Source organism: Gobio gobio (assembly GCF_949357685.1).
Source record: "Gobio gobio genome assembly, chromosome: 5".
In the NCBI taxonomy this organism is placed as follows: domain Eukaryota; kingdom Metazoa; phylum Chordata; class Actinopteri; order Cypriniformes; family Gobionidae; genus Gobio; species Gobio gobio.
In genome coordinates, this window is record NC_137101.1 from 32,276,713 (window position 1) to 32,348,801 (window position 72,089).

Consider the following 72,089-nt stretch of genomic DNA (forward strand, 5'->3'; position numbering starts at 1 on the left):
TTTAGCAGTATTGAAGAAAGGGGTATGTTTTGAGTGGTGTTTGCCGTTTGAGACTCATTTGAAAGTTGTAATTTTTTTAGGTCTGTCTCTTCTATAAAGGAAACTTTGTTCAAATGTGGAATGTTGTGTTAAACAGCAGTTGTGTTCAATCATGAGCACTTCCACCTGCTCACTCTCCAAATGTGGAACCACCCACAGCTGTAGCCAATGATGGCCTAATGGATGTCATCATAAAACTGGGAGCTCTACTTCACTCAAGGCTGAATGGTCCTGAGTACAAACTCTTTCAGAACGAGGTGCTGATGCACAGTTTGGCCAAGAGATAGTTAGCCTTCCAACATCTTCTGTAATGTCTTTGCTTTTCTTCTGTCCCGTCTTCCCCGTTTAAGGTGGCCTAGCGTTGAAACAGATGTGGGGAACAAAGCCTCCATGGATACCCCTGCCCTGGAAGAACCTAAGTTCTTGGTTAATTAAAAGATAATTTTTGTTCAACCGTCTCCCGTCTCTCTTGTGGTTGTGTTTTGCGGCAGGTTAAACCTCTCCTCGACTTTGGGCCCGTGTCACAGCGCCCTTTGTGTAAAGCGAACATTGTCTTATGCAAGATACAATACCACATCACTGCGAAAAGTTGACATGTTTGCAGAGATGTGGTATTGTATTTCGGATAAGACAGCAGATACAAAATCAGATTTTATGGAAAAAGTGGGCCTGTCTCTGGGCTCATTTCACATTTCAAGGTCAGCCATAGCACGTTTTCTAAGCGCGCAACCAACATCAAGTTTCTGAAATGTCTACATTAAGAATCGTTAGTGCGCGTGACTTTTCATCTAAAAGATTTTCTACATTTAGCTTCAACGAGTGGACCACAAAGCATCACACGGGTAGCAATGCTGCAAAAAAGTATGACTTTAAGGACTTTTGTTTGCATTCTACATATCTTAACAGTAGGCTTCAATGAGATTGTGGAAGTGCCTTTGGCTCCGATGTATGCGCTAAAATGATCCGTAAACCTTAAAGCCCACAGAATTCAACTACGCAAAACCATTTTAGAGGAGAGGGGCATCAGAATGGAATGCCGATTGAGTTTTGATAAAGCGTTAAGACTATATTTTCAGGGATCATTTCTATAGTTCTTTGCTTGGAAATGTGTTTCGAAAGTGTTTGTCTCCCAACCCACGATGACGAGATATGATGCTCCTTTCAGAGCGTGAATTGGGCACAGAGCAGCGACTTTGGTTGTGATCTCTGTGTTGTTGATGACCGTTCTGTATTGCTTTTAGCAGTATTGAAGAAAGGGGTATGTTCTGAGTGGTGTTTGCCGTTTGAGACTCATTTGAAAGTTGTAATTTTTTTAGGTCTGTCTCTTCTATAAAGGAAACTTTGTTCAAATGTGGAATGTTGTGTTAAACAGCAGTTGTGTTCAATCATGAGCACTTCCACCTGCTCACTCTCCAAATATGGAACCACCCACAGCTGTAGCTAATGATGGCCTAATGGATGTCATCATAAAACTGGGAGCTCTACTTCACTCAAGGCTGAATGGTCCTGAGTACAAACTCTTTCAGAACGAGGTGCTGAGCACAGTTTGGCCAAGAGAGAGTTAGCCTTCCAACATCTTCTGTAATGTCTTTGCTTTTCTTCTGTCCCGTCTTCCCAGTTTAAGGTGGCCTAGCGTTGAAACAGATGTGGGGAACAAAGCCTCCATGGATACCCCAGCCCTGGAAGAACCTAAGCTCTTGGTTAATTAAAAGATCATTTTTGTTCAACCGTCTCCCGTCTCTCTTGTGGTTGTGTTTTGCGGCAGCTTAAACCTCTCCTCGACTTGGGGCCCGTGTCACAGCGCCCTTTGTGTAAAGCGAACATTGTCTTATGCAAGATACAATACCACATCACTGCGAAAAGTTGACATGTTTGCAGAGATGTGGTATTGTATTTCGGATAAGACAGCAGATACAAAATCAGATTTTATGGAAAAAGTGGGCCTGTCTCTGGGCTCATTTCACATTTCAAGGTCAGCCATAGCACGTTTTCTAAGCGCGCAACCAACATCAAGTTTCTGAAATGTCTACATTAAGAATCGTTAGTGCGCGTGACTTTTCATCTAAAAGATTTTCTACATTTAGCTTCAACGAGTGGACCACAAAGCATCACACGGGTAGCAATGCTGCAAAAAAGTATGACTTTAAGGACTTTTGTTTGCATTCTACATATCTTAACAGTAGGCTTCAATGAGATTGTGGAAGTGCCTTTGGCTCCGATGTATGCGCTAAAATGATCCGTAAACCTTAAAGCCCACAGAATTCAACTACGCAAAACCATTTTAGAGGAGAGGGGCATCAGAATGGAATGCCGATTGAGTTTTGATAAAGCGTTAAGACTATATTTTCAGGGATCATTTCTATAGTTCTTTGCTTGGAAATGTGTTTCGAAAGTGTTTGTCTCCCAACCCACGATGACGAGATATGATGCTCCTTTCAGAGCGTGAATTGGGCACAGAGCAGCGACTTTGGTTGTGATCTCTGTGTTGTTGATGACCGTTCTGTATTGCTTTTAGCAGTATTGAAGAAAGGGGTATGTTCTGAGTGGTGTTTGCCGTTTGAGACTCATTTGAAAGTTGTAATTTTTTTAGGTCTGTCTCTTCTATAAAGGAAACTTTGTTCAAATGTGGAATGTTGTGTTAAACAGCAGTTGTGTTCAATCATGAGCACTTCCACCTGCTCACTCTCCAAATGTGGAACCACCCACAGCTGTAGCCAATGATGGCCTAATGGATGTCATCATAAAACTGGGAGCTCTACTTCACTCAAGGCTGAATGGTCCTGAGTACAAACTCTTTCAGAACGAGGTGCTGATGCACAGTTTGGCCAAGAGAGAGTTAGCCTTCCAACATCTTCTGCAATGTCTTTGCTTTTCTTCTGTCCCGTCTTCCCAGTTTAAGGTGGCCTAGCGTTGAAACAGATGTGGGGAACAAAGCCTCCATGGATACCCCAGCCCTGGAAGAACCTAAGCTCTTGGTTAATTAAAAGATCATTTTTGTTCAACCGTCTCCCGTCTCTCTTGTGGTTGTGTTTTGCGGCAGCTTAAACCTCTCCTCGACTTGGGGCCTGTGTCACAGCGCCCTTTGTGTAAAGCGAACATTGTCTTATGCAAGATACAATACCACATCACTGCGAAAAGTTGACATGTTTGCAGAGATGTGGTATTGTATTTCGGATAAGACAGCAGATACAAAATCAGATTTTATGGATAAAGTGGGCCTGTCTCTGGGCTCATTTCACATTTCAAGGTCAGCCATAGCACGTTTTCTAAGCGCGCAACCAACATCAAGTTTCTGAAATGTCTACATTAAGAATCGTTAGTGCGCGTGACTTTTCATCTAAAAGATTTTCTACATTTAGCTTCAACGAGTGGACCACAAAGCATCACACGGGTAGCAATGCTGCAAAAAAGTATGACTTTAAGGACTGTTGTTTGCATTCCACATATCTTAACAGTAGGCTTCAATGAGAGTGTGGAAGTGCCTTTGGCTCCGATGTTTGTGCTAAAATGATCGGTAAACCTTAAAGCCCACAGAATTCAACTACGCAAAACCATTTTAGAGGAGAGGGGCATCAGAATGGAATGCCGATTGAGTTTTGATAAAGCGTTAAGACTATATTTTCAGGGATCATTTCTATAGTTCTTTGCTTGGAAATGTGTTTCGAAAGTGTTTGTCTCCCAACCCACGATGACGAGATATGATGCTCCTTTCAGAGCGTGAATTGGGCACAGAGCAGCGACTTTGGTTGTGATCTCTGTGTTGTTGATGACCGTTCTGTATTGCTTTTAGCAGTATTGAAGAAAGGGGTATGTTCTGAGTGGTGTTTGCCGTTTGAGACTCATTTGAAAGTTGTAATTTTTTTAGGTCTGTCTCTTCTATAAAGGAAACTTTGTTCAAATGTGGAATGTTGTGTTAAACAGCAGTTGTGTTCAATCATGAGCACTTCCACCTGCTCACTCTCCAAATGTTGAACCACCCACAACTGTAGCCAATGATGGCCTAATGGATGTCATCATAAAACTGGGAGCTCTACTTCACTCAAGGCTGAATGGTCCTGAGTACAAACTCTTTCAGAACGAGGTGCTGAGCACAGTTTGGCCAAGAGAGAGTTAGCCTTCCAACATCTTCTGTAATGTCTTTGCTTTTCTTCTGTCCCGTCTTCCCAGTTTAAGGTGGCCTAGCGTTGAAACAGATGTGGGGAACAAAGCCTCCATGGATACCCCAGCCCTGGAAGAACCTAAGCTCTTGGTTAATTAAAAGATCATTTTTGTTCAACCGTCTCCCGTCTCTCTTGTGGTTGTGTTTTGCGGCAGCTTAAACCTCTCCTCGACTTGGGGCCCGTGTCACAGCGCCCTTTGTGTAAAGCGAACATTGTCTTATGCAAGATACAATACCACATCACTGCGAAAAGTTGACATGTTTGCAGAGATGTGGTATTGTATTTCGGATAAGACAGCAGATACAAAATCAGATTTTATGGAAAAAGTGTGCCTGTCTCTGGGCTCATTTCACATTTCAAGGTCAGCCATAGCACGTTTTCTAAGCCCGCAACCAACATCAAGTTTCTGAAATGTCTACATTAAGAATCGTTAGTGCGCGTGACTTTTCATCTAAAAGATTTTCTACATTTAGCTTCAACGAGTGGACCACAAAGCATCACACGGGTAGCAATGCTGCAAAAAAGTATGACTTTAAGGACTGTTGTTTGCATTCCACATATCTTAACAGTAGGCTTCAATGAGATTGTGGAAGTGCCTTTGGCTCCGATGTTTGTGCTAAAATGATCGGTAAACCTTAAAGCCCACAGAATTCAACTATGCAAAACCATTTTAGAGGAGATGCGCATCAGAATGGAATGCCGATTGAGTTTTGATAAAGCGTTAAGACTATATTTTCAGGGATCATTTCTATAGTTCTTTGCTTGGAAATGTGTTTCGAAAGTGTTTGTCTCCCAACCCACGATGACGAGATGTGATGCTCCTTTCAGAGCGTGAATTGGGCACAGAGCAGCGACTTTGGTTGTGATCTCTGTGTTGTTGATGACCGTTCTGTATTGCTTTTAGCAGTATTGAAGAAAGGGGTATGTTCTGAGTGGTGTTTGCCGTTTGAGACTCATTTGAAAGTTGTAATTTTTTTAGGTCTGTCTCTTCTATAAAGGAAACTTTGTTCAAATGTGGAATGTTGTGTTAAACAGCAGTTGTGTTCAATCATGAGCACTTCCACCTGCTCACTCTCCAAATGTGGAACCACCCACAGCTGTAGCCAATGATGGCCTAATGGATGTCATCATAAAACTGGGAGCTCTACTTCACTCAAGGCTGAATGGTCCTGAGTACAAACTCTTTCAGAACGAGGTGCTGAGCACAGTTTGGCCAAGAGAGAGTTAGCCTTCCAACATCTTCTGTAATGTCTTTGCTTTTCTTCTGTCCCGTCTTCCAAGTTTAAGGTGGCCTAGCGTTGAAACAGATGTGGGGAACAAAGCCTCCATGGATACCCCAGCCCTGGAAGAACCTAAGCTCTTGGTTAATTAAAAGATCATTTTTGTTCAACCGTCTCCCGTCTCTCTTGTGGTTGTGTTTTGCGGCAGCTTAAACCTCTCCTCGACTTGGGGCCTGTGTCACAGCGCCCTTTGTGTAAAGCGAACATTGTCTTATGCAAGATACAATACCACATCACTGCGAAAAGTTGACATGTTTGCAGAGATGTGGTATTGTATTTCGGATAAGACAGCAGATACAAAATCAGATTTTATGGATAAAGTGGGCCTGTCTCTGGGCTCATTTCACATTTCAAGGTCAGCCATAGCACGTTTTCTAAGCGCGCAACCAACATCAAGTTTCTGAAATGTCTACATTAAGAATCGTTAGTGCGCGTGACTTTTCATCTAAAAGATTTTCTACATTTAGCTTCAACGAGTGGACCACAAAGCATCAAACGGGTAGCAATGCTGCAAAAAAGTATGACTTTAAGGACTGTTGTTTGCATTCAACGTATCTTAACAGTAGGCTTCAATGAGATTGTGGAAGTGCCTTTGGCTCCGATGTTTGTGCTAAAATGATCGGTAAACCTTAAAGCCCACAGAATTCAACTACGCAAAACCATTTTAGAGGAGAGGGGCATCAGAATGGAATGCCGATTGAGTTTTGATAAAGCGTTAAGACTATATTTTCAGGGATCATTTCTATAGTTCTTTGCTTGGAAACGTGTTTCGAAAGTGTTTGTCTCCCAACCCACGATGACGAGATATGATGCTCCTTTTAGAGCGTGAATTGGGCACAGAGCAGCGACTTTGGTTGTGATCTCTTTGTTGGTGATGACCGTTCTGTATTGCTTTTAGCAGTATTGAAGAAAGGGGTATGTTCTGAGTGGTGTTTGCCGTTTGAGACTCATTTGAAAGTTGTAATTTTTTTGGGTCCTTCTCTTCTATAAAGGAAACTTTGTTCAATTGTGGAATGTTGTGTTAAACAGCAGTTGTGTTCAATCATGAGCACTTCCACCTGCTCACTCTCCAAATGTTGAACCACCCACAACTGTAGCCAATGATGGCCTAATGGATGTCATCATAAAACTGGGAGCTCTACTTCACTCAAGGCTGAATGGTCCTGAGTACAAACTCTTTCAGAACGAGGTGCTGAGCACAGTTTGGCCAAGAGAGAGTTAGCCTTCCAACATCTTCTGTAATGTCTTTGCTTTTCTTTTGTCCCGTCTTCCCAGTTTAAGGTGGCCTAGCGTTGAAACAGATGTGGGGAACAAAGCCTCCATGGATACCCCAGCCCTGGAAGAACCTAAGCTCTTGGTTAATTAAAAGATCATTTTTGTTCAACCGTCTCCCGTCTCTCTTGTGGTTGTGTTTTGCGGCAGCTTAAACCTCTCCTCGACTTGGGGCCCGTGTCACAGCGCCCTTTGTGTAAAGCGAACATTGTCTTATGCAAGATACAATACCACATCACTGCGAAAAGTTGACATGTTTGCAGAGATGTGGTATTGTATTTCGGATAAGACAGCAGATACAAAATCAGATTTTATGGAAAAAGTGTGCCTGTCTCTGGGCTCATTTCACATTTCAAGGTCAGCCATAGCACGTTTTCTAAGCGCGCAACCAACATCAAGTTTCTGAAATGTCTACATTAAGAATCGTTAGTGCGCGTGACTTTTCATCTAAAAGATTTTCTACATTTAGCTTCAACGAGTGGACCACAAAGCATCACACGGGTAGCAATGCTGCAAAAAAGTATGACTTTAAGGACTGTTGTTTGCATTCCACATATCTTAACAGTAGGCTTCAATGAGATTGTGGAAGTGCCTTTGGCTCCGATGTTTGTGCTAAAATGATCGGTAAACCTTAAAGCCCACAGAATTCAACTACGCAAAACCATTTTAGAGGAGATGCGCATCAGAATGGAATGCCGATTGAGTTTTGATAAAGCGTTAAGACTATATTTTCAGGGATCATTTCTATAGTTCTTTGCTTGGAAATGTGTTTCGAAAGTGTTTGTCTCCCAACCCACGATGACGAGATGTGATGCTCCTTTCAGAGCGTGAATTGGGCACAGAGCAGCGACTTTGGTTGTGATCTCTGTGTTGTTGATGACCGTTCTGTATTGCTTTTAGCATTATTGAAGAAAGGGGTATGTTCTGAGTGGTGTTTGCCGTTTGAGACTCATTTGAAAGTTGTAATTTTTTTAGGTCTGTCTCTTCTATAAAGGAAACTTTGTTCAAATGTGGAATGTTGTGTTAAACAGCAGTTGTGTTCAATCATGAGCACTTCCACCTGCTCACTCTCCAAATGTGGAACCACCCACAGCTGTAGCCAATGATGGCCTAATGGATGTCATCATAAAACTGGGAGCTCTACTTCACTCAAGGCTGAATGGTCCTGAGTACAAACTCTTTCAGAACGAGGTGCTGAGCACAGTTTGGCCAAGAGAGAGTTAGCCTTCCAACATCTTCTGTAATGTCTTTGCTTTTCTTCTGTCCTGTCTTCCAAGTTTAAGGTGGCCTAGCATTGAAACAGATGTGGGGAACAAAGCCTCCATGGATACCCCAGCCCTGGAAGAACCTAAGCTCTTGGTTAATTAAAAGATCATTTTTGTTCAACCGTCTCCCGTCTCTCTTGTGGTTGTGTTTTGCGGCAGCTTAAACCTCTCCTCGACTTGGGGCCTGTGTCACAGCGCCCTTTGTGTAAAGCGAACATTGTCTTATGCAAGATACAATACCACATCACTGCGAAAAGTTGACATGTTTGCAGAGATGTGGTATTGTATTTCGGATAAGACAGCAGATACAAAATCAGATTTTATGGATAAAGTGGGCCTGTCTCTGGGCTCATTTCACATTTCAAGGTCAGCCATAGCACGTTTTCTAAGCCCGCAACCAACATCAAGTTTCTGAAATGTCTACATTAAGAATCGTTAGTGCGCGTGACTTTTCATCTAAAAGATTTTCTACATTTAGCTTCAACGAGTGGACCACAAAGCATCAAACGGGTAGCAATGCTGCAAAAAAGTATGACTTTAAGGACTGTTGTTTGCATTCAACGTATCTTAACAGTAGGCTTCAATGAGATTGTGGAAGTGCCTTTGGCTCCGATGTTTGTGCTAAAATGATCGGTAAACCTTAAAGCCCACAGAATTCAACTACGCAAAACCATTTTAGAGGAGAGGGGCATCAGAATGGAATGCCGATTGAGTTTTGATAAAGCGTTAAGACTATATTTTCAGGGATCATTTCTATAGTTCTTTGCTTGGAAACGTGTTTCGAAAGTGTTTGTCTCCCAACCCACGATGACGAGATATGATGCTCCTTTTAGAGCGTGAATTGGGCACAGAGCAGCGACTTTGGTTGTGATCTCTTTGTTGTTGATGACCGTTCTGTATTGCTTTTAGCAGTATTGAAGAAAGGGGTATGTTCTGAGTGGTGTTTACCGTTTGAGACTCATTTGAAAGTTGTAATTTTTTTGGGTCCTTCTCTTCTATAAAGGAAACTTTGTTCAATTGTGGAATGTTGTGTTAAACAGCAGTTGTGTTCAATCATGAGCACTTCCACCTGCTCACTCTCCAAATGTTGAACCACCCACAACTGTAGCCAATGATGGCCTAATGGATGTCATCATAAAACTGGGAGCTCTACTTCACTCAAGGCTGAATGGTCCTGAGTACAAACTCTTTCAGAACGAGGTGCTGAGCACAGTTTGGCCAAGAGAGAGTTAGCCTTCCAACATCTTCTGTAATGTCTTTGCTTTTCTTTTGTCCCGTCTTCCCAGTTTAAGGTGGCCTAGCGTTGAAACAGATGTGGGGAACAAAGCCTCCATGGATACCCCAGCCCTGGAAGAACCTAAGCTCTTGGTTAATTAAAAGATCATTTTTGTTCAACCGTCTCCCGTCTCTCTTGTGGTTGTGTTTTGCGGCAGCTTAAACCTCTCCTCGACTTGGGGCCCGTGTCACAGCGCCCTTTGTGTAAAGCGAACATTGTCTTATGCAAGATACAATACCACATCACTGCGAAAAGTTGACATGTTTGCAGAGATGTGGTATTGTATTTCGGATAAGACAGCAGATACAAAATCAGATTTTATGGAAAAAGTGTGCCTGTCTCTGGGCTCATTTCACATTTCAAGGTCAGCCATAGCACGTTTTCTAAGCGCGCAACCAACATCAAGTTTCTGAAATGTCTACATTAAGAATCGTTAGTGCGCGTGACTTTTCATCTAAAAGATTTTCTACATTTAGCTTCAACGAGTGGACCACAAAGCATCACACGGGTAGCAATGCTGCAAAAAAGTATGACTTTAAGGACTGTTGTTTGCATTCCACATATCTTAACAGTAGGCTTCAATGAGATTGTGGAAGTGCCTTTGGCTCCGATGTTTGTGCTAAAATGATCGGTAAACCTTAAAGCCCACAGAATTCAACTACGCAAAACCATTTTAGAGGAGATGCGCATCAGAATGGAATGCCGATTGAGTTTTGATAAAGCGTTAAAACTATATTTTCAGGGATCATTTCTATAGTTCTTTGCTTGGAAATGTGTTTCGAAAGTGTTTGTCTCCCAACCCACGATGACGAGATATGATGCTCCTTTCAGAGCGTGAATTGGGCACAGAGCAGTGACTTTGGTTGTGATCTCTGTGTAGTTGATGACCGTTCTGTATTGCTTTTAGCAGTATTGAAGAAAGGGGTATGTTCTGAGTGGTGTATGCCGTTTGAGACTCATTTGAAAGTTGTAATTTTTTTGGGTCTGTCTCTTCTATAAAGGAAACTTTGTTCAAATGTGGAATGTTGTGTTAAACAGCAGTTGTGTTCAATCATGAGCACTTCCACCTGCTCACTCTCCAAATGTGGAACCACCCACAGCTGTAGCCAATGATGGTCTAATGGATGTCATCATAAAACTGGGAGCTCTACTTCACTCAAGGCTGAATGGTCCTGAGTACAAACTCTTTCAGAACGAGGTGCTGATGCACAGATTGGCCAAGAGAGAGTTAGCCTTCCAACGTCTTCTGTAATGTCTTTGCTTTTCTTCTGTCCCGTCTTCCCAGTTTAAGGTGGCCTAGCGTTGAAACAGATGTGGGGAACAAAGCCTCCATGGATACCCCAGCCCTGGAAGAACCTAAGCTCTTGGTTAATTAAAAGATCATTTTTGTTCAACCGTCTCCCGTCTCTTTTGTGGTTGTGTTTTGCGGCAGCTTAAACCTCTCCTCGACTTGGGGCCCGTGTCACAGCGCCCTTTGTGTAAAGCGAACATTGTCTTATGCAAGATACAATACCACATCACTGCGAAAAGTTGACATGTTTGCAGAGATGTGGTATTGTATTTCGGATAAGACAGCAGATACAAAATCAGATTTTATGGAAAAAGTGTGCCTGTCTCTGGGCTCATTTCGCATTTCAAGGTCAGCCATAGCACGTTTTCTAAGCGCGCAACCAACATCAAGTTTCTGAAATGTCTACATTAAGAATCGTTAGTGCGCGTGACTTTTCATCTAAAAGATTTTCTACATTTAGCTTCAACGAGTGGACCACAAAGCATCACACGGGTAGCAATGTTGCAAAAAAGTATGACTTTAAGGACTGTTGTTTGCATTCCACATATCTTAACAGTAGGCTTCAATGAGATTGTGGAAGTGCCTTTGGCTCCGATGTTTGTGCTAAAATGATCGGTAAACCTTAAAGCCCACAGAATTCAACTACGCAAAACCATTTTAGAGGAGAGGGGCATCAGAATGGAATGCCGATTGAGTTTTGATAAAGCGTTAAGACTATATTTTCAGGGATCATTTCTATAGTTCTTTGCTTGGAAATGTGTTTCGAAAGTGTTTGTCTCCCAACCCACGATGACGAGATATGATGCTCCTTTCAGAGCGTGAATTGGGCACAGAGCAGTGACTTTGGTTGTGATCTCTGTGTAGTTGATGACCGTTCTGTATTGCTTTTAGCAGTATTGAAGAAAGGGGTATGTTCTGAGTGGTGTATGCCGTTTGAGACTCATTTGAAAGTTGTAATTTTTTTGGGTCTGTCTCTTCTATAAAGGAAACTTTGTTCAAATGTGGAATGTTGTGTTAAACAGCAGTTGTGTTCAATCATGAGCACTTCCACCTGCTCACTCTCCAAATGTGGAACCACCCACAGCTGTAGCCAATGATGGTCTAATGGATGTCATCATAAAACTGGGAGCTCTACTTCACTCAAGGCTGAATGGTCCTGAGTACAAACTCTTTCAGAACGAGGTGCTGATGCACAGATTGGCCAAGAGAGAGTTAGCCTTCCAACGTCTTCTGTAATGTCTTTGCTTTTCTTCTGTCCCGTCTTCCCAGTTTAAGGTGGCCTAGCGTTGAAACAGATGTGGGGAACAAAGCCTCCATGGATACCCCAGCCCTGGAAGAACCTAAGCTCTTGGTTAATTAAAAGATCATTTTTGTTCAACCGTCTCCCGTCTCTTTTGTGGTTGTGTTTTGCGGCAGCTTAAACCTCTCCTCGACTTGGGGCCCGTGTCACAGCGCCCTTTGTGTAAAGCGAACATTGTCTTATGCAAGATACAATACCACATCACTGCGAAAAGTTGACATGTTTGCAGAGATGTGGTATTGTATTTCGGATAAGACAGCAGATACAAAATCAGATTTTATGGAAAAAGTGTGCCTGTCTCTGGGCTCATTTCGCATTTCAAGGTCAGCCATAGCACGTTTTCTAAGCGCGCAACCAACATCAAGTTTCTGAAATGTCTACATTAAGAATCGTTAGTGCGCGTGACTTTTCATCTAAAAGATTTTCTACATTTAGCTTCAACGAGTGGACCACAAAGCATCACACGGGTAGCAATGCTGCAAAAAAGTATGACTTTAAGGACTGTTGTTTGCATTCCACATATCTTAACAGTAGGCTTCAATGAGATTGTGGAAGTGCCTTTGGCTCCGATGTTTGTGCTAAAATGATCGGTAAACCTTAAAGCCCACAGAATTCAACTACGCAAAACCATTTTAGAGGAGAGGGGCATCAGAATGGAATGCCGATTGAGTTTTGATAAAGCGTTAAGACTATATTTTCAGGGATCATTTCTATAGTTCTTTGCTTGGAAATGTGTTTCGAAAGTGTTTGTCTCCCAACCCACGATGACGAGATATGATGCTCCTTTCAGAGCGTGAATTGGGCACAGAGCAGCAACTTTGGTTCTGATCTCTGTGTTGTTGATGACCGTTCTGTATTGCTTTTAGCAGTATTGAAGAAAGGGGTATGTTCTGAGTGGTGTTTGCCGTTTGAGACTCATTTGAAAGTTGTAATTTTTTTGGGTCCTTCTCTTCTATAAAGGAAACTTTGTTCAAATGTGGAATGTTGTGTTAAACAGCAGTTGTGTTCAATCATGAGCACTTCCACCTGCTCACTCTCCAAATGTTGAACCACCCACAACTGTAGCCAATGATGGCCTAATGGATGTCATCATAAAACTGGGAGCTCTACTTCACTCAAGGCTGAATGGTCCTGAGTACAAACTCTTTCAGAACGAGGTGCTGAGCACAGTTTGGCCAAGAGAGAGTTAGCCTTCCAACATCTTCTGTAATGTCTTTGCTTTTCTTCTGTCCCGTCTTCCCAGTTTAAGGTGGCCTAGCGTTGAAACAGATGTGGGGAACAAAGCCTCCATGGATACCCCCAGCCCTGGAAGAACCTTAGCTCTTGGTTAATTAAAAGATCATTTTTGTTCAACCGTCTCCCGTCTCTCTTGTGGTTGTGTTTTGCGGCAGCTTAAACCTCTCCTCGACTTGGGGCCCGTGTCACAGCGCCCTTTGTGTAAAGCGAACATTGTCTTATGCAAGATACAATACCACATCACTGCGAAAAGTTGACATGTTTGCAGAGATGTGGTATTGTATTTCGGATAAGACAGCAGATACAAAATCAGATTTTATGGATAAAGTGGGCCTGTCTCTGGGCTCATTTCACATTTCAAGGTCAGCCATAGCACGTTTTCTAAGCGCGCAACCAACATCAAGTTTCTGAAATGTCTACATTAAGAATCGTTAGTGCGCGTGACTTTTCATCTAAAAGATTTTCTACATTTAGCTTCAACGAGTGGACCACAAAGCATCACACGGGTAGCAATGCTGCAAAAAAGTATGACTTCAAGGACTTTTGTTTGCATTCTACATAGCTTAACAGTAGGCTTCAATGAGATTGTGGAAGTGCCTTTGGCTCCGATGTATGCGCTAAAATGATCCGTAAACCTTAAAGCCCACAGAATTCAACTACGCAAAATCATTTTAGAGGAGAGGTGCATCAGAATGGAATGCCGATTGAGTTTTGATAAAGCGTTAAGACTATATTTTCAGGGATCATTTCTATAGTTCTTTGCTTGGAAATGTGTTTCGAAAGTGTTTGTCTCCCAACCCACGATGACGAGATATGATGCTCCTTTCAGAGCGTGAATTGGGTGCAGAGCAGCGACTTTGGTTGTGATCTCTGTATTGTTGATGACCGTTCTGTATTGCTTTTAGCAGTATTGAAGAAAGGGGTATGTTCTGAGTGGTGTTTGCCGTTTGAGACTCATTTGAAAGTTGTAATTTTTTTGGGTCTGTCTCTTCTATAAAGGAAACTTTGTTCAAATGTGGAATGTTGTGTTAATCAGCAGTTGTGTTCAATCATGAGCACTTCCACCTGCTCACTCTCCAAATGTGGAACCACCCACAGCTGTAGCCAATGATGGTCTAATGGACATCATCATAAAACTGGGAGCTCTACTTCACTCAAGGCTGAATGGTCCTGAGTACAAACTCTTTCAGAACGAGGTGCTGATGCACAGTTTGGCCAAGAGAGAGTTAGCCTTCCAACATCTTCTGTAATGTCTTTGCTTTTCTTCTGTCCCGTCTTCCCAGTTTAAGGTGGCCTAGCGTTGAAACAGATGTGGGGAACAAAGCCTCCATAGATACCCCTGCCCTGGAAGAACCTAAGTTCTTGGTTAATTAAAAGATCATTTTTGTTCAACCGTCTCCCGTCTCTCTTGTGGTTGTGTTTTGCGGCAGCTTAAACATCTCCTCGACTTGGGGCCCGTGTCACAGCGCCCTTTGTGTAAAGCGAACATTGTCTTATGCAAGATACAATACCACATCACTGCGAAAAGTTGACATGTTTGCAGAGATGTGGTATTGTATTTCGGATAAGACAGCAGATACAAAATCAGATTTTATGGATAAAGTGGGCCTGTCTCTGGGCTCATTTCACATTTCAAGGTCAGCCATAGCACGTTTTCTAAGCGCGCAACCAACATCAAGTTTCTGAAATGTCTACATTAAGAATCGTTAGTGCGCGTGACTTTTCATCTAAAAGATTTTCTACATTTAGCTTCAACGAGTGGACCACAAAGCATCACACGGGTAGCAATGCTGCAAAAAAGTATGACTTTAAGGACTGTTGTTTGCATTCCACATATCTTAACAGTAGGCTTCAATGAGATTGTGGAAGTGCCTTTGGCTCCGATGTTTGTGCTAAAATGATCGGTAAACCTTAAAGCCCACAGAATTCAACTACGCAAAACCATTTTAGAGGAGATGCGCATCAGAATGGAATGCCGATTGAGTTTTGATAAAGCGTTAAGATTATATTTTCAGGGATCATTTCTATAGTTCTTTGCTTGGAAATGTGTTTCGAAAGTGTTTGTCTCCCAACCCACGATGACGAGATATGATGCTCCTTTCAGAGCGTGAATTGGGCACAGAGCAGCGACTTTGGTTGTGATCTCTGTGTTGTTGATGACCGTTCTGTATTGCTTTTAGCAGTATTGAAGAAAGGGGTATGTTCTGAGTGGTGTTTGCCGTTTGAGACTCATTTGAAAGTTGTAATTTTTTTGGGTCTGTCTCTTCTATAAAGGAAACTTTGTTCAAATGTGGAATGTTGTGTTAAACAGCAGTTGTGTTCAATCATGAGCACTTCCACCTGCTCACTCTCCAAATGTGGAACCACCCACAACTGTAGCCAATGATGGCCTAATGGATGTCGTCATAAAACTGGGAGCTCTACTTCACTCAAGGCTGAATGGTCCAGAGTACAAACTCTTTCAGAACGAGGTGCTGAGCACAGTTTGGCCAAGAGATAGTTAGCCTTCCAACATCTTCTGTAATGTCTTTGCTTTTCTTCTGTCCCGTCTTCCCAGTTTAAGGTGGCCTAGCGTTGAAACAGATGTGGGGAACAAAGCCTCCATGGATACCCCCAGCCCTGGAAGAACCTTAGCTCTTGGTTAATTAAAAGATCATTTTTGTTCAACCGTCTCCCGTCTCTCTTGTGGTTGTGTTTTGCGGCAGCTTAAACCTCTCCTCGACTTGGGGCCCGTGTCACAGCGCCCTTTGTGTAAAGCGAACATTGTCTTATGCAAGATACAATACCACATCACTGAGAAAAGTTGACATGTTTGCAGAGATGTGGTATTGTATTTCGGATAAGACAGCAGATACAAAATCAGATTTTATGGATAAAGTGGGCCTGTCTCTGGGCTCATTTCACATTTCAAGGTCAGCCATAGCACGTTTTCTAAGCGCGCAACCAACATCAAGTTTCTGAAATGTCTACATTAAGAATCGTTAGTGCGCGTGACTTTTCATCTAAAAGATTTTCTACATTTAGCTTCAACGAGTGGACCACAAAGCATCACACGGGTAGCAATGCTGCAAAAAAGTATGACTTCAAGGACTTTTGTTTGCATTCTACATAGCTTAACAGTAGGCTTCAATGAGATTGTGGAAGTACCTTTGGCTCCGATGTATGCGCTAAAATGATCCGTAAACCTTAAAGCCCACAGAATTCAACTACGCAAAATCATTTTAGAGGAGAGGTGCATCAGAATGGAATGCCGATTGAGTTTTGATAAAGCGTTAAGACTATATTTTCAGGGATCATTTCTATAGTTCTTTGCTTGGAAATGTGTTTCGAAAGTGTTTGTCTCCCAACCCACGATGACGAGATATGATGCTCCTTTCAGAGCGTGAATTGGGTGCAGAGCAGCGACTTTGGTTGTGATCTCTGTATTGTTGATGACCGTTCTGTATTGCTTTTAGCAGTATTGAAGAAAGGGGTATGTTCTGAGTGGTGTTTGCCGTTTGAGACTCATTTGAAAGTTGTAATTTTTTGGGGTCTGTCTCTTCTATAAAGGAAACTTTGTTCAAATGTGGAATGTTGTGTTAAACAGCAGTTGTGTTCAATCATGAGCACTTCCACCTGCTCACTCTCCAAATGTGGAACCACCCACAGCTGTAGCCAATGATGGTCTAATGGACATCATCATAAAACTGGGAGCTCTACTTCACTCAAGGCTGAATGGTCCTGAGTACAAACTCTTTCAGAACGAGGTGCTGATGCACAGTTTGGCCAAGAGAGAGTTAGCCTTCCAACATCTTCTGTAATGTCTTTGCTTTTCTTCTGTCCCGTCTTCCCAGTTTAAGGTGGCCTAGCGTTGAAACAGATGTGGGGAACAAAGCCTCCATAGATACCCCTGCCCTGGAAGAACCTAAGTTCTTGGTTAATTAAAAGATCATTTTTGTTCAACCGTCTCCCGTCTCTCTTGTGGTTGTGTTTTGCGGCAGCTTAAACATCTCCTCGACTTGGGGCCCGTGTCAGAGCGCCCTTTGTGTAAAGCGAACATTGTCTTATGCAAGATACAATACCACATCACTGCGAAAAGTTGACATGTTTGCAGAGATGTGGTATTGTATTTCGGATAAGACAGCAGATACAAAATCAGATTTTATGGAAAAAGTGGGCCTGTCTCTGGGCTCATTTCACATTTCAAGGTCAGCCATAGCACGTTTTCTAAGCGCGCAACCAACATCAAGTTTCTGAAATGTCTACATTAAGAATCGTTAGTGCGCGTGACTTTTCATCTAAAAGATTTTCTACATTTAGCTTCAACGAGTGGACCACAAAGCATCACACGGGTAGCAATGCTGCAAAAAAGTATGACTTTAAGGACTTTTGTTTGCATTCTACATATCTTAACAGTAGGCTTCAATGAGATTGTGGAAGTGCCTTTGGCTCCGATGTATGCGCTAAAATGATCCGTAAACCTTAAAGCCCACAGAATTCAACTACGCAAAACCATTTTAGAGGAGAGGGGCATCAGAATGGAATGCCGATTGAGTTTTGATAAAGCGTTAAGACTATATTTTCAGGGATCATTTCTATAGTTCTTTGCTTGGAAATGTGTTTCGAAAGTGTTTGTCTCCCAGCCCACGATGACGAGATATGATGCTCCTTTCAGAGCGTGAATTGGGCACAGAGCAGCGACTTTGGTTGTGATCTCTGTGTTGTTGATGACCGTTCTGTATTGCTTTTAGCACTATTGAAGAAAGGGGTATGTTCTGAGTGGTGTTAGCCGTTTGAGACTCATTTGAAAGTTGTAATTTTTTTAGGTCTGTCTCTTCTATAAAGGAAACTTTGTTCAAATGTGGAATGTTGTGTTAAACAGCAGTTGTGTTCAATCATGAGCACTTCCACCTGCTCACTCTCCAAATGTGGAACCGCCCACAGCTGTAGCCAATGATGGCCTAATGTATGTCATCATAAAACTGGGAGCTCTACTTCACTCAAGGCTGAATGGTCCTGAGTACAAACTCTTTCAGAACGAGGTGCTGATGCACAGTTTGGCCAAGAGAGAGTTAGCCTTCCAACATCTTCTGTAATGTCTTTGCTTTTCTTCTGTCCCGTCTTCCCCGTTTAAGGTGGCCTAGCGTTGAAACAGATGTGGGGAACAAAGCCTCCATGGATACCCCTGCCCTGGAAGAACCTAAGTTCTTGGTTAATTAAAAGATAATTTTTGTTCAACCGTCTCCCGTCTCTCTTGTGGTTGTGTTTTGCGGCAGCTTAAACCTCTCCTCGACTTGGGGCCTCTGTCACAGCGCCCTTTGTGTAAAGCGAACATTGTCTTATGCAAGATACAATACCACATCACTGCGAAAAGTTGACATGTTTGCAGAGATGTGGTATTGTATTTCGGATAAGACAGCAGATACAAAATCAGATTTTATGGAAAAAGTTGGCCTGTCTCTGGGCTCATTTCACATTTCAAGGTCAGCCATAGCACGTTTTCTAAGCGCGCAACCAACATCAAGTTTCTGAAATGTCTACATTAAGAATCATTAGTGCGCGTGACTTTTCATCTAAAAGATTTTCTACATTTAGCTTCAACGAGTGGACCACAAAGCATCACACGGGTAGCAATGCTGCAAAAAAGTATGACTTTAAGGACTTTTGTTTGCATTCTACATATCTTAACAGTAGGCTTCAATGAGATTGTGGAAGTGCCTTTGGCTCCGATGTATGCGCTAAAATGATCCGTAAACCTTAAAGCCCACAGAATTCAACTACGCAAAACCATTTTAGAGGAGAGGGGCATCAGAATGGAATGCCGATTGAGTTTTGATAAAGCGTTAAGACTATATTTTCAGGGATCATTTCTATAGTTCTTTGCTTGGAAATGTGTTTCGAAAGTGTTTGTCTCCCAACCCACGATGACGAGATATGATGCTCCTTTCAGAGCGTGAATTGGGCACAGAGCAGCGATTTTGGTTGTGATCTCTGTGTTGTTGATGACCGTTCTGTATTGCTTTTAGCAGTATTGAAGAAAGGGGTATGTTCTGAGTGGTGTTTGCCGTTTGAGACTCATTTGAAAGTTGTAATTTTTTTGGGTCTGTCTCTTCTATAAAGGAAACTTTGTTCAAATGTGGAATGTTGTGTTAAACAGCAGTTGTGTTCAATCATGAGCACTTCCACCTGCTCACTCTCCAAATGTGGAACCACCCACAGCTGTAGCCAATGATGGCCTAATGTATGTCATCATAAAACTGGGAGCTCTACTTCACTCAAGGCTGAATGGTCCTGAGTACAAACTCTTTCAGAACGAGGTGCTGATGCACAGTTTGGCCAAGAGAGAGTTAGCCTTCCAACATCTTCTGTAATGTCTTTGCTTTTCTTCTGTCCCGTCTTCCCCGTTTAAGGTGGCCTAGCGTTGAAACAGATGTGGGGAACAAAGCCTCCATGGATACCCCTGCCCTGGAAGAACCTAAGTTCTTGGTTAATTAAAAGATCATTTTTGTTCAACCGTCTCCCGTCTCTCTTGTGGTTGTGTTTTGCGGCAGCTTAAACATCTCCTCGACTTGGGGCCCGTGTCACAGCGCCCTTTGTGTAAAGCGAACATTGTCTTATGCAAGAGACAATACCACATCACTGCGAAAAGTTGACATGTTTGCAGAGATGTGGTATTGTATTTCGGATAAGACAGCAGATACAAAATCAGATTTTATGGATAAAGTGGGCCTGTCTCTGGGCTCATTTCACATTTCAAGGTCAGCCATATCACGTTTTCTAAGCGCGCAACCAACATCAAGTTTCTGAAATGTCTACATTAAGAATCGTTAGTGCGCGTGACTTTTCATCTAAAAGATTTTCTACATTTAGCTTCAACGAGTGGACCACAAAGCATCACACGGGTAGCAATGCTGCAAAAAAGTATGACTTTAAGGACTGTTGTTTGCATTCCACATATCTTAACAGTAGGCTTCAATGAGATTGTGGAAGTGCCTTTGGCTCCGATGTTTGTGCTAAAATGATCGGTAAACCTTAAAGCCCACAGAATTCAACTACGCAAAACCATTTTAGAGGAGATGCGCATCAGAATGGAATGCCGATTAAGTTTTGATAAAGCGTTAAAACTATATTTTCAGGGATCATTTCTATAGTTCTTTGCTTGGAAATGTGTTTCGACAGTGTTTGTCTCCCAACCCACGATGACGAGATATGATGCTCCTTTCAGAGCGTGAATTGGGCACAGAGCAGCGACTTTGGTTGTGATCTCTGTGTTGTTGATGACCGTTCTGTATTGCTTTTAGCAGTATTGAAGAAAGGGGTATGTTCTGAGTGGTGTTAGCCGTTTGAGACTCATTTGAAAGTTGTAATTTTTTTAGGTCTGTCTCTTCTATAAAGGAAACTTTGTTCAAATGTGGAATGTTGTGTTAAACAGCAGTTGTGTTCAATCATGAGCACTTCCACCTGCTCACTCTCCAAATGTGGAACCGCCCACAGCTGTAGCCAATGATGGCCTAATGGATGTCGTCATAAAACTGGGAGCTCTACTTCACTCAAGGCTGAATGGTCCTGAGTACAAACTCTTTCAGAACGAGGTGCTGATGCACAGTTTGGCCAAGAGAGAGTTAGCCTTCCAACATCTTCTGTAATGTCTTTGCTTTTCTTCTGTCCCGTCTTCCCCGTTTAAGGTGGCCTAGCGTTGAAACAGATGTGGGGAACAAAGCCTCCATGGATACCCCTGCCCTGGAAGAACCTAAGTTCTTGGTTAATTAAAAGATAATTTTTGTTCAACCGTCTCCCGTCTCTCTTGTGGTTGTGTTTTGCGGCAGCTTAAACCTCTCCTCGACTTGGGGCCTCTGTCTCAGCGCCCTTTGTGTAAAGCGAACATTGTCTTATGCAAGATACAATACCACATCACTGCGAAAAGTTGACATGTTTGCAGAGATGTGGTATTGTATTTCGGATAAGACAGCAGATACAAAATCAGATTTTATGGAAAAAGTTGGCCTGTCTCTGGGCTCATTTCACATTTCAAGGTCAGCCATAGCACGTTTTCTAAGCGCGCAACCAACATCAAGTTTCTGAAATGTCTACATTAAGAATCGTTAGTGCGCGTGACTTTTCATCTAAAAGATTTTCTACATTTAGCTTCAACGAGTGGACCACAAAGCATCACACGGGTAGCAATGCTGCAAAAAAGTATGACTTTAAGGACTTTTGTTTGCATTCTACATATCTTAACAGTAGGCTTCAATGAGATTGTGGAAGTGCCTTTGGCTCCGATGTATGCGCTAAAATGATCCGTAAACCTTAAAGCCCACAGAATTCAACTACGCAAAATCATTTTAGAGGAGAGGTGCATCAGAATGGAATGCCGATTGAGTTTTGATAAAGCGTTAAGACTATATTTTCAGGGATCATTTCTATAGTTCTTTGCTTGGAAATGTGTTTCGAAAGTGTTTGTCTCCCAACCCACGATGACGAGATATGATGCTCCTTTCAGAGCGTGAATTGGGTGCAGAGCAGCGACTTTGGTTGTGATCTCTGTATTGTTGATGACCGTTCTGTATTGCTTTTAGCAGTATTGAAGAAAGGGGTATGTTCTGAGTGGTGTTTGCCGTTTGAGACTCATTTGAAAGTTGTAATTTTTTGGGGTCTGTCTCTTCTATAAAGGAAACTTTGTTCAAATGTGGAATGTTGTGTTAAACAGCAGTTGTGTTCAATCATGAGCACTTCCACCTGCTCACTCTCCAAATGTGGAACCACTCACAGCTGTAGCCAATGATGGTCTAATGGACATCATCATAAAACTGGGAGCTCTACTTCACTCAAGGCTGAATGGTCCTGAGTACAAACTCTTTCAGAACGAGGTGCTGATGCACAGTTTGGCCAAGAGAGAGTTAGCCTTCCAACATCTTCTGTAATGTCTTTGCTTTTCTTCTGTCCCGTCTTCCCAGTTTAAGGTGGCCTAGCGTTGAAACAGATGTGGGGAACAAAGCCTCCATGGATACCCCTGCCCTGGAAGAACCTAAATTCTTGGTTAATTACAGTTTTTTCTAAATGCTTAAGCAATTTTTTTGTAACTATTGGCTATTTTTGCAAAACTCTACACACAAATAAGAAAACCTTTCACCCAATTATCAAAACATTGTAGTTCTCTTGCAAAAGCAAACACAGCTAGATTAACTCTTCACACCTTCGTAAAAATGGTGTTTTCGTATCAAACAGTAAACACAAGCCATCATCTACTAAGCACACAATGTGCCAACTACACACTGATGGTATGAATACAAAACACATCTGGCTTTTGCTTTCTCTGTGTACAGATGTCAATTTGAGGACATACTTTTGTCATAGTGTCATGTAAACATACAAGGATCCAAACTTCAAGTATTGCAGTTTATTCACAATCATCAAAACCAAGACAAAGTCAGAACACAAAATAGTAATTTCACAAAAAAAAAACAACAACAAAAAAACAATCAGCCTACATCATGTCGTCTTTCTGGGTCCGGCCACAAAATTTCGTCCACATCGCATGCGATATCCTCCAGTCCAAGGCACCGGTGAAAATATTTCCTTGAATGCTGTATCCAGGCCTGACATGATGCCTGGTCAATATCTCCACATGCCTCCTCCATTGCCTGTAAAAGGGCTACCTGTTGATGGGCTGATTGCAAAGTGAACTAATTATCTAAAACAGTTTTCACATGTGAAAGTGTGCCAGACAGTTGGCAAAATAGTGTTAATGATAGCCATACATGTGTATAATTTTGCTAGGAGTGAGTTGGAAATTTGGTAATTGAGTGTAAGCAGTGAGTTGTGTTTAAAGTTCTGGAAAAAGAGTGTTGTGCAGTGAATTGTGCCTACAGTTTTGCAAAGTGTGTGTTACAAAATTGCAAACTGAGTGCAAAGCAGTGTTTGTGCTTTTAGTTTTGCAAACTCAGTGAGTGGTTTTGCTATACGTATTAATAGTTTTAGAAATTGTGCTACAAGAATCACGATTAGCGCTTAAGCATTCAGAAAAAACTGTAAAAGTACATTTTTGTTCAACCGTCTCCCGTCTCTCTTGTGGTTGTGTTTTGCTGCAGCTTAAACCTCTCCTCGACTTGGGGCCCGTGTCACAGCGCCCTTTGTGTAAAGCGAACATTGTCTTATGCAAGATACAATACCACATCACTGCGAAAAGTTGACATGTTTGCAGAGATGTGGTATTGTATTTCGGATAAGACAGCAGATACAAAATCAGATTTTATGGAAAAAGTGGGCCTGTCTCTGGGCTCATTTCACATTTCAAGGTCAGCCATAGCACGTTTTCTAAGCGCGCAACCAACATCAAGTTTCTGAAATGTCTACATTAAGAATCGTTAGTGCGCGTGACTTTTCATCTAAAAGATTTTCTACATTTAGCTTCAACGAGTGGACCACAAAGCATCACACGGGTAGCAATGCTGCAAAAAAGTATGACTTTAAGGACTGTTGTTTGCATTCCACATATCTTAACAGTAGGCTTCAAGGAGATTGAAGAAAGGGGTATGTTCTGAGTGGTGTTTGCCGTTTGAGACCTTTTTAAAAGTTGTAAATTTTTTGGATCTGTCTCTTCTATAAAGGAAACTTTGTTCAAATGTGGAATGTTGTGTTAAACAGCAGTTTACACCTGCTCACTCTGTTCCACCTGCTCACTCTTCAAATGTTGAACCACCCACAGCTGTAGCCAATGATGGCCTAATGGATGTCATCATAAAACTGGGAGCTCTACTTCACTCAAGGCTGAATGGTCCTAAGTACAAACTCTTTCAGAACGAGGTGCTGATACACAGGTTGGCCAAGAGAGAGTTAAGGCCGCAACATACTCAAGAACAGAGAAAAAAGTTCTTGCTCGCAGGTATGCGAGAACAATATGACGTAATTTTGTTCTTGGAGACCTGGTTTGGGAGTTCTCGCAGCTCGTTCTCGACACATCGTTTGAGCAGAACTTTTTTCTTGTGGGTGTCTGGGAACTATTGTGTGATTGGTCAGAATTTTTAAGTGAGCGGGGTTAATGCAGAGAAACGTAGATGTTTGGCACCTGCTTTTCTCGTGAAGTATGGAATGTCCTGGCCAGAACGAACTTTGTTCTTGTTCTTGCCACCTCGAGAAAACTAATAAATTTCTTTGTTCTTGCAGAGTATGTTCCAAGCTTTAGACAGCAGATACAAAATCAGATTTTATGGAAAAAGTGGGCCTGTCACTGGGCTCATTTCGCATTTCAAGGTCAACCATAGCACGTTTTCTAAGCGCGCAACCAACATCAAGCTTCTGAAATGTAAACACCAAACACCACTCAGAACATATCCCTTTCTTCAATATTGCAAAAAGCAATACAGAACGATCATCAACAATGCTGAATTCACGACTAAAGTCACTGCTCTGTGCCCAATTTATGCTCTGAAAGGAGCATCATAACTCTTCATCGTGGGCTGGGAGACAAACACTTTCGAAACTAATTTCCAAGCAAAGAACTATAGAATTGAGCCCTGAAAATATAGTCTTAAGAATTTATCAATACTTAACAATACAGAAGGGTCATCAACAACGCAAACTCGTTATGCAGCTCCAAGAATACCTCAGCATATTCGGCAAGGTTACGTGTTTGCTAACGAAATAAACCAATTAAAAGCCATTTGTGTGGTGTGGCTTTTGTGTACATGGATAAGTTTATAGGAGTTTAAACATAGTTTATAGGAAACGTTTACTATCCTTGGTCATAATTTGTGTGCAGCCTACATTACAATAACTGTCCTGGTTGAAGTGCAGCATCAATGCAATGCAAGTGTTCTAGCTCGAAAAGGTTGCCTAAAAATAGTATACCCGCCACAGCAATGATCAACCTCTCTTCCATTTTGCTTGGGAACTAATGTGGTCGGAACCAAAGTTTACAGGACTGCGTTCTCTGGAATTATCTCAAGCGGAGCGCTTCTACATTCCGTTTGATTGCCGCCGAACCAGTTGACCTGATTTCAATGCTACGTCCCCATTCGCTTATACGACCTAAAAAATATGTACTCTTTTTGTGAAGAACTTTTGAGTGTGTAGCAGAAGATTATGCAAGCTTTGGGACATACTACTTCATCTCTAACGGACTATTTGTGGGCCTTTAATGCAAACAGTTTTTTGTAGTTTACATACAATGATGCATTTAAAAGTTAATGGCCAAACGTATCATTACAAAAGTTCACAATGCTGCTGCAGGTGAAATATAAAGTGGATAACATTGAATAAATATCTTTTAGTCAGGTTAAATACTGATAGCCTAATTGATCACTCAAACTCAAAAAAACAAAAAAAAGAAATGTGTTGCCCATTCCCAATGGGAAAGTGGCCAAGCAACATTGCTTTGTAACATTGCTTTGTAACATTGCTTTGTAACATTGCTTTGTAACATTGCCCAGCAACATTGCTCAAAAAAGTTGCCCCATGTTTCATCACCTTGTGCGCGTCGATCTGCACTTCGAATTTTGACTGGAAATAGTAGACCATCCGGGTATCTTTGGAATACTCATTTCCACATACTATGATTTGGGACATACTAATTCTATTTAGGACGGATAGTATGCGAATTGGTACACAGCACAACTCTCCAAATCGTCCAAGACACGTCGTGCCGCTCTTGCCAGAGGTCGCCGGCGGTTCCCATTGAAAATGAATGACTTTCGGTCACTTTGACGCTCTTCCAATAGACAACTATCCAAATTCGTCACCTTCCTAAAATAATTGCCTATGTCATTTTTCCAGGTTTCTCAGAAAACACAAAAAACTGAACCAATAATTGAATATATGATATTTACTGATAATGTCACTCAAAAAGTTCATGTCAGAAGATGACTATTGACATACTAATAATAACAATGCATGTCAATTATGTAACGTAACAGGAATAAATGACTTAGGCGGATTTTTGAACATGCCTTTGTGACTTAGGCAATTTTAAATGTTCAACTCTTTTTCCTACTATGGAAGTCAATTGGACCCGTTACTGACATTCTTCAAAATATCTTTCTGTGGTCAAAGCTTGAGGGTGAGTAGATGACACAATTTTCATTTTAAGGTGAACTATTCCTTTAAGAGTAGGTTTAAATGTGGGTACATTTACTTTAAGTACATTTCTAATGAAAAAACTGTACTTTTACGTTGGGCAACATTCCTCTCCCCACTGAGCAAAGGCGTACGTTGAAAAGACGTCCACTGAGGAGCCAGAATGAAAGTTTTTATGACGTCTGTTTTTGACGTGTTCTGCACGTCCGATATAGACGTTCATGGAACCTCAAGGTTAAAAACTAGTTCAAATTGTGGACATATTTTCCATTTGTAATTGCAAAGCAACTCACAGACATTGTGTGTTTGTCCAGAAATCAGGAAAATAAAAGAAACTTAGCTCACACCTTTAGACACTTTAGACAACTTAGCATCTGTAATTCACACATCTTTGGATCGTAAGAGAATCGTGGGATTCAATCCAGGATCTTCTTGCTGTGAGGAGACAGTGTTTCCCACTGAGACACTGGAGCTGCCCTTAATCACAGACGTAAGACACACTTTGACTATTTCTGTCAGACGTCTACAGAAGCTCTTACTGAGAATTAACAGAGGTTTAGATGTTGATGTTTATGTTTCATTTGAAGTCACCATTGTGGTGGGAAGCGTTTGCTTTAGTTGGGCTCTTGGGCCCCGTATTTGTGTTAGTTTTTCTTGGGCTGCTTTAACTGTATGTGTGAAACAGAATAGTTATGGCTGAGAAAGCAAAGATAAAGTGACTTCAGGTGTTGTTGTCACAGGTTGACTCAGTATTTTGTTTGTTTTTGAGCAGAGACATTTGGGCCTTACTGTGTGCAGTGTCATGTGTGATGGTGTTTGCTGTGTGCGTTTGATGTGTTGGCACTCTGGATTGTAGTGGTTATTTGCTGTGCATGTGCAACAGATTTGTGGTGGGTTTTTGTTATTTCCTAATCTGCCCTGCTTGACTCTTTATAGACACCCATTCATGGACAAACCTGGCAACCCTGTGTGCAGTGTCATGTGTGATGGTGTTTGCTGTGTGCGTTTGATGTGTTGGCACTCTGGATTGTAGTGGTTATTTGCTGTGCATGTGCAACAGATTTGTGGTGGGTTTTTGTTATTTCCTAATCTGCCCTGCTTGACTCTTTATAGACACCCATTCATGGACAAACCTGGCAACCCGCTTCCTGTTTTATTGCTATGCCCATATTTGGACTGTGCTTCCTCCCTGCTAATGTGACTTAATTAATTCATTAGAACTTGTCACCATGCTCCACCTTTCTGCCCATATTTGGACGACACTTCCTGTGATTTGAGTAACTTTATTATTGCCTCTGCATTGCCGCTGATAATGGCAATTAGTGACTAATTCTTTAACAGCTGGCCATGCCTAGTTTGAAGGAGATAAAAACTGGCTCTTTGGAACAGAGAGGGGTCTTGCTTGGTGGCTGCTGGTCTGCTGCCATTTTGTGTTCCATGCACTTCCCTGCCCTGCACATGAAGCCCAAGTTCCCAGGCATCTCTTTTTGACCACTGGTGTACCGCAGCTGGATTTTCTCAACGCTCTCTAATGTTGTCTAAAGGGCCGTAATTATATTTTATTACCACACATCGTGAATGTGTGTCCCTTTTCTGTGGTGTTGGTGTTCATTGTGGTTGTTTGCTTTTAGCCTCTGCAATACCTATCGTATGGTTCCAGTGGCTGGCATTGTCCTGAAGACTGTGGCTATCCTCGAACCTCCCTCAACGCTCTCTAATCCTCGAACCTCCCTCAACGCTCTCTAATCCTCGAACCTCCCTCAACGCTCTCTAATGCTGTCTGAAGGGCCGTAATTATATTTTATCGTACTACAGTGTAATGCTGCGTTCACACCAAACGCGAATTGAGCGTCAAAATCGCGTCTACCGCGTCTAGTTTCACGCGCGTACATTTTGAATGCATTCGCGCGTCAGCAGAGAATTGGACGCGCGTAGAAATCGAGCGCTGGAAGCGAAATTGACGCGCGTTCAAGGCACTCCAGGAGAAATATGTCATAAAACACCACTCTGCCTCTTTTCATTTTCATTAAACATATATATTAAGCATTAATAGCCACACAAATGTGGTCCAGGCAACTCCTACATTATCTTCACTGCATGTATGTTTAAATATCCTTAAAATATAAAGTTATAAAACTTCTCTTTGCCCTCAGTCAAAACGATTTGGCAGACAACAAATTATATATTCATGAGAGCAAAGATCGCCCGTTAGATCCACACAAGATGCACCACTACAGGACATCAGAGCCAGCGGCAGCAGCAGAAGGACTGGCCGAGGAAAGGCTGCCTTCGCTGGGGTTATGAGCAGTGATTGCCCGGTGATAGCCTGGATCTCACAACTCCAAAAACACAAGATTATTTTTTTTAAATAGGCGCTCTCTTTATAAATAAACCACAGATTTGAGCTTTAAACAACTACATTCGCACCTGAAAACGTCTTAAAACTACATTTTGTGACACAATAGTACTGTTTTTAATTTATGCAGGGTTTCTCATACACGTCACTTTACCACGTGACAGCAGCGAGCAGGCTCCTGATTGGTTAACGCGGCGCGAATTGACGCCAAAGTTCAAATTTTTCAACTCGGGCGTCAGACGCGAATTCGCTTCAAACGCGTGAATGCACAAAAGCACCATTTGCGTGTAACGCGCAAATGACGCTCAATTCGCGTCCAATTCGCGCCATTCGCGCGAACTGGACGCGCGAATGAGGCGGATTCGCGTCCTTCGCGCCGCGCGTAATGCTGCGTTCACACCAAACGCGAATTGAGCGTCAGGCGCGAGTGATTTCAATGTTAAGTCAATGGAAAGGCGCGTTGACGCGCGTCTGGAGGTCCCGCGGCGCGGAAGGCGCGTTACGCGCGGCGCGAAGGACGCGAATCCGCTTCATTCGCGCGTCCAGTTCGCGCGAATTGGACGCGAATTGAGCGTCTTGTGCGATACGCGCGTTACACGCGAATGGTGCTTTTGTGCATTCACGCGTTTGAAGCGAATTCGCGTCTGACGCCCGAGTTGAAAAATTTGAACTTTGGCGTCAATTCGCGCCGCGTTAACCAATCAGGAGCCTGCTCGCTGCTGTCACGTGGTAAAGTGACGTGTATGAGAAACCCTGCATAAATTAAAAACAGTACTATTGTGTCACAAAATGTAGTTTTAAGACGTTTTCAGGTGGGAATGTAGTTGTTTAAAGCTCAAATCTGTTGTTTATTTATAAAGAGAGCGCCTATTTAAAAAAAATTATCTTGTGTTTTTGGAGTTGTGAGATCCAGGCGATCACCGGGCAATCACTGCTCATAACCCCGGCGAAGGCAGCCTTTCCTCGGCCAGTCCTTCTGGCGTCTGCCGCTGGCTCTGATGTCCTGTAGTGGTTCGTTTTGTGTAGATCTAACGGCCGAGCTTTGCTCTCATGAATCTATAATTTGTTGTCTGCCAAATCGTTTTGACTGAGGGCAAAGAGAAGTTTAATAACTTTATGTTTTAAGGATATTTAAATATACATGTACTGAAGATGATGTAGGAGTTGCCTGGACCACATTTGTGTGGCTATTAATGCTTAATATATATGTTTAATGAAAATGAAAAGAGGCAGAGTGGTGTTTTATGACATATTTCTCCTGGAGTGCCTTGAACGCGCGTCAATTTCGCTTCCAGCGCTCGATTTCTACGCGCGTCCAATTCTCTGCTGACGCGCGAATGCATTCAAAATGTACGCGCGTGAAACTAGACGCGGTAGACGCGATTTTGACGCTCAATTCGCGTTTGGTGTGAACGCAGCATAACGCGCCTCCCGCGCCGCGGGACCTCCAGACGCGCGTCAACGCGCCTTTCCATTGACTTAACATTGAAATCACACGCGCCTGACGCTCAATTCGCGTTTGGTGTGAATGCAGCATAAGTGTGACCTGCTATCTGTGATGTTGGTGGTCATTCTTGGTGCTCTCTTCTAGCCTCTGGATTATCCATCTTGGGCTCCTGGGCCCAGTGTTGCTGTGAGGACTGCCTTGGTTACACCGGAATTCCCCTCAGTGTTTGCTGTTTGCTGCCGAGAGTACAGTAACTTTCTCCTGTGTGTCGGACGATTGACGTGACCTTCTGGACATGTCCGCTTGACTTTTTGGAGGGAGGACAGCTGGAGCGAACTGACGTGAAGCCACCGAACCTTAACCTTTTTCCAAACGGCTTCAGAGACATCATTTTAGTGAACTCTTTCCCCTACGTAACACTATCTCTTAGTGCTTGCTGTCCCAATAAATACTATTTGTTGTATCCACACGTTGACTGTCTGTTTTGTTTCTGTGGCTGGGACCTGATTTATTTTATGTAACGCTGGTCACTAGGTGACATTGTCAGCTCATTGTTTTGAGAAAATGTCACGTAGTCACACGCAGACATCAAGATTTTGCATATGATTCACAACAACGGTGACAATCATAACAAAAAAAAACTTCATGCTGCAATGCATGATGGGTAGCTTCAAAGTACAAAACTCATGCTTTATTGTCACCGTTGTTGTGAATCATATGCAAAATCTTGATGTCTGTGTGTGACTATGAGAAATATTTTCTCAAAACAATGTGCACATTCTGTTTTTTCATCTTTCAGGATGAGTGATTTGTTTATTGCTATTGGTGTCAATACAGATGATTCACAAGGTTACTGTGGATATAAAAAAAAATATTATTTCCCGAACAAAACATAAAACTCAAAAGCACAACATCATATTCTAGGCTTCTGATGATTTAGTCATCAACAAGAAGCTGACAACACCTGAAGTCACTTTATCTTTGCTTTCTCAGCTGTAAGTATTGTGTTTCACACACACAGTTATAACATCCAAAGAAAAGCAAATTCAAGTACAGGGACCAAGAGCCCAACTAAAGCAAACGCTTCACACCACAATGGTGACATCAAATTAACCATAAACATCAACATCTAAACCTCTGTTAATTCTCAGTAAGAGCTTCTGTAGACGTCTGACAGGAATAGTCAAAGTGTGTCTTATGTCTGTGATTAAGGGCAGCACCAGTGTCTCAGTGGGAAACACTGTCTCCTCACAGCAAGAAGATCCTGGATTGAATCCCACGATTCTCTCACGATCCAAAGATGTGTGAATTACAGATGCTAAGTTGTCTAAAGTGTCTAAAGGTGTGAGCTAAGTTTCTTTTATTTTCCTGATTTCTGGACAAACACACACTGTCTGTGAGTTGCTTTGCAATTACAAATGGGAAATATGTCCACAGTGAGCACATTTGAACTAGTTTTTAACCTTGAGGTTCCATGAGTGTCTATATCGGACGTGCAGAACACGTCAAAAACAAACGTCATAAAAACTTTGATTCTGGCTCCTCAATGGACGTCTTTTCAACGTACGGCAAAGACATTGAAAAGACGTCTTTTGGACATAACTTTGCTCAATGGGTCGTTACTTTATTTTAACACAATAAGTTGTTAAATGCATATTTTATTCCAAGCGTGCTGTATCTTTATTGTCTGGGCACAAGCAATGCTCAATTCACAAATGAATCACTCTTTTGAGTCGATTCTGTTCAAATACTTTTTTTCTGGGCACAAGCAATGCTCAATTGACAAATGAATCACTCTTTTGTGTCGATTCTGTTCAAATTCAAATAAATTGGCAGAACTGTCTTAAGGCGGGCATACTGTGCGATGTCCGTGCGATTTCAGCTCGCAAATCAGTTTGAATGATTTGTTTGGTTTCCTGCGCGCACTGTCTCTGAAGCTGTTTCACACTCTGTCTCGAGTCGTAACAGGAAGATTTAAGAACTTCAAGCGTCGGGTGAAGTGGCGGTGGACCTACAGTACAGTCAAGTGAAAGCAAATCTGCAAATTAATTATTTTGTTTGCCAGCGATGAAGATCTTTATTAGTTGAACATCTTCGTATGCAGTCTGTGAATGAATTATTCCACACTCAAAAAAATATTTTTATGATGCTGTTCACTTTATTTAAGCAATTCATCTTGATTTAACACAATTATATCAGGTTTCTGGTTCAAATGTAATTGATTCATGTTAAACTGACTTAAAACCGTTACTCTTTGACATAACTTGATGTTTTCATTTTGAATTAACACGTTTCAATCAAGTAACCCAATCAAACAAGACTTTCACTTCCCGTCATGCTTTGCAAAGGGGCTGAATTCGGAGAGTAAATGTTTAAATAAAGTGCTATTTGATGCCTTTTTAACAAGATGAGAAAATGGAGAGACTTTTTAATGCTTAATGTTTTGTTATGTTGGTATTTAAAATGTTTTGTTATGTTAGTGTTTTTGGAGGTTACCATTGTGGTGAAGAAGAGCACAGGATGATAAATTCGATTTCATTTCATTCAGGTAATACATTTTACAACCAAACAGATTACATAATTTCTCGGTGTTCGGTACAATGGCGGAGCCAGAGGGCTAGTTGCCACCCCGCTGAAAACATTACACTGTTTGATTTTTACGAACATTTCCCAAATCTCCCAGCGGACGTGAATGCATTCTTACGCAGCACGCACGAGCGTGCAGCCGCTGCGTGCTGTTGCTGCTACACTTTTCATTGGTTAAGCTGACACGCAGCTCCTTCGTGACGTGCTCCAAACGGCTTCAAAACAACACGGGCAGCAAAAAGGATCGATGAAGAGCATTTTGCTGGTATGTACGGCTTTTATTGGTATTAAATGAAACGAAGTACTGTTTTAACGGGAAGTAAGGGAGACGTTGCACTTTAATGCTTAGCATTAATACTTCAATGAGCATTACTAGTCGTGAAACTGACTGACTAATACTGTCGCGCCTGCGTAAATATGCTTAAAACATGACGTTAGCAAATGTTCAGCAACAATCACAGACATTAGGTAGGCTTATTCATATTGGCACGTGTAATGCAGCATTAATCTTAGCATAACAGACCGTTTTCATGAAAAACAGCGTTGCCATCATAGACTGTAAAAAAATATGGACGTAGTGTCCATGACGTCACCCATAGGATTCTGATGAGCCGTTCTGAAGCGCAAAGTAGGGACGAGCCATCTTGGCAGCGCGTCATCGCGCGTCACTCCCGGATAACAGAAAATGGGCAAAAAGGCGGGACGTGGGCGGAGCTTAAGTGACGCGATGACTAATAGACAGCAGATAAATGGCTATCCACCTGTCACTCGAAATGGCCACGCCCTTAATTATGCGGAATTTTAAGGCTTTATATAATGTAAACGAATGAGTTATAAAAAAATTCACCCCCCTCACAGTTGTCATGAAGGGCAAAATGAGCCGTATAGACCAAAAGCACAATTTGTACCAGGCTGTAAACATGTTTTATTCTGCTCTAAAGTTGGCAATTTTAACATGGGGCTCAATGAGATTCTGCTCCCTTCTGGATCCTGTCCCTAGCGGCCAGTCGATGAATTGCAGTTTGAGGCACTTCCGTATAGAGATTGCTAATGTGTCGTCATCATGACGTATTCCCAGTGGTAAACGCAAAGCATTTTGGGAATCCGCGGCACAAACGGGCGCCAGTCTTCTATGCATGGAGGCAAGAACGCAGTGTTCAAGATGCCGTCTACCTACTGTGTTATAAACTGCAATAGTCCTTCTCACGATAGAAGTGGCATAAAGCTTAAGAACGGGGTATACAAATATAAGTAAACACTTTGCTGTTTGAATGATGTCCTGTATGAACAAAATGACGGAGTATATTTTTATGTGTCCACTGTTCCGCGCCCCCCTCTCTCAGGCTGGCTACACACTGCAATCGTGGTGTTTTCTGTGTCTTTGCACACCAGAAGTGTGTCTGACGCGGCGATGCTGCTGCTAGGTGACGAAGTGGAAGGCCTATACTTCATGTTAAACGCTTCCAACGTGTTGCGTGAAAGATAGGCGTCGGGACTATTTGTAGCATGCACGCGTTTTCCGCGCGGCTCGAGCCGCAGGTAGTGTGAACGCTCTAACCTATTAACATGAGAGCCGAAATAAAAACGGACACTACGCTTGCAGTGTGTAGCCGGCCTCACACACACACACACACGCACGCAGGTTTGTTCAATTCGGACTGCATGCAGATAGATGAGAGAGAGCGAGGAGCGTGGTGCTTAAAACATTAGCATAACTTTGAACGGACGACAGTTTTCTGCCCCACTTTTACAATCTCCAGGTCCTGGACCCATCCATCTGTTAAAAAGACTGCAGCGACTTGAATTCTGAAAACTTCGCGTGTGTGTGAACGCACAACACTTAATATGTAGTTGTATATATATATGGGTGCTGGAAGTTGGGCAAAAGTTTGACGTCCCTTGACCAGTCGCTCAGCTCGTAAGGATCCAGTCCTTTGATTCCCTTTATTTTCTCATCAGATCTTGTCTTTGCATTAGGATTTAGTTTTAGGCGATATGGTCTGACAATGTTTTCTTTAGCCTGCTGCATTTTGTAGGATTATATTCTGTTTTTCTCTCTAATTTTTAATTATTTTCATGCCAGAACACTAGCCTGCTATGCCAGGCCATGTAAACGGGCCAAACATACCCATAATTCTTTGCATTCTGATGACGTTACCACCCAGTTGGTCACATGTCTTAGCGATCTCTATTGGCTTCAAGAGAAACTGCGGGAGGTTGCCTCTTGGTTGCCATGGACGCAGGATTCTAACCGTAGAGACCGAACGGCCTATTTTCTTCAGGGGAAGCAATATAAATAGTTTTTAAATCAATAAACTCCCTTTTAAATCAATATGTAGTGTCAAATTATTTATTTATTTGGTAGGTAGCCATGTAATAAGCGGGATAATGTATAGCGAGGCGGTTGTTATAGCGGCTACAACCCCTTCAGGCTGATTTAAGATCCCTCCGCTTCACGCCGGGCTCCTAAACAGCCTATCGGTGTTGTATTCGTGCCTCGCTATACATTATCCCTTACTTAACATAACATACATGTCTAGATGTCTTTAAGCAATTTTCCTTGTGTTGTCAAATAGGCTAGACCTAAATATACTCAGATTTTGTCGTAATGTATTACTTTAGTATTTGTATTATTAGTAACGGTGTACTCATGGTAAATAATAACAAGCAAATTGTTCCAAATTATGGTTTCTTCATGAGGTGTGTAACCAAGCTTTTCTTTGAATAGGGACAGCAGAATGAAGAGAAAAAGCGATATCACCAACTTCTTTCTAAAGAAGCAAAAGTCAGGTGCAGATCAGGGCCAAACAGATCCTAGTCCCAGTGTCAGCTGTTGTAGTGAACCATACACTCTAAAAAGAGATGTGTTAAAAATTACACATGTTGTGTTAGTTTTAACACATGTAGTGAGTGTGCTCAGGGACAACACATGTTGTGTCAAATTTAACACGATAAATGTGTAAGTCATTTTAACACACTAATTGTGTCAGGTAATCACATACTCAGATGTAATTTTAAAAATAAAGTGAAACTAAATTATTAAGCATTTAATCAATAGTCGAGTACAGAACGCATGTGCACACAAATGTAGCAAATTAGCTCTATATGAAATATTAATAATAAATAATAACTGGTTATAATTTATTATGAATATTTGGATTAGTTAATATAATTAATCTACTGTCGTAAATTAATTTTACAACCAATGAACCTATTTGTCCCATGAACACTCGGGATCAATTGTTTATTAACTCTAAGAAATGTACATTCCGGGGCATGGGAAATGTCTTTCTTAATTTACGATACTACTAAGAGCAGTAACCAAGATCTAAATGATTAGTGACTCCAGTTATGAGCTTGAGACACGGACAACTTTATGTGTAACATGAACAAGATTTTATTAACTAGTCTAAACACTTAAACTACTCTAACATACACACACATACATGCATACAGTTTACCAAGGGAAAAAGAGCTGAAGCAGAATACAGGGAAGCAAGAAGTTACAGCATTGTCTGAAATTCAGCAGATCAACAGCCTTGAGCAAACCATCAGTTTAGTTCTAAAATGCCCTTCTTTAAAAGGGGTAAGGATACTTAATGTATCAAATAATGAGACTAAGTTTGATACTTGCATGTCTCGCCCATTTGAATTAAACTGTCCTGATGCAATTTGTTGAGGCTCCAGTTGATCCTTGCTGATGTGGTCTTGATGAGAGAGAACCAGTGGTAGTCAGTGTATCTTTGGTGAATGGAAAGACAAGGCCGCAGCCTGGCACAAGCTTTGGTGGGTCCTTAGAGGCTTCTAGTTTAGCATCATCTTCACGTCAGCATTTCAGAAAAAGAAAAGAGCCCCCAGCTAAAAGCTGATCAGTTACTTTAAAGCGTGAAGATGGCACACCCCCTGGAGGTGCGAGATCCAATGAAAAGATTTCCCTTTGGAGGGAAATTTTACGACCCTTTGTGTTCTAGCAGGGCATTTGAATATGTACTTTCATTGGTTGTTTAAGAAAAGAATCTTTAAGATTCTTATAATACTAATGCATCCCAAAGTTAGCAACATGTAATGTAAATTAACAAATCAGAGACGAAGATTGGCTTTTTTTAGAGACCAAACATGCCTCACATATAATGTTGGTTACCCATAATATGCAAAGTCTGAAACATTAACCCAATTGAGTTTACAAGAATACAAACGCCACATAAAAGGGAAAATCATGAGATGGGAAAATTGGATACATGTTTACACATTTATCAAGTGGATATATATAGACTATATATATATAGGATTAACATGCTTTTTATTCCTCTAACTCTGCAAGAGTTTATGTGAGAGTCACAGCTCTCAGGACATTCTTTTCCGTCGTAAAACCCAGTCTCAGTGTGTGTCCTGTAACAAGACACTGCGTCTTGCCAGGGTGTTAGCTTCATTTGGGGAACGTTTGACAGTCCTTATTTGGGAGAGTGAGTTTGCTGGATTATTCATTAAATAACTGAATAATATGTGTGTGTCTGATTGGTCCAGACGCTACATATTCCCCCCTTTCGATCGTTGTTGTCCCTCTCAAGGACAACCACGAACGACATTGGAAGTGCAGAAAGATCAGACACACCTCTGTCATACAAGGCTGGAAGGCCATGGTGGCCTCTGGTTGTTTTTGTTTCCTGGAGTGGTGGTCGTTCCATCGGGTGATGTAGACATTAGCCACGTCCGGGTCTCTGCAGCAGGTGCCGAGGCAGCAGGTGCCTTGAAAGTGTGTCACCTGTCCTTTGAGGCAGGTGGTTGTTTGTGACTGCAGGGAGTGGTTATGGGTATTGTGTAGTGTGAAGAGAGTTTCAGACTGACCTAGTATTGGTAGCACAAGGGCAGCAGGTGGTCATTAGCCCTTTGTTCTGCACCAAGGGACCAGGAGTCTGAAGTCTGCTGTGTTACTCTGCTCTGGCTGCAGTGCTGACTTAAGCTTGCCCAAGCTGTGTTGGGCAAGAGTAAGAGGTTCGTTCTTCCCAGTACTCCTCAGGGGAGTTCTGATCACGGAGCTCTTTTGCTAGTGCTAGCAGCTCTAGTAACTCAGAAGCAGGCGTGTACAGCTGTCTTTGTGCAGCCTCTGTTTGGCACCTGTGTGACAGGTGTGGAGGAGGATTTTGTTGTTGAAGACTGCTGTGGGACGTCCTGTGGTGTTTGCTGGGTGAGAATGTTCTTTTCCATGGCTCCTCCCAGCGGTTGGTCTTGAGTCTAGATCTATGGCCATGGTGATGGTTTTGCCCTCTGCTGGCTAGCTTTTTGTTAAAGGCTTTTGCATTGTGGAAATGCTGGGTGCCTTCTGGTGCCAGCTTTGGATTCTTACAAACCCTTTTTGAGGAGGCCTTGTGTTTGTTAAAGGCCTTCTGTGTCAGGTCACGCAGTTGTTGGATAGGCATTGTGTTGGCGCAGGCCATGATGCCTAAATGATGACTTACGATAGGATGGAGGTTTCGGAGGAAAAGGCTCTTGAAGCTGGTGTCCTCCTCCATCCCAGATTCGTTGCGAGCTCCGAAGTAAGCTCGTCTGAGTCTGTGATAGTAAGCATAGGGAGTTTCATGCCGACCCTGTTTGGTGTCTAGGGCAGCGATCAGTTCGTTTTCAAACTCTGAGAACTCCTTTATAATGGCTTGTTTCAGCTGCTGGTAGTCAGACTTGATGTTTTCTGGCTGCCGGGCCAGAAAGCTTCGCACCTCTGGGCTGGATGTTATCCAGATCAGATAGAGTCTATCTTGATGGTGCACACTCTTCAAAGACTGCAGGTGAAAGTCAATGTCTCGCAGGTAAGCGTAAACGTCGTTGTCTCCTGCAAGCTCTGGTGTAAATGCAGGGATCTGTCTGGCCGTTCGGTTGAGGTCTTTGAGTGTCACTACATGTGTCATTTCAGGATTCGTTTGAATCAGTCCTTTTCCTTCTGCGGCTGCAGAAGCTTTAAGGAAATTGTCCGATGACATGTTAAGCAGAGGGGTTTGTCTCCCCCCTTGGTAACTCTGTGCTTGGCTGGGGGAGGTTTCTCTGCTGATTGCAAGTGGGGGAGTGAGATGTCTCTCCCGCTGTGGTTCTTTTTGCAGCAGGTAAGAGCGTCTCAGTTCTCGTTGGACCATGTCAAGTTCATCTTTGGTGTTGTCCAGCTGCTGGGTCAGTGCCTCAATTTCAGCTCTGGACACCTTCAGTTGACCTTCACAGGCCATGATTCTGGCATCTTTTTCCAAGATTTCATAATTTGCTGCGTTTAACAGTGACTTTGTGTCAAAGAGTTCCTTTTCCAGGTCCTCTCTGGCTGTCTTTTCCAACTGCTCTTGTTGTTTAGCAGTTGTCAGTGCTGTTTGAAGACTGTGGATTTCCACCTGTGTCTCTCTTCTGCCAGGGTCCTTGTGTCTGTCCTGAGCCTCCATCTCTAGCTGGTCTATGCGGCTTTTAGCATGTGTCAGCTCCTTTTGGGACTCTGTGATCTGGAGTTTGAGGTTGTTTACCTCCTCTTTCAAACCTGTGAGGTTGTGGGCCAGGAAGATAACCTCAGTCAGATATTTGTGGTCATACCTCTGGTTTGAGTCAACTTTCATTAGTTGTCTTCCCTTGTTATCCAGTTGCATTTGGCTCTTGTGCTGAAGGTCGTCAGCGGCCGTGGGTAAAAGGATGTTCTTCAAAACACCTAGCCAGTCCTTTTGGTCTGCCATCTGGGCAGTTAGGCTGAGCATCTGCAACATTCTGGCACACTTGTGGTGAGAGTAAGGGCAAGAGACTAATGCAAGATCAAACAGAATTTGGAGCTAAGGGCAAAGTGAGACAGCTAGGTGTATAATGTACAGCTAGGTTTTGCCAGGTGTGGTTAGCAAGTGAAACGTGTACCTGATTATTACTATCTTAGCTGCAAATAGCAGGATGCTCAGATTTGTGTGGATCTGAGTGGCTTTGCTAGAAGAGCGTAAGCCTAGATTTAATAAATGACTTAAGATGGTTCTTGTGGTCAAATTATTTCTCAGAACTTACTGATAGCATACAACAGGCTTGATCTCTGAACAAATGAAGAAGAGAAAGAAAGAGGAAGAGGAGAGCTTTCCGATTAGATTGTGTTTACTAGTGGTACTCAAAATTATGCCATAGCAATCGTCTAGATTACTTGTGTAGCTGGCTCATAAAATTAAAGCAACTGTTGGAAATAAACAAATCTAGAAGGAAAGTTGTCTAGTTACTTTTGCGGTTTCATGGGGAAATGAAACCACAATAGAACAAGAGGGTTAAATTAAAAATTAATAGCTGACTTCTATTATGATTAAATTTAATAAAAAGATTTAAAGTGATTAAAAACAGCTGACTGATCTGGTATTGGGAATAATCAATTGCACTTATGATCAACCATTAGATTTGCTTTGGACATCATTCTATAGTTGGTCACAGCTGCTGCGTGTTCAAGACCATACCATGTGTTTGTCCCTCCATAAAGTTTGAGTCAACGTGCCATTGAAAGTTCCCAATAACTATAAAAATTCTTCTCTAGCTAAACAGTTTACATGTAATTAAGTTTAGATTTAATTAACAAAGTAACTGCACATTTAGCTGAACAGCGTTCAGTAAGGAATGCACCTGAAAAGTGCAGGTGAAATTAGATGAGAAGAATTAAAGTTAAGATAAGAGAAAGTGAGAATTCAGAAACCAGAAATGGGGTTAAAGGAAAATGGTGTTGATCACTTCACACTGCATACACACAAGCTGTAGTTAAAGGCTTCATGTAAATGATGCTAACAACTAACTGTTGACGTTATTAGTTAGCTTAGCCTAAGCTGAAGGGCTGCTAGGTTGGGTTAGCTTAGCCACTTCGGCCACTATGGCGTTGGAATGTAACACATATGCTATCTAGAGTTAGCACTTCCTGTGACAAGTCGTTGTCATGGGAACCAATGCACTTCAGGGTTTCAGTGAGTGAGACACAGTTTTGATCACCAGGTAGCTATGCTTTTTAAATGCACGGATAAAGTTTAGATGAATGACATCAGTCTAACTATAATTTGTAAGGCTTCTACACTGTAAAAAGGGGAGCATCGCCCATATTTACATTTATACAACACTGTACTGAGATTCCTTCGTCAGAAACAGGTTAAGCAATACTGCATTTGGAATTCTTTAACCAAAGCAGAATAATCAATTCTGGTACAGTTTATATGCCACTGAGCTGAGATTCCTTCGTCAAAACAGACTTACGCTTTAATACTGAAATTAGGGTTTCTTCGCTAAAATCATATTAACCTTACACTGATACCATTTGAAAATATGCTTAAATGTGTTAAGACTTTTTCAATTACAGTAGAGATGTCAATTCAAATCATTATTTATCTGCATTCAAATAAGCCAGCAACTAGCAACCTTAATGCGGTATCGCATGTTGTGTCCTATTCTGACTAGAATTATCAAATAAATACACACTTTTAGGTTGACAGTGGTTTAAGCTCATAACCTTTGTTTAATCATGCCCGCATTCTCCACCATTTATGTAGCAAATTAGCTCTATATGAAATATTAATAATAAATAATAACTGGTTATAATTTATTATGAATATTTGGATTAGTTAATATAATTAATCTACTGTCGTAAATTAATTTTACAACCAATGAACCTATTTGTCCCATGAACACTCGGGATCAATTGTTTATTAACTCTAAGAAATGTACATTCCGGGGCATGGGAAATGTCTTTCTTAATTTACGATACTACTAAGAGCAGTAACCAAGATCTAAATGATTAGTGACTCCAGTTATGAGCTTGAGACACGGACAACTTTATGTGTAACATGAACAAGATTTTATTAACTAGTCTAAACACTTAAACTACTCTAACATACACACACATACATGCATACAGTTTACCAAGGGAAAAAGAGCTGAAGCAGAATACAGGGAAGCAAGAAGTTACAGCATTGTCTGAAATTCAGCAGATCAACAGCCTTGAGCAAACCATCAGTTTAGTTCTAAAATGCCCTTCTTTAAAAGGGGTAAGGATACTTAATGTATCAAATAATGAGACTAAGTTTGATACTTGCATGTCTCGCCCATTTGAATTAAACTGTCCTGATGCAATTTGTTGAGGCTCCAGTTGATCCTTGCTGATGTGGTCTTGATGAGAGAGAACCAGTGGTAGTCAGTGTATCTTTGGTGAATGGAAAGACAAGGCCGCAGCCTGGCACAAGCTTTGGTGGGTCCTTAGAGGCTTCTAGTTTAGCATCATCTTCACGTCAGCATTTCAGAAAAAGAAAAGAGCCCCCAGCTAAAAGCTGATCAGTTACTTTAAAGCGTGAAGATGGCACACCCCCTGGAGGTGCGAGATCCAATGAAAAGATTTCCCTTTGGAGGGAAATTTTACGACCCTTTGTGTTCTAGCAGGGCATTTGAATATGTACTTTCATTGGTTGTTTAAGAAAAGAATCTTTAAGATTCTTATAATACTAATGCATCCCAAAGTTAGCAACATGTAATGTAAATTAACAAATCAGAGACGAAGATTGGCTTTTTTTAGAGACCAAACATGCCTCACATATAATGTTGGTTACCCATAATATGCAAAGTCTGAAACATTAACCCAATTGAGTTTACAAGAATACAAACGCCACATAAAAGGGAAAATCATGAGATGGGAAAATTGGATACATGTTTACACATTTATCAAGTGGATATATATAGACTATATATATATAGGATTAACATGCTTTTTATTCCTCTAACTCTGCAAGAGTTTATGTGAGAGTCACAGCTCTCAGGACATTCTTTTCCGTCGTAAAACCCAGTCTCAGTGTGTGTCCTGTAACAAGACACTGCGTCTTGCCAGGGTGTTAGCTTCATTTGGGGAACGTTTGACAGTCCTTATTTGGGAGAGTGAGTTTGCTGGATTATTCATTAAATAACTGAATAATATGTGTGTGTCTGATTGGTCCAGACGCTACACAAAGTACAATGTTTCAAACTCTATGACTCTATAAACTCAATTATTCACACTTCAACACCACATCGATGCCGCTTTTGAGAAAAGATCATGAAGAGATAACAGTTGACAGAGTTTGCGCTTTGAATTAAATTAAAATGTAGCAACTGATAAAACATTCTATATAAATAACTTTTATTTACTCAGGCCTGTTTGTTTGAGAACATAAACACTGCATACAATGCACAATGATGGTGTGTGTCGGTGCTTTATAACATGATGTGTTGAGAACAACACAACCAGATGTGTTAAAAATTGACACATGTTGTGTCAGTTTTAACACATGTAGTGTGTGTGCTCAGGGACAACACATTTCGTGTAAATTTTAACACATGTAGTGTGTGTGCTCAGGGATAACACAAGTTGTGTAGATTTTAACACATATTGTGTGTGTGTGTTCTCAGGGACAACACATGTTGTGTAGATTTTAACACATGTAGTGTGTGTGCTCAGGGATAACACAAGTTGTGTAGATTTTAACACATATTGTGTGTGTGTGTGTTCTCAGGGACAACACATGTTGTGTAGATTTTAACACATGTAGTGTGTGTGCTCAGGGACAACACATGTTGTGTAGATTTTAACACATGTTGTGTAGATTTTAACACATGTAGTGTGTGTGCTCAGGGACAACACATGTTGTGTAGATGTTAACACATGTAGTGTGTGTGCTCAGGGACAACACATGTTGCGTAAAATTTAACACACAACCTGTGTCGTTTTCTTTAACACATCTCCGTGTTACCTGTAACTTAACTAATGTGTTATTCCTCTTACACAGAAGTGTGTTGAAACCTTTTACACAATAATGTGTTATAGTTACACAACGTGTGTCAGATGTGTGTTACATGTTACTTCGTGTTTGGATGAACACTGAAACGTATTGTTAACTTGTGTTTAGTCCATTGACGTTTAATAAAGAGTGTTTGACTGTTTATTGTATTACCTGGATGTTTTAGACATCATGAATCTACACACACCAGCTCTTATTGAGATGAACAGAGGTTTAGATGTTGATGGTTCATTGAATGTTTCATCTGAAGTCACCAGAATCGTGATCAGTGGCTCCTTTATTTGAGCTCTTTACCCTTTACTTGTCTGTTAATTCTCCTCTTTCTGCTGTAACTGCCTTTTAATCAAATATGTTTGTTATGGCATGAAAGAAAACACGATCAGAAGTTTCTTGATCAAGTCATAATCTCAAGATCTGATCCAGTTTATGATTAAATGGATGGTATACATTCACTTTATTTATGTGCTGTTAGCTATAAAAGTTTTGTGAAGTTAGTCCATTATGTCCAGCAGTGCAGAATGAATTCTTAAAAAAATACAAATTCAATGTTTTCAGAAAGTTTAGAGCTGCGGCAGATACTCGTCAAACACACACATCAAGAATCAGCTCATGAATCGCAAGAATGGTGACAAACGCTTCATCCTGCAGTGCATGCTGGGAGTCATGGATGAGTTTTGTACTATGGTGACTCCCAGAATGCATTGCGGGATGAAGCTTTTGGTTTGTTACCATTATTGAGATTCATGAGCTGATTCTTGATATGTGTGTGTGCCTGTGTGACACCATAGACTAGAACATCCTATGTGCACAGTGTATTTAAAAATAAATGTGCAGATAATGACAACAATATTATAAAATAATTATTAACAGCACAAAATATTTTTTACAGTAAAGTTTCAGATATCTAACACTTGCCTGAGCTCAGCAAATGTATGCGATGATATCATTATCTTCTGATTATCATTATCTTCTGATCATCATTTTCTCATGGTTAGTTCTGCTGCTTCAAGTGTGCATAATAAACACACAGTCACAGCAAACAGAGAAAAACTGATGTGAACAAGTCAAGGGTCAAGACCTCAAATAAAGGAGCCACTAATCACGATTCTGGTGACTTCAGATGAAACATTCACTGAATCATCAACACAAATCCTGTTCATCTCAATAAGAGCTTCTGTCTGACAGAAATAAAGTCAGTCTGGTCAGTGATAACAAGTGAAAAGCGGAGAAAACATTTGAAAAAGACATTGAAAAAGACATTGAAAAAGAGGCATGATGTGATTGGCTGCCAAAACACCCACTGCTGTTCATCCAGAGTAACATTTAACACACATTGTGTGTTATATCTACACAACATGTGTCAAAATACCATCAACACACTCAGTGTGTTGTTTTTTAACACATCTCTTTTTAGAGTGTATGTAGGTGGTGGACAGGGAAGTCAAGAAGAGAAAGATAATGACACACAAGAACCCAGTGTATCACCAGCAGGTCAGAGCAGTGAGCAGAGGCAGTAAATTGTGTCTTAAATTCAGATTGTGCGATGATTTTTGTGCAAAGTATTATAGTATAATATTCAATTCAATTTCAATTCAAATTTATTTGTATAGCGCTTTTCACAATACACATTGTTTCAAAGCAGCTTCACAGAAAGTGCATTTCATAAATGTACATTGAAAAATGTTAGAAAAGAGAATGTTAAAGAAAAGTGTTAGGATAAGTTAATCAATCATGTATTATTTTAGGCCATAACAACGCTGGCGTTGAGTCGTCTCTTCACAGGCGTCGAGTCGTCTCATCACAGGGGCATCTGAAGTCTCCATCAGAGGCTGGATACAAACTGGAGCTGACGAACTAGTTACCTCGGGACTAGTGTCCCGAGATAACAACAGAAAAGCAGATGGGAAATAATTAGCATAGCTGCTGTTCAGAATATTAATGCTGTTGGTGCGATTTAACTGTAGTATAAAACTTATTTATAATGTGAATGCTTGGCTAAAGAGATGCGTCTTTAATCTAGTTTTAAACTGGGACAGCGAGTCTGAACCTCGAACAATATCCGGAAGACTATTCCAGAGTTTAGGAGCTAAATGTGAAAATGCCCTCCCTCCTTTAGTGGACTTAGATATCCTAGGAATGACCAGAAGCCTCGAGTTTAGTGATCTTAAAGAGCGCGATGGATTGTAGGGCGATAAAAGATCAGTTAAATACACTGGAGCTAACCCATTTAGGGCTTTATAGGTCAGTAGCAATACTTTGTAATTGATACGGAACTTAATAGGTAACCAGTGTAGGGATGATAAAATTGGTGTTATATGATCATATTTTCTTGACCTAGTAAGAACTCTAGCAGCTGCGTTTTGGACTAACTGTAGTTTGTTTATCGATGATGCAGGACAACCAGCTAATAAAGCATTACAGTAATCTAGTCTCGAGGTCATGAATGCATGAACTAACTTTTCTGCATCAGAAATAGATAGCATGTTACGTAGCTTAGCAATGTTTCTAAGGTGGAAAAATGCCGTTCTTGTAACATATGAAATATGACTTTCGAAAGACAAGTTGCGGTCTAATATAACACCCAGGTCTCTTACTGTAGTGGATAAAGCGACAGGACATCCTTCCAAGTTAAAGTTGTATTGTGAGAGGTTTTGTGGGCAATTTTTTGGACCAATAAGTAACACCTCCGTTTTATCTGAATTTAATATCAGAAAATTACACGTCATCCAGTGTTTAATATCATCAACACACGCTGTCAGTTTAGATAATTTAGCGTTTTCATCTGGTCGTGATGAAATATATAATTGAGTGTCATCAGCATAACAGTGGAAATTAATTCCATGTTTTCTTATAATATTACCAAGTGGCAGCATATATATAGAGAATAGCAGAGGGCCTAGCACGGATCCTTGCGGCACCCCATAGTCTACTGACGTTATCTTTGATTTTTCCCCATTTAGACAGACAAAATGGTAGCGGTCTGATAAATACGATCTAAACCAGTTTAATGCCTGTCCCTGAACACCAGTGTAATTTTGAAGTCGATCTAATAGTATTTTATGATCTATAGTATCGAACGCAGCACTAAGATCAAGTAGAACTAGTATTGAGATACAGCCTTGGTCAGAAGCTAGAAGTAAATCATTTGTGATTTTAACGAGTGCGGTTTCTGTGCTGTGATGCGGCCTGAATCCTGATTGAAATTTTTCATAGATATCATTTTCTTGCAAGAAAGAGCACAATTGAGCGGACACAACTTTTTCTAGTATTTTAGACATGAATGGAAGATTTGATATTGGTCTGTAATTTGCTAGGTTATTATGATCTAATTGTGGCTTCTTAATGAGAGGCTTTATGACTGCCAACTTGAATATTCTTGGAACATGACCTAAAGATAAAGACGAGTTAATAATATTGAGAAGAGGCTCTTCCACTACAGGTAACAACTCTTTCAGTAGTTTAGTGGGTATTGGATCTAATAAACATGTTGTTGGTTTAGATGAAATGATAAGTTTATTTAGCTCTTCCTGTCCTATGGTTGTAAAGCGGTGTAGTAGTTCTTGAGGGGCGATAATTGTGGTTGAATCATAAGACATCATTAATGATTGTACATTTACAATTTTGTTTCTGATGCTTTCTATTTTGTCAGCGAAGAAGTTCATAAAATCATTACTACTAAACTGTAACGGAATATTTTGTTCAGGCGATGCTTGTTTATTTGTTAGTCTAGCCACAGTGTTAAATAAAAACCTTGGATTATTTTGGTTATTTTCTATTAGTTTGCGTAGATGCTCAGCCCTGGCTGCTTATAGGGCCTTTTTATAACGTGACATACTTTCTTTCCATGCGATTCTAAAGACCTCTAAATTAGTTTGTTTCCATTTACGCTCGAAGTTACGAGTTTCTCTCTTGATAACATGTGTAGCACTGTTGTACCATGGTGCTTTAGTTTTCTCTCTAACCTTTTTTAATCTAATTGGTGCTACAATTTCTAATGTACTAGAGAAAATGGTGCTCATACTGCTAGCCATTTCCTCTAGTTCATCTGTTTGTTTGGGTTCACTTAGCAGCTGAGACAGATCCGGTAAGCTATTTGAGAATCTATCTATAGTGGTTGGAAGGATTGTTCTGCCTGGTCGATAACGTGGCGCAACATGACAGATTTCAGCAGTACACAGTATGCAAGTTACCATGTAATGGTCAGTGACATCATCACTTTGTGGTATAATATCTATATCGGTTGGGTTGGTTCCATGTGATATAATTAAATCTAGTGTGTGATTAAGACGATGAGTGGGACCAGTGACGTTTTGCTTGACCCCAAAGGAATTTAATAGATCTGTAAACGCAGCCCCTAACGCGTCATTTGTGTTATCTACGTGTATGTTAAAATCTCCAACAATTAATGCTTTATCGACGTTGACCAATAGATCTGAGAGAAAGTCTGCAAACTCTTTTAGGAAATCAGCATAGGGCCCTGGAGGTCTATATACAGTAGCCAAGGCTAGAGATAATACAGATTTCTTTCTTACATCTAATAGCGTGACATTTAGCACTAGTACTTCAAATGAATTAAACCTGTGACCTGTTTTCTGGGTAACATTAAGAATATCTCTATATATTGTTGCAACACCGCCGCCACGACCAATCAGACGGGGCTCATGCTTATAACAGTATCCTGGCGGAGTAGACTCCCACTGAGCCAAGTTATGTCCAAAAGACGTCTTTTCAACGTCTTTGCCACTAGAGGCGTACGTTGAAAAGACGTCCACTGAGGAGCCAGAATGAAAGTTTTTATGACGTCTGTTTTTGACTTGTTCTGCACGTCCGATATAGACGTTCATGGAACCTCAAGGTTAAAAACTAGTAATGTGCTCATTGTGGACATATTTCCCATTTGTAATTGCAAAGCAAGTCACAGACAGTGTGTGTTTGTCCAGAAATCATGAAAATAAAAGAAACTTAGCTCACACCTTTAGACACTTTAGACAACTTAGCATCTGTAATTCACACATCTTTGGATCGTGAGAGAATCGTGGGATTCAATCCAGGATCTTCTTGCTGTGAGGAGACAGTGTTTCCCACTGAGACACTGGTGCTGCCCTTAATCACAGACATAAGACACACTTTGACTATTTCTGTCAGACGTCTACAGAAGCTCTTACTGAGAATTAACAGAGGTTTAGATGGTGATGTTTGTTTCATTTGAAGTCACCATTGTGGTGGGAAGCGTTTGCTTTAGTTGGGCTCTTGGTCCCTGTACTTGAGTTAGCTTTTCTTTGTCTGCTGTAACTGTGTGTGTGAAACACAATAGTTGTGGCTGAGAAAGCAAAGACAAAGCGACATCAGGAGTTGTCAGCTCATTGCTGATGACTAAACTTTTGGAAAGTGATCATTTGATGTTTTTTTTTTTCAAGTTTTGGGTGCTTGTTTGGCAAACTAACTTGTGAATGTAACGTACTGGCACCAATAGCATCAAAATTATCACTTGTCCTGAGGGATGATAAAATGGTATGTGCACACAATGTTTTGAGCAAATAGTTCATATGGTCACACACAGACATCAAGATTTTGCATATGATTCACAAAAACGGTGACAATCAAGCATGAGTTTTGTACTATGAAGCTACCCATCATGCATTGCAGCATGAAGCTTTTTTGTTTTGATTGTCACCGTTGTTGTGAAGCATAGGCAAAATCTTGATGTCTGTGTGTGACTATGTGAAATATTTGCTCAAAACATTGTGTGCACATACTGTTTTATCATTCATCAAGACAAGTGATCATTTTGATGCTATTGGTGCCAGTACTGTTTTCGCAAGCTTATAGTGGAAATAATAAAATATTAAAAAGAAACAACACACGCAAAACTCACAGGCACAACATCAGATGCTTGCTATCTGATGATTTAGTCATCAACTTTCTCAGCCACAACTATTGTGTTTCTCACACACAGTTACAGCAGCCAAAGGAAAGCTGACTTAAGTACAGGGACCAAGAGCCCAACTAAAGCAAACGCTTCCCACCACAATGGTGACTTCAAATGAAACAAACATCAACATCTAAACCTCTGTTAATTCTGAGTAATAGCTTCTGTAGACGTCTGACAGAAATAGTCAAAGTGTGTCTTATGTCTGTGATTAAGGGCAGCACCAGTGTCTCAGTGGGAAACACTGTCTCCTCACAGCAAGAAGATCCTGGATTGAATCCCACGATTCTCTCACGATCCAAAGATGTGTGAATTACAGATGCTAAGTTGTCTAAAGTGTCTAAAGGTGTAAGCGAAGTTTCTTTTATTTTCATGATTTCTGGACAAACACACACTGTCTGTGAGTTGCTTTGCAATTACAAATGGGAAATATGTCCACAATGAGCACATTACTAGTTTTTAACCTTGAGGTTCCATGAACGTCTATATCGGACGTGCAGAACACGTCAAAAACAGACGTCATAAAAACTTTCATTCTGGCTCCTCAGTGGACGTCTTTTCAACGTACGCCTCTAGTGGCAAAGACGTTGAAAAGACGTCTTTTGGACATAACTTTGCTCAGTGGGCTCATTAAGACCGAAATAATCATTTGGCTTAAGCCAGGTTTCAGTAAGGCAAAGTACATCGAAACTATTATCTGTGACCATTTCATTTACAATAACCGCCTTAGGTGTGAGCGATCTAATGTTTAGAAGACCTATTTTTAGAAATTGTCCATAATATCCAATGATAATTTTATAATTAATTCAATTTCAGAAGAAGACCAGAGTGAGACGGTTATTTCTACCAGTGATGGGGAAGATGGCGAGCCAGTCCTAATAGAAAAAGAAGAACAATGCACCGAACTCCCCACACTCAGCTCAAGCATCACATGTGCACCAAAAGGACCAAGTGGTAGGTACATTAGCCATGTACAAAAACATTAACAGTATAATAGCCATGATCTAGACTAGTGTTGTTCACTTCTTGATCTAGTATAATAAAACGTGTCTGTGGTATTTATTTCATTTCATTTTTACTTAAAGACATCTCAAGATCAAAGGATGAAGAACCTATTCAGCCATGTCTCGCCAGGTTTCCACAAACCCCATTTGGAAAATTTTCAAGGTCATTTAACAGCTTTTGGTATAAGGACAATCCATGGCTAGAGTACTCTGTAAGTCAAAATGCGAGTTACTGCTTTGCCTGCCGCCACTTTTGCCTCCCAGGTTCCACGGAATCTTCCTTTACATCTGAATTTGGGTTTTCCAACTGGAAAAAGGCATTATTTAAAGATTCTGGTTTTAAACGTCACTCAAGATCAGACCAACATGCAAATGCAATGTATGCTTGGGCAGAATATAAAAGAAGCAGGGAAAGTGAGAAATCAATATTTGATGCCTTAAATGAGAATAGAAAACAGCAAGTTGAGAAAAATAAAAATTACATCAAGACAATTGCCGAGGTCTTACTCTTAACTGCTACTCAAAACATTGCACAGAGGGGCCACAGGGAGGGTGGTGAGTCTGAGAATGAAGGCAATTTCTTAGCCATTTTGAATCTCGTCGCAAAGCATGACCCCTTTATTGATGAAAGACTTGCTGCAACGGGCAATGCTAAGTACACTAGCCACCAAATCCAAAATGAGATGCTTCAGGTTTTAGCAGATATGGTGCAGAAGCAAATTGTTGCAAAAGTAAAAGAAAGCGAAGTGTTCAGTGTATTGGCAGATGAAACAAAAGACTTGCAAAAAAAAGAACAAATGTCTTTAGTGCTACGATACTATTACAGCGGTGCTGTACACGAAAGCTTCTTGCACTTTCAGTCAGCAGAAAGCTTGGATGCAGAAGGTCTAACCAAAATGATAGTTGGATGTTTGGAGAGGCATGGGCTTGACTACAGAAACAACCTTGTTGGCCAAGGCTATGACGGCGCATCAGTGATGAGCGGGAAACATTCTGGTGTGTCTGCACGGAATAAAAGCAATGCCAGGTTTGCATTTTATGTGCATTGTAGTGCTCATTGTCTGAACCTTGTTCTTGTTGATGCGGTGAAGTCAGTGCCTGAAGCTGAGGAGTTTTTTGCTCTTCTGCAGAGTATTTATAGGTTTGTGTCTGGCTCTGCTGTCCATATGAAGTGGCTTGATGTTCAAAAAGAAATGTACCCACATGAAAAGCCTAGGGAACTTCAGCGACTTTCAGATGTTAGGTGGGCTTGCCGGTACATGGCATGTAGGACTATGAGAGACAGGCTTCCAGCAGTTTTGAGGCTCTTGCAAGACATTTCACTTGAGAAGAATAGTGGAGATAGGAAAATAGAAGCAAAGGGTCTTTTGGCTCAAATTGACCTACAGTTTGTAGGACTTTTGGTTACTTTTTGTAAAGTGTTTGGAGATGTGAAAATCCTGTCTGACATGCTCCAATCCAGAAGTCTTGATCTGGTTAGAGCAATAGATCTAGTTGGCTCCCTTACAGACACATTAAAAAGCTACAGAAGTGACTGTACATTTGGTGAATTATGGAAGGAGATTGAAGAGCTTGTGCACCACTGCAACATTAGCACAGAAGCACAAAACAAGAGACGACCAAAGACCAATTTGAAATTTCTGAATTCACTTGTAATGAGAGATTCACAACATCAGATTCTAGACTTCTGATGATTTAGTCACCAACAAGGCGCTGACAACACCTGAGGTCACTTTATCTTTGCTTTCTCAGCCCTAACTATTGTGTTTCACACACACACAGTTACAGCAGCCAAAGAAAAGCTAACACAAGTACAGGGACCAAGAGCTCAACTAAAGCAAACGCTTCCCACCACAATGGTGACATCAAATTAACCATAAACATCAACATATAAACCTCTGTTAATTCTCAGTAAGAGCTTCTGTAGACGTCTGACAGAAATAGTCAAAGTGTGTCTTATGTCTGTGATTAAGGGCATCACCAGTGTCTCAGTGGGAAACACTGTCTCCTCACAGCAAGAAGATCCTGGATTGAATCCCACGATTCTCTCACGATCCAAAGATGTGTGAATTACAGATGCTAAATTGTCTAAAGTGTCCAAAAGTGTGAGCTAAGTTTCTTTTATTTTCATGATTTCTGGACAAACACACACTGTCTGTGAGTTGCTTTGCAATTACAAATGGAAAATATGTCCACAGTGAGCACATTTGAACTAGTTTTTAACCTTGAGGTTCCATGAGCGTCTATATCGGACGTGCAGAACACGTCAAAAACAGACGTCATAAAAACTTTCATTCTGGCTCCTCAGTGGACGTCTTTTCAACGTACGCCTTTGCTCAGTGGGAATTATCAATAAAAACTAAGATAACAGAAAGTCAATCTAATAGGTAAAAAGGGAAGCTGATAATGCTTTTGTGAAGTTGTGTCTGAAGTCTGTTGTGTTTCTCTGTCCTTCAGTGATTCTGCTTGTTATCATCAGGAGTCTTCAGTAATATTCAGTCATTACTCATTAATCACTTAATTATCTCATTAACTCCAACACTGATTCAGTTACATTTAACAGCCTGTAGTGTGCACACTGAGCAGTGTTCAGTTCATCTGGGCTAGCCCATGTGGGGCCTACATGGAAACTGAGGACAAAACTGGCTGGGCCCCAGTTAGACAGCCCAGGTGACGCCCATATGGGCCCCACATGACTGTGCTGGCTGGGCAGCTTCACTACTTGAGTTTGTGGGGTTTTTGGAACCTTACAAAGAGGTTTTCCATGAACTTTTTAGGCTTAGTAAAATTTCGGTTGTGATTCCAGTTAGCACTGCATCCTGCGAAAGAAGTTTCTCTGCCCTTAAATTAATAAAAACCCACCTCAGGACAACAATGGCAGATGATAGATTAAGTCACCTGGGCATATTCAGTGTTGAGTCAAGGAGGGCATATTCCATTAATATGGAGGACTTTGTAAAACATTTTGCTTCATCTCACCAGAACCGCAGAATTATGCTGTTCTGAATCTGAATGTTTGTTTTTGTGAACTTGGTGGTGCCATACCACTGGGTAGATGCAGGACATACCTGGTACAACTATTGAAGTTTATCATTAGAGTCAGTGTTAAAGGGCTCTATGTTTTTTTGTATTGTTGTTCTACTATTATTCTTGTGGTACATGTTTGAATGTGTACAACTGCCTAGTCCTGCCTTGTTTTGATAGGTCCAAGTTTACCTCAGTTTTTTCTCTTTTTTTCGCACTTTGAATACTTGTTGTTCTATTTTTGCTGTATAATTAATACATATATAATTGTGTACATTTTGTAAAATAAACAACTTTAATTTAATCTATATACATTTTGTGGAAAATAATTTATTTTTAGTGTAATTGAACACTTTGTATATTGACCCCCCAAAATAACACCTTGCCACCCCTGTTTTTAAAGTCTAGCTCCGCCACTGGTTCGGTAGCCTATTCAAATCTTTCTTAACCCTCTGGTGCTCTTCGGTCATTTCTGACCGGAAAATTTTCTGTTTTGAAATGTTAAAAATCACAGCCTCATCGGAATGATATACAATTTGGTGACTTTTCTTGCATTAGGTATGTAAACACACCAAAAAAAATTGAGGGCATGATTTGAGCATGCTATGTGGTCGTAAAAAAAAATACTCCCACTTGTTCTCTTTGGTCAAAAATGACACCATAGGAAATGAATGGGAAATCTGCAAAAACACAAATTCACAGAAAAAATCTATATTTATAACAAACAAACAAAAATATCTAAAAATGTATAATAAATAGCCTTTGAGATTTTTTTAATATATATATTCAAATCCATCAACAAAAAATAATTAAATGTGTTCAAAACAGAACTAGGGAATTCTCCATAGAGACCTCTAGTGGTTACACACATGGTTGCATGAATTCCAAAAGAGGGCGCTAATCTGCCTTCAAAACAATATATTTTGAAGGCCTAGTCTCTATTTTAACCTGAAATACTGCAATAATAATAATTTTTAAAAAAGTATAATTTTCAATGGCAAAAATAGACCATAATTATTGCATAAATATTAAAAAATACCATCAAATAATCTCAAAATACAAAATTAAAAAGAAAAAATATTATTGAAGAAAAATAAATTGCATTGGTTTTACTGGGGTGGAGGAAGTTTAATTTTTAGGTGTCCGGTCACGGTGTCCGGTCACTTATGCCCGGGAAGACAACAAATGCAACCCCTAAACGAAGAGCACCAGAGGGTTAATTAGATCATGTAATGAGGAAAAAATTAGACAAAAAGATGAAATATTGTTTTAAAAGAGTTAACTCAAAGCCTAATGCTAGCTTTATTGACTTAGCTATTTTTCTTGACTAAAATGCTGACTAAAAAGACTCAATAAAAAGACAAAAAACTATGGCATATTTATAGTCTAGGCTACCGGTATATTATAGTAAACCTCATCAGTTACCAATAGGGGGTGAGCCCTGAATCATGGAAATAACTTCAGAGGTTGAGTAGCCTTTTGGTCTTCTTGATGCACCTGCCATCATGAAAAGCTTGTAAAATTGCCTAAGTCAAATTACCCTTTGACTTAGGCAAAATAAAACGGCCTAAGTCACACACTTGACATAGGCCATTATACTACAGGGGTAGAATTGTATGATCTGTTCAACTGAGGATGTGGAGGATTTTACCATAGGTGGCCAGCATCATGAGGAGATGACTTAAGCAAAAAAAATCATTTTTGTCAAAAAATGACTTAGGCAATTATTTTAGGAAGGTGACGCAATAGAAGTAGAGCACATGGAGACTGGGGGAAGTCCATTGCAGGTATAAAACACAACATTCCCCGCTGGCTCAAAAGCACGCCCATAGCGGTAAACTTGAGGAACGCCCATCAACATACAAATGAGGGGAAGCGTCACAACACCACGTTTCAGTCATGTCGCAAAAGTGCATCCGCACCCTGACTGTAGCCTTGTTGTGAGGAAATCCATTTAGGCTAAACTCCTTGAAAATACTATTTTATTTAGAATATGCACACATTTACTATTCACTAATATTTCAAAAATTATTATTATGATTTATTATTAATAAAATATGGCGAAATCCCATAAAAAATATGAACAGTTTACATGACTGTATTATTATTTTTACTGTGTTATAACTGTGGGTCGTTGAATAGATCTATCGTAAACAGCTGTCAAATATTAAATGTTTAGCTACTTATATCTCACCACGCACCCCAAAAATGATAAGAGCCATTTTAATTGTTATAATAATGATTTTAGAAATGTCTAAACATAAATCAAAAAAAAAAAAAAAACATTAAGTTGCCATATAGTGGCTGTAAGTATAAATTTTAATTTTAACAATTTTTTGTTTTTTAGTAGATGGCAGCAGTCATCCACTAAACCAAAGTACATCATCATAAATGAAAATGAGAAACGTAGGTCTTTTTTAAAAGTGGATTTTACATAAAATGTTGCCAGTTTATATAAATGCATTTATTTAAATTATTGCAAATTGAGGCAAATAAATAATAAATAAAATACCATAAATTCCCCTTAAACTCCACAACTTTACATTAAAAACATTAAAATGTGTATGGTGGTTACGGTCCTGCTTGTTTTGTGTTTTTAGCGGGCTTAGCTTATCAGGCCAATTTGAGGGAGTTACTAATAATTTACCCCTTTTTATTTATAACAAGGGGTTATCAATGATGCTTAGGTTATATTATTAAACCCAAGACAAACTATAGAATTCAGAAAGAATTTTAGAAAAATCTAATAGCCTCGTTTGTGTAACCTTTTCCCACACAAGTTTGAAATGTTCTAAATGACCCCAGACATTTATTATAATGGGTTTGTGTGAATATTGTTTTATGTTCACTTTGAATTGATCCTATACTGTAATGTTGAACATCTAAAATAAACGTAATAAATTAAAATTTTATTTTAAATATATTTGATTATTTTGTATGTACATTTATATCCATATTTGTGCTTTTAGAGACAGCAGCATGTAAAGAGAAATTCAATTTTATTCACGCGTTGTGACGTCATAAGGCTGCGTCGCGGTCCTGCGTCTGCTTTGATTCGGCTGAAGAAAGGTTTGTGGTTTTTAAAGCATTTACGGTGTTTAAATCGTTAAATTGATTCATTCTTACAAAATAATCAATTAAAATATGTATTACGGAATGTAAGATTGTGATGCTTTATCTATCATTTGTGAACAGTGTTTTTGTGAGTAAAGCGCATCCATGAGTAATACAAAAGGTGCGTCTCATTTCGCTCCCTATACTTAGCCCCCTGTATCAGGAATCACTTTACCTTATACACGAAATCGGGCACTGGCAATTAAGATGGGAGAAACGTTATTAAGGTTTAAAACTGGTGTCCGTGTTCATTGTAACTTCTAATGCAGATGTAAACGATCGGCCGCATGTTCATCAGTTCTGGAAAAACCTGCGCAATATGTCCATTAAAATCATTTTTTCTCACCATATGATGTTGCTATTATTTTAGATTTTTCTGATCTCTTCTATAATACCAACAACATGTAGTGATAACGTTTAATTGTGATTTCATTAAGTGTAACGGCAGCTGCACATCCAGCAGCTGCAGAATGGGGAGTCGACTCCAAAAGATTAAATTCCTTGACTCTTAAAGGGATAGTTCACCCAAAATGAAAATTAGCCCATGATTTACTCATTCACCCAGCCTACGATGACTTGAGGGTGAGTAAATCATGGGCTAATTTTCATTTTTGGGTGAAGTATCCCTTTAATATTGTCAGAATCTACTCCAGCACAGGAATCGACTCTCGTTGTCGTCTATATCGCTGAAATCGCAAACCCTCTAGCTGTCACAGAAACATAATCATAGTCACATAGTTGTATCCTACATATAGCTTACAATAAAATTAAATAATTATGATTATACATGCCTCCGTGCATGTTTTGTGGTTTCACTAACTAATTAATGAATTAATAGTGGTTTAATTTGTGTTCATAATCATTAACTAACTATAATAATAATAAACTGCCAACAAGAATAAATGCATTAATAAATGTACATTATTGTATGTAGCTAGATATTATTTTTAGTATCTTGAACTCTCCTGTCCAATCAGCTTTTGATGAGATGGCGTGCACCCTCACCCAAAAGAATTACATTCATTAAAGAATACAATTACCTTATTTAAAAATAATATTCGACCAAGGCTTTTTCTTTTGACGTTTCCCTCTTTAAAATTAGGTGGTATTGAACAACTAAGAAACAATGGTAATGTCTATTCTAAACTGGACTAATTTGGTCAGTTCAATTTGTAATATATCATGTTGTACAAAACATTATGTTAGGAATTTAATTTATTTAATGTTAATGGATACAAACACAATAGTTCATTGATAGTTCAATGAATGTTTTTATTTTAAATATATTATTAAATGTGTAACTACTGTAAAATAATAACATTTGACTGTATTATGTGATATTGCTTCTTTCATGTCCTTATGTTTTTACAAATTTAAATAGTAAAATATGGCTAAAATAATAATTTAAATAAATAAATAAACAGCAAAAATGTTTTAACCCTAACTTTATCCAACAAATAATCAACTTAAAACACAAAAACTGTTGACTCCTAAGCCCACTGTATCATGGCATTTATGCAGAAAGACCTCAGTCATCCCTGAAAATGAAATTAATTTGACTTTTTTTTGTGACAATTGCACACAAAAAACTGAACGTTCATAATTTATATTCCTTAACAATAAATACAAAGCATACATTTACTTCATTGCAAAGCCAATTTACAACACCCAGTCCGTATATTAATTGGACTGAGCACAGGAATTTTTCTTTAATGAAATAAAATAACAAATTGAAGCTTTAAATTTTTTTATAAAAATGCACAGATTATATATTTTTAGCAGATAAACACTTAATACATAAATTAGTTCCACATCATGACATAAATATTACAGGCAACTCAACTTATTCCATTGTCAAATGTCTTACTGGTTTTCATACAGAGGCTTTGCATTAAAAGTTTATTTTGAATTTTGACATTAAATAAATGCCCATACTCCCTTTCTTTAAGTACTATTTGTAACGGCAAATATATTATCACATAATAGTCAAATGAGATACATATTACAGTACAGTTACACATTTAAAAACATTCATTTAAAAGTTAGAAGTACTATTTGTTCTCGTTAGTTACAATGTGAACTAACAACAAACTACTGTGTTTGAACTACTCATTAACATGACTTAAAACTTACATCACAATATCTTAAGCTTGTATGAATTGAAAAGTGACCTCATTTAAAAGTATTGTAAATTAAATATAGTAGATATCGATTCCAATGTATAATAAATTCTCATATATATAATAAACCACGGTTCTTTCGCGTCAGCGGAGCATGAGCAGTGTGTATTTTGTCGCTGCCGATGTTAATGAATGAGAGGGTCTTTAAAAGTCTCCTTCATTCAACATATTTTTTTTAATCATTTAGTTCAAATTCATGTATTTTTTTAAATAGACTGATGCAATTAACATTTTGTGTGAACCTTATTTATTTATATTTCAATTTTTTCTTCAGAATCGCGATCTCAATTTTAAACAAAAAAATTATGATTCTCAATATATCCGGAATTGTGCAGCTCTATTGTATAGATAGCAACTCTATTAAGACTGTATGAGCTCCGCCCCTCACTTCTGTTATGTGGCTGCTGGCGCTGTTGTTCTGCAGCTGGAGTAGGACACTTTTTCTTCCACATTTTCACATCAAAATGCTGCTCCCCCAAATAGAATGCGTCTTTGAATGAAGTCATTTGTTATAATAAAGTAAATGGAAAAAAGCTTCACACAGATGTGACTCGTTTCCCTGGATATTTTATTATTGTGTGGCTGTACAACAGCAAGATTTATGAAGTAGGCTGTATGTATGCATAATGTTTGGGTGAGCAGCTTTTTGATGAGAAAATATCATTTTAGTGTGCCTGATCCTCACAACCTGATTGTCTCGAGCCCATTGCCATAATAAAACAATGCAGACCTATAATGATTTGAACACAGAGAATCAGTTTTTGCTTGCTGTCTAATAGCTCATCTAGATAAGCTTGAACATTTAAGTCATCCTAGGCGTATATGACATTCTTCTTTCAGACGAATACAATCTGAGTTATATTTATAGAGAAAAACCTCTGCGCATGCGTCAGTTCAGTGGTTATTCTTTCGCTGTCTGCTGGAAGCTAGTTATTTTACTTAATAACGTTTTAAATATGGATATTTTTCTCACACAAACACATTGATTCGCTTCAGAAGGCCTTTATTAACCTTCCCGGAGCCATGTGGATTTCTTTAATGATGGACAGATGCACTTTTATGGACTTCAAAAACAGCCACAGACAGAAACTAACATTCACTGCCATTATAAAGCTTGGATTAGCCAGGACATTTTTAATATAACTCAGATTGCATTCATCTGCAAGAAGAATGTCATATACACCTAGGATGGCGTGAGGGTGAGTAAATCATGGGCTAATTTTCATTTTTGGGTGAACTAACCCTTTAAGTAACTAGTAAAGTAATGCATTACTTTTAAATTTACAACAAAATAGCTGAGTTACTTTTTTCAAAGTTACTTTGTGTTCCCATCTGTCCCCATGTTGAGAGGAATCAGGAGTAAAGGCCTGTTCACACCAGGACGATTTTCGCGAGCGTTTATCGCCGACGTTTAAAGCCTCGTGACTAAACAACGGGCGCCAATGTGAGTGTGCACACCAATGCGCAAAGCGGCATGCATAAAAGCATACATTTTCTTAAAAACGCCTTGGATTCTTTTTTTTTGTTTTGACGCGGCTCAAATAAGATCAGCGCTTTTGTTCACGTGCCTGGAGCTGCTGAAGTTACAGTAAAACACGACTTGGTGGCGCTCAAGCACAAAATGGTCTTGCAGAGCACACATTGATACGACGAAGAGGAATTAAGTAGACAAAGAAGAAGATGAGTTGCTAATGCTGCTTTGCCAGTTACCAAAAGTGTGTGAATGGTTTTGGCAATCGCGTAAATACTGTCTCTCTTCTTCTTCTGTATGACAAGCGCGTGTCAGAAGCGTAAAGTGCCGCAGCACCACCTTGTGTACCGGGAGCGCCATTTACTGAATTTGCACGTTCACTCGGCACATCGCCAGTGAAAATCGATTGGGTGTGAACACAAAGACACGCCGAAAAACGCTGCCTTAAGTCCAAAGGCGTTGTGTGCGCTATGTAAACATGATGGTTATTGTAGTTCTAGACTAAATGTGAGCATGCCTTTACTCATCTCACTTGTACAAATAAGATTAAGTATTTCTCAAAATGAATAAAATCTGTGAAATTTGCAATCAGAATACTATGCAAACTAGGGCTGCACGATACTGGAAAAAAAACATTGCAATATTTTGTTTTTCTGCGATATAAAACGATTTCACCGGATGATTTGAATAGCTCTATTTGAAAAGAATTAATCATTCAAGAATAATTGGGGTGATTTTGTAAGGGAGTAAATTGGCATAGAAAATAATAAACAAATTACAAGCATAGATAAATACAATAGAAGAAAGATAATATTGAAATAAGCAGTGCTTTATGTTTTTCAGGTAGATCTAACAGTATTCAGGTACAGAAATGTAATAATTAAATGTAAAATTACAGTCTTCGCTGTATAAATAAAAAATATAATTAATATAATAAATTAATTACAAATTATCTTTGTTAAAGCTACAAAGTAATTTTCTCTTTTGTTGTTTGATTAACATTGGTGACAGACCGCTGTTTTCACTTTCACAAGACAAATGCACAGACCTAATATAAATGACACGCATCCGTTTCCTTTCTCAGTTGTTTACAACACATAACCGACTTTGTTTACGAGACAGGCATTTTAACTTCATTTTTGCATGCACGTGTCTGTTTAAGCTCAAAAGAAAAGGAAGTCAAAATGCCTGCACGCTGTTTTCTGTGTGCACAATGAATTCAGCGTACACGTGCTGTCTGCGCAACTCTGTGTGCATGAGTCCTCTTGCACTTGATGCCTGACTCGACTTAAAAAACACATGCAAATATAAACTTTCACTCTATGATGGCTAAACTTTACAATGAATCTGCGAATCACATGTGAGTTCTGAACCGAGGAGCAGCTGACCCTTACGGGTCACGGATCAACTACGATGCCTATGCTTGACATCGCACATCCTGCAATGTGACTATCGCGAATACGCACATCACGATATCGATGCTAAAACGATATATTGTGCAGCCTTAGTGTAAACCTCCAAAAAAAATTCAATTTTAAAGATGCATTTAATCTCATGTTATTAACCAATGTACTGATGTTAGATTTTTTGTTTTTATTAGTGAAATAAGTGTTAAACTTTCTTATCCTGCATTCTATTCTTCTGCTATCCAGAATAGCAACGCAGCTGAAAGGTTTATTGTATACGCATGAATTTGCATTTCCTTCAGCATAATTATTTCAGTTTTGATGTGAAAGGCCCTTTACATTTTCCCAGAAATAGAACGTTTTTGATAAAAAAAAAAAGAAGCTCAGCCCAGGTGAGAAACAGTAACGTAATGCATTACTTTTCTTAAAAAGTAACTAAGTAATGCAATTAGTTACTTTTTAAGGGAGTAACGCAATATCGTAATGCAGGGTTTTTCAAACTTTATGATGCCAAGGACCCCCAAATATGATGAACATTTTATGAGGGACCCCCTTCCTAAAATCCATCTATTTTTATGTATGGAAAAAAAACATTTAAATTGTTAGATAAATAGTAAGTGTGACATTATACAACATATTGGCTACTTAATGTTGGCTACTTAATGTTGGATATATAAATCTGAAGAAGAACATTTGTCAATGATTTGTATAAGCAACTTTCACAATAAATGTATGTAAGCAGCTTACATACAGTGTTAAGAATACTGCCTTCCAACCCCAGTGAGCAAGATGAAGTGAGAAAAACTCACTAGAAAGATACAAAGCAAACATATACAATTCTGGAAAGTATTTATACGGTAAGAGAAGGAGAGAAACATTTAGAACTGAAACATTTGAAATGTTCGGTAGACTTTATATATTTTTATTTTCAACCTTCTGGAGGACCCCTGGTGGTCCCCAGACCCCAGTTTGAAAACCCCTGTCGTAATGCATTGCTTTTCAAAGTAACTTTCCCCAACACTGGTGGCAACCCTGTCTGTTATATATGGGCAGATGTAAACGGGAGATGATGGCCTAGTGTGCGTAGTGGCCACTATTTCACTGCATTTTTATGTTTCTGTGTTCCTCTTTAAGTTAAGTTGTGAGTTTATTGGACCTACACGAAAGGAAAAACCAAAAACATGGTGCCTGAAGTGGTTGAAAGGAATGCTTGGATGTTAAGTATATAAAGTTACGAAGAAAAGTTTGTGGATTACACACACGTGTAGCAAGAAAATACAGAGGATGTATCCAGCATGTAGCAGAATTCGAGACAATTTAAACAGATTTCTTATCTACAGGTGCTGGTCATATAATTAGAAGATCATCAAAAAGTTGATTTATTTCACTAATTCCATTCAAAAAGTGAAACTTATATATTATATTCATTCATTACACACAGACTGATATATTTCAAATGTTTATTTCTTTTAATTTTGATGATTATAACTGACTCCCAAATTCAGTATCTCTAATAATAATTATAGTTTAATAATTACAGTAATTATAATATTACTTAAGACCAATACAAAGAAAGGATTTTTAGAAATCTTGGCCAACTGAAAGTATGAACATGAAAGGTATGAGCATGTACATCACTCAATACTTAGTTGGGGCTCCTTTTGCCTGAATTACTGCAGCAATGCGGCGTAGAGGTCTTCACGGAGCCCCCGGGACCCGTACGGGTTCGTGTCTATATTTTAAATGATCAGCGCAGTGTTTCCCCTAGAATTTTTTCCAGCAGCGGTGCTGTTACGTGCCGGTGATTGTTACCAAGCTGCGCGTCGGGGGGTCCGGGGGCATGCACCTCCGGAATAAATAAAAAAATAAAAATAAAACCTTAAACCATGACTTCTGGCAAGTTTTGTGGATAGAAATAGACATTTTGAACATTAAAATCCAAATTAAGCTTTTTATTAGTTTAAAAGGTGACTAGCTTATAGCCTATTTTACTTCAATAACCTGCAGGGACGTGCAAAAAGTTCTTAAGGGGCAAGGGCTCAAATGTAAGAAAGGGGCAATATGTAAAAATAAAAAAAAGTGTTTGGATACTATTTCATATTTTTGCAAAAAGTCTCATGCTTATCAAGCCTGCATTTATATAATAAAAAATACCGGATAATTCACATTATTGGCTCAATCGTTACCAGGTTTATTAGATGCTGCCCCTTTATGACGCAGATCTAATATCTCCCATTAATTTCTCCCAACTATTTTCGCCCATTTAAGCTAAACTGTGTTTAAGTGAATATTCTCCAAGCCTGTCATTTTGAGATATAGGCTATTTTATTGTGTATTTGATGGTTTAGTCGCGCAAACGAAGCATATGTGCAAGTCGGTCCGTTTCGCAGCGTGCGTACACACACACACACCCGCCTTGAACTTGGAAACCGCGTCTATTGCGCGGATTATTGTGCTTTTAATTTAATCAAACACGTTCTGCAATTTAGCCAAAGTGGAGAGTGCATTTGACAACAATAACAGATTGTGCTGAATCTGACGTTAAATGCATGTTTGTTGTGGAGAAATGACAGCGCGCGCTAAAAAGGGAAGGAAGTTATGCTAGACGGTGCGCGAGCATAGTTTATAATAGTTTTACCTCATATCTTCTTTTTATAATACTTGGAAGCGAAAATAAAATAAGATTAATATCACAGCCCTGTGATATTGTGTAAGTGTAAGCAGACTACATTTTTGTTTAGTTCTCTGGCCATCGTCAATCTCTCTCTCTCTTGTACAGTGTGTAAGTGAATGTGATATTACTGATCATGTGAAGATTTTGCAGTGGCGCTGAAAATCCACATTGTAGGGGAAACACTGAGCCGGGTCCGGGTCGTGTCCCAATCTATTACTACGGGTCCCGGGTCTGTTTAACATTGTGTGTAATACCGGAGTCGATCCGGACTCGGAGAACATCTGCCCGTGATCAGAGTCAGTCAGCACTGCTTGTGTATTTTTTGTAACTTGCAACTTGTAAAATTAGGATAAGAAAAGTGTGAGCCGGGAAATAAGGTTTAAAAAAAAAGAAAGAAGAAAAACACGAGCGATCTCTCTCTCTCTCTTGCTCGCTCGCCTCACGCGCTCGCTCTCTCTCTCTCGCTCGCTAGCTCTCTCTGCAAGCGCACGGACCACGGTAATAATAATGGTTACCTTCATGAGTGATGTGCGAAAAAAGCTAAAAAACAACGAATATAAAGAAGTTAAACCCACGGGCACCTCTTCTGTCCGGGCATCCTTCATGCATATTGTGGACAAACATGAGAAAAAAGTAAGTGCTGTCGGTGTGACGCACTGTTGAAGTTTGATTTGAAATTATATTTAAATAATATATTTCAAATCAGCAACAAAATCTCAGGTGAACTGTCACAAATGTTTTCTATGATGCTCAAATTGCGTAAAAAAGCTCATATTTCAGGTTGCTCCAGCCACCGCGCATGTGCGGTCTCAAGCGCGTGTCATTTCTATGGCAACCCGAGCTTCCGCTGTGATTGACTTTAATAATAATATGAATGAACCATCTTATTTCTTAAAGTTTTGGTGGTCAGGCTCGGCTCACAGAGATGATAGCAAATAAATAATGCGGATGTCAGCGGCCACCGAACGAGCAATCGTTATTATAGTTCAAAAAGGCAAACAGTCAAAGTTATTATGTGAGTTAACTTGGCTAAATGCAAATCTGCAAAGACGCATTTGTCACCCGTCACCGTGACATAAAGTGGACTTTTAAAGCTGAAATGATGAGTGAATTAAGCATGCTTGGAATAACAAGAGAGGAATAACATGGATTTAACTTTTTGGCAAGGATGTAATGCATCACAAGTAACGTTACAAGGAAGGGAGACGACGGCTAGGTAAGACAAAAAGTTATATTTATCATAGCTTGTTTATTGACTTGTTAATATCAGTTATTGTGGAATATGTGACAATCGGGTCCAGTCGGGTCTGTGTCTTCCCGCCGGGTTCGGTTCCAGCTTTTAAATAATAGACGGGTCCAGGTCGGTTCGGGGTACTACGTTTTTGGAATTTCTCGGATCTGCACGGGTCCGGGTCCAGCTTTTGAAATAATAGACGGGTCCGGGTCGGTTCCGTTAAGCACATTACGGGTCTCTTCGGGTTCGGGTATGAATTTTTGGACCCGTGAAGACCTCTAATGCGGCGTGACATGTAGTCGATCAGTCTGTGGCACTGCTCAGGTGTTATGAGAGCCCAGGTTGCTCTGATAGTGGCCTTCAGCTCTTCTGCATTCTTGGGTCTGGCATATCGCATCTTCCTCTTCACAATACCCCATAGATTTTCTATGGGGTTGAGGTCAGGCGAGTTTGCTGGCCAATTAAGAACAGGGATACCATGCTCCTTAAACCAGGTACTGGTTGTTTTGGCACTGTGTGCAGGTGCCAAGTCCTGTTGGAAAATTAAATCTGCATCTCCATTAAGTTGGTCAGCAGCAGGAAGCATGAAATGCTCTAAAACTTCCTGGTATACGGCTGCGTTGACCTTGGACCTCAGCAAACACAGTGGACCAACAATAGCAGATGACATGACACCCCAAACCATCACTGACTGTGGAAACTTTACACTGGACCTCAAGCAACGTGGATTGTGTGACTCTCCTCTCTTCCTCCAGACTCTGGGACCCTGATTTCCAAAGGAAATGCAAAATTTACTTTCATCAGAGAACATAACTTTGGACCACTCAGCAGCAGTCCAGTCCTTTTTGTCTGTAGCCCAGGCGAGAGACGCTTCTGACGCTGTCTGTTGTTCAAGAGTGGCTTGACACAAGGAATGCGACAGCTGAAACCCATGTCTTGCATACGTCTGTGCGTAGTGGTTCTTGAAGCACTGACTCCAGCTGCAGTCCACTCTTTGTGAATCTCCCCTACATTTTTGAATGGGTTTTGTTTCACAACCCTCTCCAGGGTGCGGTTATCCCTATTGCTTGTACACTTTTTTCCTACCACATCTTTTCCTTCCCTTCGCCTCTCTATTAATGTGCTTGGACACAGAGCTCTGTGAACAGCCAGCCTCTTTTGCAATTACCTTTTGTGTCTTGCCCTCCTTGTGCAAGGTGTCAATGGTCGTCTTTTGGACAACTGTCATGTCAGCAGTCTTCCCCATGATTGTGTAGCCTACAGAACTAGACTGAGGCCGTTTCTCAATACCAAGTACGCAAACTTCTGACTTGCGTCCTTGGTAGTTCAGACTTGCAAGTTCGACTCGGGAGAACGAACTCCAGAGGACGGGAGGAATCGCCATCAATCGTCAATTGTGAACGTCATCAGTTGCTGCCCAAGTACTGTTCCAATTCAAAGTTAACATCTAGCCAAGTTCAGTTCAAATCCCCGGATGTGTCCTTGATCCGTCCCTTTTATCGAGGATGCATCGATAGGAGACTTGTGGACTTCAGACAGACCGGTATCCCAGAATGCATCTCGCACCAACCAGCAAACGTCAATAGCGGATGAGAAACCCCTCGTAATTTAAAAATACTACTGTTAAATGTTTCACAAAATGTAGTTTTAAGACTTTTTCAGGCGAGAATGTATTTGTTTAAAGCTCAATTCTGTGGTTTATTTATAAAGAGAGCGCCTTTTTGAAAATTTTATCTGCCGTTTTCGGAGTTGTGAGATCCAGTCAATCAGCGGCGATCAGCGGGCGCTCTCCCCGCCGAAAGCAGCCTTTTGTGTCTTGCCCTCCTTGTGCAAGGTGTCAATGATTTAATACAATTCAACGCACCCGAAAAAAAAAAAATTTAAACAGTTAACAGTTGCCATTGTAAATAACAAGCAGTTCCAAACAATATTATAACATGACTTAACAAAAACACATTACAAAAATAAAACATAAATATGATAAATAAAACTATTTAACAAATATTTTAACATTTTATAATTGTATTTAATATTTTTATTTTCACAAGTTTATACTACTATATAAGTAATACATAAAAAAAAAACATTTTTTATTTCAAATGTTTTATTAGGCTTGTGCTTAAAAATAACTCTTACTATCCTAAATTGGTCTTGTTTTGCATTTTAGGCTTATTTTAAGCAGAAATGATGTGTATTCTGGATGTGTTGCATGTGACAAAACAATGCCGTTCCCCGTTGAGACTGTTATAAAGCAAATGCAAACAGTATTATTATATGATAATGTCGCTCTGCTCTCGGTTACGTTCTTAGTAGTAGAGGCTCGCGCACGACCAAGTTCAGCTTATCATGCGGGGGTGTTGGGGTGCATTACTGATCGTTGCGTCCGTCGGTGCAAGATGCATTCTGGGATACCGGTCTGTCTGAAGTCTCCTCTCGATGCATCCTCGATAAAAGGGGCGGATCAAGGACACATCTGGGCATTTGAACTGTACTTGTCTATGGCTAGATGTGAACTTTGAATTGGAACAGTACTTGGGCAGCGACTGATGACGTTTCACAAGTCCACGAGAACACAAGTACAGACAAGTACGCATATTGAGAAACGGCCTGAGAGACCATTTAAAGGCCTTTGCAGGTGTTTTGAGTTAATTAGCTGAATAGAGTCTGGCACCAGGTGTCTTCAATATTGAACCTTTTCACAATATTCTAATTTTCTGAGATACTGAATTTGGGATTTTCCTTAGTTGTCAGTTATAATCATCAAAATTAAAAGAAATAAACATTTGAAATATATCAGTCTGTGTGTAATGAATGAATATAATATAATATAAAGTGAAGGTAATTAGTGAAATAAATAAACTTTTTGATGATATTCTAATTATATGACCAGCACCTGTATTTATGTGCCATTGATGGTGATTGTAAATCAGAGAAAATGTATGGAACAGAGCTAAGAGTACGGAAGCCTCCGGCCAGGTGTAAGTTTTGTAATAAAATAGCAGACCGGCTGAATTGCATCAATAAACTTTTGGGTAACACTTTACAATAAGGTTTATTAGTTAACATTATTTAACTACATTAGTTAACATGAACTAATAATGAACTGCACTTATAAACCATTTATTTATCTTTATGTTAATTTCAACATTTACTAATGCATTATTAAAATCTTGCTAACATTAGTTAATGCACTGTGAACTAACATGAACAAACCATGAACAGCTGTATTTTTATGAACTAACGTTAACAAAGATTAACTAATGCTGAACAGAGGTGTTGTTCATGGTTAGTTCATGTTAACTAATTCATTAACTAATGTTAACTAATACAACCTTATTGTAAAGTGTTACCAACTTTTGTTTTACCTGGCAAACTTAAATCCTTTAGACATAAATGATAATGCTAGCATTATATGAATACATTACTTTGTTAGCAGCTCTTCAACACTAACCCATCCTAAACAGCGTGCCGTTGTGTGCATCGGTCCATGTTGTATGTCAAGTATAATCAGTCACATGACAAATAAATGTCATTCTGATGATTTTGTATCAGTATACCTATTACATTATTCATGATTACGTAGAAACTTATTTTCACCACTAATGTGAGGCAAAAAAGGTTACAATCAATGATTAACTGAAATTCACATCATTTCAAAGTCTACAACCTACTAGCTACATTCTGCCTTAAAAAGAAATGGTGCAACCAAAGAAAGTACAGAGAGAGTGATAAACTATCTAGTATTAGTTATTATGCCTCTAGTATGGATTTTACATTCCAATTTAAGTAAGCTTACAAATGACAGATGCAACACTACCCTGATCTTTAAATTCTATGACCCCTCTAAGGATTTTATATTTATTCCCTAACCGACAACCATGTTGACAGATCATTAATCGGTAACTGACAAGATTATATTAAATTAGAATAAAATAAAATTAGAAGGGTCTTTGTGACCCATTAAAAATAAAATTTGTTTTCCAGGGGATTAGTTTTATTCGCAAATAGCAACATGAAAAAATTGTATAATAAAATGTACATTAACGCTTAATCGACTATAAAGAGGGGCAACCCTACAATAATACTGTATTGTTCCGAATATAAAACGACCCTGATTGTAAGATTGACCCTTTTTCAAGATGTACGTTTTTGAAGACCAAATCTTTACATTTTTATAAAGAATTTTTATTAAGCTTTCACCGGTATTTAAAAATAATTTTCATATTGCATATTTTTCATATTTAATTTGTTTAATTTAAAGTATGATATATACTGGTAAAATGTATAAACAATCACATTTAAAAATAAACACTTTTTGGCATACCATAAAAATAACCTGTAGCCCATCTGAATTATATAACAATTAGGCTATCCATCTCATAGTAAAAACCATGTAGCCTACCAAAATTTCATTAACAGTAGAAATGAAATCTTATTGTAGTTGAATAAAATACACCCACAACAATAGGTGGCACCAAATTTGCGTAAAACGAGTGTGCCAAGAAATACGGTGTGTCAGTCAGAGTGTAATGTTAGGAGATTGCAAGTGCAAAAAGACAGGCTTATTAAAAACGCTAACAGCTGGGAAAAAAGAAAGAAAAAGTACCTATAGGGACAGAGCGCGCAGGGCAATCCAACCCTCTCCATTGACTTTGTCTAGTCACCTTCATATAGCGCTTTTTACAACACATAGCTTCAAAGCAGCTTTACATTGATAATAGAAAATATATTTTGCTTTAGAAAAAAAGCTAAAGTAGTATTTCGATTGATTATTTTCTGTTGTAAAAACTGATTCGTTTAAACGCCATTTAAACAACACCATCAGCAGCTAAAACAGAAAACCTCCGGCCACCAGGTGCTGTTGCTGTGCGGATGGGCGTCCTGGAACGTATCCAGGACGCCCATCCGCACAGCAACAGCACCTGGTGGCCGGAGAACGCATACCATGAAATAGGTTTTGAAATAGTTTTGAAACTATACAATTATCGTCCCCGTGCAAACCCTAAAAAAGGAGTGAAAAGGAATCTGTGAAAACGTCAACGGCATGTACGTAAGCATTACGTTTTTGGCCTATAGGCAAGCGCGTTTCAATACGTATTCATGAAGCGTACCATGCACGACTTTCTATTGCGTAAAGCGGCCTCCTTGTCATTTCTGACTTATAACAAAAAACAGAAAAATGTCTAAAAGCTGATATGTGACAGGGTGTTACAGCAAACAAGCTAAAAATCCCAGAACTAAGTTTTTATATGCTGTCGACCTAAAGAAAACGAGCGTTTAAGGACGCAAAAAGTGTATTCAGGCAATTGAGAAAGAGCGCAATGTGTTATATAACTCTGAGAACTACACCCACTGAAAGGGAACGTAATCGGTGACAGGATATGCTAAAATATAATATATAAAACTGACATTTGGATATTTGACTTACCAGTAGCTGCATTTCAATTACCGTTCAAATCGCGCAAATTGAAATTACGAATTGAAAATACGTCCAATGGAAACGCGTCAATTTCGCAGGCAATTCGAAAAAGGACATTTTCGCAAAACTGCAATGGAATGCAATTTTCACATTTACAGGTCACCTGGCGTACGCAAAAGTCGATCTTGTGTTTGGACAGAAGAAGAGACCTAGTTTTTTATTAAACTCATAAAAGACAATAGAATTACCGGAATACTGGATTCTAAACAACAAAGAAATGCCACAAATTTTCATTAAGACCTTGAAGCAGATATGAGGGCGAAACACCCACAAACACCTCACTCCCATGGCCAATCCCAAGTATAAGGGGCTTTCCTTGCCATTAATGCTTGGATAACACGCCTACCAACATACGTGGCATAATTTTTGGAATGACTTGACTCGCTAGAGGAAAAAACTAAGTTTTAGTCACATAACATCAGTTAATGGAAACGGCGTCATTTCGCAATAGTTTTTGATAGACATTTAGATAATATATACAAAAGTTTTGTGCAAATTTGTAATGGAAACGCGGCTAGTTCTGTTTTTTTTTTTGGGGGGGGGGGGTCGACAGCTTATAAAAAACGTAGATCTGGGCTTTTTTTTCACCCTGTCACATCGCAGCTTTTAGACATTATGTTTTTTGTTATAAGTCAGAAATGACAAGGAGGGTGCTTCACGCAATACAAAGTCAATGGAGAGGGTTGAATTGCCCCCAACCTGTTTCTGTTTCAGTTTCCATTTAAATTAATTAGTTTTGACTTGACATTTATATAGCTACTTTTATTTTTTCATTCGTTCCGTTTTGAATACCGTTAAGCTAAAAGGATTTGTTGTGGAGTGAGAGGAACTAAAATAGTGTATAGGTATGTTTATTACGTTTGTAAATATTTCACTTTATTTACCGGTAGGCCTATAAGTTGTTTCTGAATGTAATAACAAAATGTGACTTAAAAACTCAATTTTATATGTGTAGCATATCTTTTTAACCATGCAGCAAATGTTTTCGAAATTACTTTTTAAACAGTTTAATTGATAGTATTAATCAGTCAAAATTATTACTGTCGGTTAACAGTTAACATGTTAATTATGAGCAACCCTAATTGCAATGTTTTGCACTAACTGTGTTTTATACACCAGGCAAATTAATGTGTACGGCGGGTGCCTTGTCCAGAGCAGTTGATCAAACTGCATCCTCTTGTGAAAAGTTGACAGAAGACATCCAAGCATATGTGGACATGGTTGTAGAAGCCTTA

At 39.8% G+C, this 72,089-nt stretch overlaps 1 protein-coding gene across 1 annotated transcript; it reads left to right on the forward strand.

The window, feature by feature from the left end:
* Nucleotides 1-50,171: 50,171 nt before the first annotated feature.
* LOC307126153 (zinc finger MYM-type protein 1-like) lies at nucleotides 50,172-53,598 on the forward strand. The gene is made up of 2 exons (XM_079816554.1): nucleotides 50,172-50,222; nucleotides 50,354-53,598. The coding sequence occupies exon 2, from the start codon at nucleotides 50,650-50,652 to the stop codon at nucleotides 51,961-51,963; it is 1,314 nt and encodes a 437-aa protein (XP_079672680.1). The 5' UTR covers nucleotides 50,172-50,222; nucleotides 50,354-50,649; the 3' UTR covers nucleotides 51,964-53,598.
* The last annotated feature ends 18,491 nt before the right edge of the window (nucleotides 53,599-72,089 follow it).

Bases quoted from the DNA above. Each gene is read 5' to 3' on its own strand.
- LOC307126153 (XM_079816554.1), top strand. From the start codon at position 50,650: ATGTATGCTTGGGCAGAATATAAAAGAAGCAGGGAAAGTGAGAAATCA.